This window comes from Dermacentor variabilis, chromosome 6 (genome assembly GCF_050947875.1).
Source record: "Dermacentor variabilis isolate Ectoservices chromosome 6, ASM5094787v1, whole genome shotgun sequence".
In the NCBI taxonomy this organism is placed as follows: domain Eukaryota; kingdom Metazoa; phylum Arthropoda; class Arachnida; order Ixodida; family Ixodidae; genus Dermacentor; species Dermacentor variabilis.
This window is the reverse complement of record NC_134573.1, coordinates 137,527,650-137,599,713: the sequence shown is the minus strand read 5'-3', so window position 1 is coordinate 137,599,713 and position 72,064 is coordinate 137,527,650. Positions and strand designations below refer to the sequence as shown.

Sequence of the window (72,064 nt, the reverse complement as noted above, 5' to 3'; positions counted from 1 at the left end):
CAAAAACGCTGGCGCCTGTCCTAAACGTCAGGCTAAATCCTCTTGGATGTCTTTCCGCCTGTTCAGGCAATGAATAAATGGATTACAAAAAAATTGGGATTTCCGAAAAAAGGTAAGCCTATAGCCAAGTAAAATATCGAAACAACCTTTTCCACTGACTTTTCTAAAAACCGCTGGTGGGTGGCATATACATCAATCTTCATCATATTGCAAGTGTTTCGGCCTATTCACGCTATGAATAAATGGATTACAGAAAATTGGGATTTCTGAAAAAAAGTAAGCCTATAGCCCAGTAAAATATCGAAACAGCCATGTCCACTGACTTTTCTAAAAAGCGCTAGTGGGTGGCATATACATAAATCTCCATCCTATTGGATGTGTTTCCGCCTTTTCAGGCAATGAATATATGGATTACAATAAATTGGGATTTCCGAAAAGAGGTAAGCCTATAGCCCAGTAAAATATCGAAACAGCCATGTCCACTGACTTTTCTAAAAAACGCTGGCTTCTGTCATATACATTTATCTCTATCCTATTAAAAGTGTTTCGGCCTATTGAGATGATGACTTAATGGCTTACAAAAAATTGGCCATTTCCGAAATAAAGGTAAGCCTATAGCCCAGTAAAATATCGAAACAACCATGTCCACTAACATTTCTCAAAAACGCTGGCTCCGTTCCTATACGTCAGTCTCCATCCTATTGGATGTGTTTCCGCCTGTTCAGGCAATGAATAAATAGATAACAAAAAATTGGGATTTCCGAAAAAAGGTTAGCCTATAGCCCAGTAAGATATCCAAACGGTCACGTCCACAGACGCTTCTAAAAACAGCTGGTGGGTGGCATATACGTCAATCTCCAACCTGTTGGAAGTGTGTCGACCTATTCAGACGATGAATAAATGGCTTACAAAAAATTGGCAATTTCCGAAATAAATGTAGCCCAGTAAAATATCGAAAAAACCATGTCCACTAACATTTCTCAATAACGCTGGCTCCGTTCCTATACGTCAGTCTCCATCCTATTGGATGTGTTTCCGCCTGTTCAGGCAAAGAATAAATTGATTAAAAAATTGGCGATTTGCGAAAAAAAGGTAAGCCTATAGCCCAGTAAAATATCGACACAGCCATGTCCACTAACTTTTCTAAAAAACGCTGGCTCTTGTCCTATACGAAAATTTCCATCCTATTGGATGTGTTTCCGCCTTTTCAGGCGATGAATAAATGGATTACAAAAAAATGGGATTTCCGAAAAAAGGTAAGCCTATAGCCAAGTAAAATATCGAAACAGCCATGTCCACTGACATCTCCTGAAAACGCTACCTGGTGTGATATACGTCAATATCTATCCTATTGGAAGTGTTTCGGCCTATTTAGGCTATCAATAAATGGATTACAAAAAATTGGCGATTTCTGAAAAAGAAGGTAAGCCTATAGCCCAGTAAAATATCGCAATAACCTTGTCCACTGACTTTTCTAAAAACCGCTGGTGGGTGGCATATACATCAATCTTCATCCTATTGGAAGTGTTTCGGCCTATTCAGGCTATGAATAAATGGATTACAGAAAATTGGGATTTCTGAAAAAAAGTAAGCCTATAGCCCAGTAAAATATCGAAACAGCCATGTCCACTGACTTTTCTAAACAGCGCTGGTGGGTGGCATATACATAAATCTCCATCCTATTGGAAGCATTTCCGCCTATTCAGGCGATAAATAAATGGAATGCGAAAATCGGCCTTTCCGAAAGAAAGGTAAGCCTATAGCCCAGCAAAATATCGAAACAGCCATGTCCACTAACTTTTCTAAAAACGCTGGGTTTTGTTCTATACCTCAATCTCCATCCTATTGCATGTATTTCCGCCTGATCAGGCGATGAATAAATGAATTACAAAAAAATTGGGATTTCCGAAAAAAAGTAAGCCTATAGCCCAGTAAAATATCCAAACGGCCATGTCCAGTGACATCTCTAGAAAACGCTGGCTGGTGTGATATACGTCAATCTCCATCATTAAAACTGTTTCGGCCTATTCAGGCTACGAATAAGTGGATTAGAAAAAATTGGCGATTTCCGAAAAAAAGGTAAGCATATAGCCCAGTAAAATATCGAAACAAGCATGTCCACTAACATTTCTCAATAACGCTGGCTCCTGTCCTATATGTCAGTCTCCACCATATTGGATGTGTTTCCGCCTGTTCAGGCAATGAATTAATGGATTACAAAAAATTGGCGATTTACGCAAAAACGGTAAGCCTATAGCCCAGTAAAATATCGAAAAAACCATGTCCACTAACTTTTCTAAAAAACGCTGGCTCCTGTCCTATACGCGAGTCTCCATCCTATCGGATTTGTTTCCGCCTGTTCAGGCAATGAATAAATGGATTACAAATTTTTGGGATTTCCGACAAAAGGTAAGCCTATATGCCAGTAAAATATCGAAAGAGCCATGTCCACTGACTTGTCTAAAAAACGCTGGATTCTATCATCTACATATATCTCTGTCCTATTGGAAGCGTTTCGGCCTATTCAGACGATGACTAAATGGCTTACAAAAAATCGGCAATTTCCGAAAAAGGTAAGCCTATAGCCCTGTAAAATATAGAAACAGCCGTGTCCACTGACTATTCCAAAAACCGCTTGTGGGTGGCATATACATCAATCTCCATCCTATTGAAAGTGTTTCGGCCTATTCAGGCTATGAATAAATGGATTACAAAAAATTGGGATTTCTGAAAAAAGGTAAGCCTATAGCCCAGTTATATATCGAAACAGCCATGTCCACTGACTTTTTTAAAAACCGCTGGTGGGTGGCATGTACATAAATCTCCAACCTATTGGAAGTGTTTCAGCCTATTCAGGCGATAAATAACTGGAATGCGAAAATTGGCTTTTCCGAAAGAAAGGTAAGCCTATAGCCCAGCAAAATATCGAAACAGCCATGTCCACTAACTTTTCTAAAAAACGCTGGGTCCTGTTCTATACGTCAATCTCCATCCTATTGAATGTGTTTCCGCCTGATCAGGCAATGAATAAATGAATTACAAAAAATTGGGATTTCCGAAATAAGCCTATAGCCCAGTAAAATATCGAAACAGCCATATCCACTGACATCTCTAGAAAACACTGGCTGGTGTGATATACGTCAATCTCCATCCTATGGGAATTGTTTCTGCCTATCCAGGCTATGAAAAAATGAATTACAAAAAACTGGCGATTTCCGAAAAAAAGGTAAGCCTAACCCAGGTAGCACACAAAGTCTTGAAAACGTCGTATTAAGGGATTCAACGTCTGAAACGGATTTTTGACCAAAATCGACGCATCAAAGACGTTCCAAACAAGATAGCTTAAAAACGAGGGATGAATACGTTTTGATAACGTTGGAAGCCAGACAGCTTAAAAACGAGGGGTGAATACGTTTTGCAAACGACTCAAAACGCCACCGCCACGCCACGGCGCGTCAGCCTCTTTAGCGGCTTCTACAATATTCAACAACCCATCAACGCGATCCAACCTTGCGCAAGTTGGCGATACCGTCGTCAAATCATGTGACCAAGGTGGCCACGTGATTCGTGATGCCGGGCAGCCGGGCGAGCCGGGCTTAGTCGCGCCGTCATGGCGTCGTCGCGTCACCGCACTCGCATTGCGATGTGGTGTGTTTGCGGCTGTTCTGAACGTGCTGCCGCTGCCCTTTGCTATGTAAGTGTTGCAGTGTTTTGCTGTCAAGAAAACGATATTCTGTGATCAGTTTGGGTTGTTCGATATGTTTGTGTGGTTTTAATTTGGAAATCAGTAGTGTTTTCAATTGTTATGTGATCAAGGCGGCCACGTTATTCGTGAAGCCGGGCATAGTTACGTTATCGCACTCGCATGGCACTATGGTCTGTTTGCGACTGTTCTGAATGTGCTTCCGCTGCCCTTTGTCATGTAAGTGTTGCAGTGCTTTGCTGTCAAGAAAACGACATTCTGTGATTAGTTTGGGTTGTGCGATCTGTTTGAGCCGGGCATAATAGCGTTATCGCACTTGCATTGCGCTGTGGTATGATAGCGGCTGTTCTGAATGTGCTGCCGCTGCCCTTTGTCATGTAAGTGTTGCAGGGTTTTGCCGTCAAGAAAACGACGTTCTGTGATTAGTTTGGGTTGTGCGATCTGTTTGTGTAGTTTAATTTGGAAATCAGTAGTGTTTTCAATTGGAGGGCGCGGAGTGGAGGGCACTAATCAGCTCTTCAAGTTCATTGTCATGTTATGTGAGGCGCCTTTTCACTGACGCTGTAATTAAGGCGTTAAGGGCAGTATAAGGACGAAAGTTAGAGGGACGAAATCGTGCCTGTGTGTCCCTAGCGTCGGGGTCGGCCGCTATGCGTGATCCTAACAAGAAAGCATTTTGCAGAATGCGAAGAAAGGCGGCAAAATTTCTGTCTGTGCGCACCTTGCCGATCTCCGCAATAGAGCCGTCATCGTGGTATTTTAGTCTCCCGTTTAGCAAGAATGTTGCAGACAAGGGAACTGGTTCAAACAGGCTTTTTTTTAATGATTTAGTACTAGTGCGGTATCCCAAAAGGTGAGGTCAAGTGCTCGCCCCATTTTCTTCCCTCGCGCTACAGCGCACTGACAGAATTTTGCGTGCGCCATACCGTGCTTTTATCGTTTGCGCTTCAGGTTCTCGATTGTGTTTTCGCCCCCTTTACCCACTTGATGGGTATTTCATGGTATTACCGGGTACCACATGTGTCCATATATTGTGTCCAATATATGAAACGGCCAAATTCGATTTTATTTGACGCCTCAAATGGTAGTAATGTATTGAGTCCCTTGTAGCTTTGTGCTTGTTATCAATTTTACTCTTTGGCGAATGGATACAGCATGTACGCTGCATAACTTGCTTGTGGATACTGCATACGTGAGTCGAGTATGCCCTTAGTATAAAATAACTTGTATGCTTTAGGTAGTACGATTGTTTGCAGTTTGGGACATGTGTCGGAATGTACGCTGTGCGCCCTTCGCGCTTTACGGCGGCCTGCCGAGTTCGTGCGGGTGCCATGTGTGCGCATGGAGTTCGCGAAGCGCTCTCGCGGTTTTTTTATATATATATGTATACATGTGTTCTGTTCGCGCGCTTCGCACAACAGGGCATGTCGCAGTTCTTGGTCCTTGTGCAACACATTTTCCTAGCGTACGTCTGTGCATTATTTGATACCTGTTTCACACGGGGCTCTTTTAGCCGCTATCCAGTCCGTTACAAATTGAATTTCTCGGTCGTGATTGGCTCCTCTGCGCAAGCTACGAGGGTGAGCCAGTCGCATCGATAATTTCGATCCGGATCGGGCTTGATCGCGATCGAGAGTGGTCGTGTGACACCGGTTTTACACATGGCTCCCACATAGGGAACACCTTAAGTTCAATGCTACTGAGTGAAGAGCAAGTGCATATATATGCCAGTGGTGGTATGTGGGCAAGTCTTTCTGGTGAAGCCAATACTTGTGCATTCAAAACATTTCAATTACCAGCGTAGTGCATTAATGTGTCTACTTCGACAAAATGGAGCACCAGTGCAGATATCTGAGCATACCTGTCCAGGGCAGCAAGTGTGTCTACATTGAAACCACTACCAGCATGTGCGGCAGTTCTATTTCCAGCAGCGGGACTGCACAATAATCAGTAGGGTGCTCTCAAGCTGTTTATCTATGAAGCTCGGCCTGGACTGTGTGCCAAATATTTTTGGACGTGAAAGTGGGGGTGAATTGGTAAACATCAGTGGAACTGTGCCTGGACTTTGTGGCAAATGTTTTTGGATGTGAAAGTGTGAGTGAACTGGCAAAGAATTTGCTCTGGGCTACATGTGTTAAACGTTTTTCTCATTCAGAGTGCTTTTTTTTACTTTAGGAGACTGGAGATGTGCGCAAAGTGTGACATGTCAGTGTGCTAATTAATGTATTTGCTGGTTTGCAAATTATTCGTTGCAACTTTATTTTTGCCAGAGAGGTACAACTTTGCCTCTTGTAAAGGGCTTTTTAGATAAAACACTTACTATTTATTATGGCCATTGCTTCCTTTGTTACACAAATGCAGCTTCTAGTGCATTCCAGTTTATTTCCATGTTTATGTAAGTTTCTAATATGAGGCTTGCATATTCATTTCTCACGTTCTGGAGTGGCAAGATGCAGCATTACTGTCTCATCGTTCGCTGTACTACAGTAGTGTTCACTTGTTACACTGAATCCCCCCCCGTTTAAGTATTCTGTACTAATTTCACTTTATTGCTTTTTGTTGTATGGTTATTTTTTCTCGCCATTACCTTCTTTGATATATCCTAAAGGCAATATTTCCAATTTTGCATTGTTCCCATTTTTTATTTCTGTCACAGGATTGTTTTACGATGGTGTGCGGTGGTATTTCTTTTTGTGCTCTTTTCAAGCTTCTAGATGATTGGTAACATTGCTTGGAGGCAGTTACCATCCAATTCATACTCTTGCATTTTTCAGTCTACTTCTTCTATTCGCTCCGATGTCACTTCTGCATAACTCTAGTCCATCTGATAGCACGCGCACTTTACTATGATAAATTAGACACTTTAGTACACTCCAGGTTTTTCTGTTCATTTTTGTATGTGTACTTGGAATTTTGTTTATGAGCTAGTGAATGTTCACTTTCGAGTTCATTACGAATCCTTTCTGCGACTTTTGTCATTGTTGATGTACTTTTACTTCTATTTGCATTTCTCACACAGTTTGTTCGAACCTTGCATAAGCATTACATTTTAATAAAGCGTTTTTGCTTTGTCACAATGTTCTCATTTCATGCACTCTTGGCATGAAGGGCTTGGTCTGGCCACCTGCCAAGACGTGGCCATTTGTTCTTTGCAGGATGTCATTCCCATTGTGGTTGTAAGCATCGTAGCTTACTAAAGGCGGTATTAAGGATTTATTATTCCTAACAGGCTCATTTTCGTGCGACTTGGTAGAGGATGCGCCGGCCATGCGGGGAACAGTGCTTGGCACTGCGCCATGGCTCTTACAGTCAACACCGACTCTTCTACTCATCTGGGGCGCGATTGGAGATCGTTGTTCGAAACGCCCGATCAGTTTCACCTCACGCGATTGGCCTAGGCCGTGCCGACGGGTGCGGCTGACGACGTCTGCGCGGCATAGGCCAGTCGCGTGAGGCGAAACCAAACGCGTGTTTTGAACAACGATGTCTCATCGCGCCCGTCACCCGCGAAAATTAGCTTCAGATGATCGTAAACCTTCCAAGACCACTTCTAGACCAGCTTTTTGATAACGTCCTAAAAACGTTTAGAAATTGGTTACGAATAGTTTTGGCAAAGGGATTAATTGTGTCTTTCCCAATCCTATTTCTAGACCAGCTTTTCCAATATGTCTTGCAGACCTGTTCTAGATCGTCTCAAGAAAGTAATTAAGCCGGACATTAGCAGATATATACGACGTTTTCCCACCGAAGTTCTCTCATTCGTGTCTTCTTTAACCCGTTTTTATCGTCTTGGATAAACGCTACGAAAACGTTACGTACCTCTTTTGTACTACCTGGGAAGCCCAGTAATATATCGAAAAAACCATGTCCACTAACTTTTCTAAAGAACGCTGGGTCCTGTCATTTACGTCAGTGTCCATCCTATTGGATGTGTTTCCGCCTGTTCAGGCAATGAATAAATGGATTACAAGAAATTGGGATTTCCGAAAAAATGTAAGCCTATAGCCCAGTAATATATCGAAACAGCCATGTCCACTCACTTTTCTAAAAAACGCTGGCTTCTGTCATATATATCCATCTCTATCCTATTGGAAGTGCTTCGGTCTATTCAGGCTATGAATAAATGGATTACAAAAAATTGGCGATTTCCGAAAAGAAGGTAATCCTACAGCCCAGTAAAATATCGAAACAGCCATGTCCACTAACTTTTCTAAATAACGCTGGCTCTTGTCCTATACGTCAATCTCCATCCTATTGGATGTGTTTCCGCCTGTTCAGGCAATGAATAAATGGATTACAAAAAATTGGGATTTCCGAAAAAAGGTAAGCCTATAGCCCAGTAAAATATCGAAACAGCCATGTCCACTGACATCTCTAGAAAACGCTGCCTCGTGTGATATACGTCAATCTCTATCCTATTGGAAGTGTTTCGGCCTATTCAGGCTATTTATAAATGGATTACAAAAAATTGGCGATTTCCGAAAAAAAAGGTAAGCCTATAGCCCAGTAAAATATCGAAACAACCATGTCCACTGACTTTTCTAAGAACCGCTGGTGTGTGGCATATACATCAATCTCCATCCTATTAGATGTGTTTCCGCCTGTTCAGGCGAGGAATAAATGGATTACAAAAATTTGGATTTCCGAAAAAACGTAATCCTATAGCCCAGTAAAATATCGAAACAGCCATGTCCACTGACTTTTCTAAAAAACGCTGGTTGGTGGCATATATATCAATCTCCATCCTATTGGAAGCATTTCCGCCTATTCAGGTGATCAATAAATGGAATGCGAAAATTGGCATTTCCGAAACAAAGGTAAGCCTATAGCCCAGTAAAATATCGAAACAGCCATGTGGGCTGACATCTCCACAAAACGCTGGTGGATGGCATATACGTCAATCTCCATCCTGTTAGAAGTGTTTCCGCTTGTTCAGGCTATAAGAAATGGACTGTGAAAATTGACATTTCCAAGAAAAAAGGTAATCATATAGCCCAGTAATATACGAAACAGCCATGTCCACTGACTTTTCAGGAAAACGATGGTGGGTTGCATATACAACAATCTCCATCCTATTGGAAGTTTTTCGGCTTATTCAGGCGATGAATAAATGGAATACAACAAATTGGGATTTCCGAAAAAAGGTAAGCCTATAGCCCAGTAAAATATCGAAACAGCCATGTCCACTGACTTTTCAGGAAAATGCTGGAGGGTGGCATATACATCAATCTCCATCCTATTGGAAGTGTTTCTACCTACTGAGGCGATGAATAAATGGATCTGGACAGTTGGCATTCCCGAAAAAAGGGTAAGCTTATAGCCCAGTAAAATGTCGAAACAGCCATTTCTACGGATCCTTCTGGAAAACGCTGGCGGGTGGCGTATACATCAATCTCCATCCTATTGGAAATGTTTCCACCTCTTCAGCTGTTGGATAAATGGATCATGAAAATTGGCCTTTCCGAAAAAAATGTAAGCCGATAACCCAGTAAAATTTCGAAACAGCCATGTCCACTGATCTTTCTGGAAAACGCTGATGGGTAACATATACATCATTTTCCGTCTTACCGGAAGTGTTTCCATCTATTCAGGCGATGAATAAATGGATCGTGACCATTAGCCTTTCCGAAAAAAAAAGATAAGCCTATAGCCCAGTAACATATCGAAACAGCCATGTCCACTGACTTCTCTGGAAAAAGCTGGTGTATGGCATACACATCAATCCCATCTTATCGGAAGTATTTCCGACTATTCAGGCGATTAATAAATGGATCGTGAAAATTGGCATTTTCGAAAGAAAATGTAAACCACCACCACCACCAAAGGCCGTGGGTTCCAGTGCCTTAATTAACTGTGTTTAATTAGCTGTGGCTTAATTAGCTTCGCTTTAATTAACCCCTAAAATCGTGGGCTCGAATCCCACCAATGGGTTCAAATATTTTCGCACCACTGATTGTCACAACAATGCCGGATTTTCTGCTTCCTTAGCGATATAATGCTATCGCATTGATAAACTACTTATTGGTATTGCTACTAAATTGCTCTTTCCTCAATAATACATTAAGTTGTGCCTTCCATTCGGGGCCTAAATTCTGGGTTTGCTAGTTGAAGTGGCACCTGCTTCCGAAAAAAAGTGAACTATCCGTTTTATTGGGCTTACCACCTTTTTTCCTGTGTAAGCCAATTTGCGCATATCCGTCTACTCGTCGCGTAAATTGGCGAGAGCACGTGCATTAGCATGGGATCGATGTAAGCGTCCAAAGGACTCTCTTTCGGGGACGCGAGTTGACATGGTTGAACTCACATTTTAGTAATACGTTTTTTTCTGTGTAAGCCAATTTGCGCATATCCCTTGATTCATCGCATAAATTGGCGAGAGCACGTGCATTATCATGGGGATTTATGTAAGCGTCCAAAGAAATCTCTCGGACTTGCGAGCTGCGAAACGGTCTTTCGCGGCAAGAATTCTCTGCCGCGCGAGGATGGTTCCCGAACCCATTTTCTTCACGGCGCCGAGTTTCCGCAAACTCGAGCGAGCCAATCGCAGGCACCGAAGTCGTCACGTGGGGGGTGAGTTCAATGCCTTCGCCGGCGAGCCGGACCGGCGAGCGAACCGTGTCCCAGCAGCCGAGGAACAACGATTGAAATGCGCGGGAATTCTCGCGGGCTCCCGTGGCATCTCGAGAGATGGCGAGAACTATCGCCTGGCCGCCGCTCTCCGCGAACGCGCAATGGTGCAGCCTTCGGAATGCGGCGCGCTTATTTCCGCAAGTGAGGACGTACGTCGCCGCAGAAAATCCGGTGTCGGGGTCTGGCGCCGGCGCAGTCGTGAGCGATAATTCCCTTATATATTCTTCACAAAGTTATTACTTGTAATTTTGGGGATGACAGCCCACAAAGAAATGTCATGAAACAAAACACCGCCTTTTATGTTAAATCTTCGCAGTCTGAAATACTGAAAGTACGAAACAATAACAGAAACCTTAAAATGATTATTTGTTTATTTATTTTGGCACGGCTGCGCACTACTTCCCGGATCGGCCGGCGCAAGAGGCCGCGTTTCTACCAGAAATATCGCCTTCGTGCACAGCATTCGCCGCCAGTGTTTAAACCTGCGTAAACATTACGGTTACATAAGGTGCAGCTGCCAGGATGCGCGAGAAGCACTCAGGGATCTTTTATTCAGTGTTTTCAGTTTATTGATGCGATTGAAATTTTGTACAGAAAAAGTAACTTTAGGAGGCTCCACAGTCAAAGACTGGGGAGGGACCTCCAAATGAACGCTATCACGTTCCACTATTAAAGTCTAAGCGTCCTCCAAATATTTCCAACCTTCAACATCCATTATCCTTTCGCAGGGCAGACCCAATCGCCACGCCAACAGTGCGATGATATTCATACTTTGGGTTACGCATGAACACATGAACGAATAAAAAGGCTAGAAGACACAAGTCCAATAGTTCAAGTCCGCAGTTTACCTCGAACTTGCGAAGGTTCCCAGGTCCGTCGATCCCAGATCGTGAGGAGTGCCTTGATCTCACCGCTGCCAACCAGTTTGTTGCGGCTCGAGGTGGCGTTTGGGCCACCCTTCTACCTGGATCAGACATCCTGAACTAATTGATGAATAGGGTCAACGTCGAAGGCTACCATGGGAACGGCTTCGACCTCGGATTCCCAGATAGCTAAATATGCAGGAGCAAAGGTGCAACATCAAAGGTGGAGTTCGGCGGAACGGTGCACTATCATGGGCAGGATATCGCAACCGATTTGACGAATGAGACTGTCTCCGCTTCAGTATTCAGATTCTCTAGTCTAGTCGCGTAGGAAAGAACAGTATTAAAAGCACAGACCTTTGGTTCTGCAGGGCTGACATGCGCTGATGGGAACAGACGTTTAATATGCTCCTTGTAGTGGGCCTCCGTATATGGAGCCAGTGCAAGGAATGTAAAAATCCTTTTTACTTCGTTCCTAGTACCGAATGTAGTCGTCGATGGGTTTGGCGGATTCCTGGCTCAAACACTACCTCAAGCCACAACAGTTCTACACTGGCACACCAGCTATGACTAAATAAAATCCGAGCTCAATGGTTGAGGGGTTCTTAAACAAAAGTTATACTGCACATGCCATTTCATGTTCAGCTGCTGCTTCATAGGCTGCTTGTTTAGCTTTCAGCTGCGGCATTTTAGCAGCATCATGGCATTCAGAGATTCTGGCACACTGTACAAGTTTTAGGCCTTCTTGCTATAACTCTGGCAAGATTAAATTGCATGCAACAAAAACACAATGCTCGAAATAAAACTTGAAGAAATTTTACTGCACAGTGTATACATTTGAGACTTGCTTGGAATGAGCGCAAACACAAAAATATATATTTTGAAGGACGTAACAAGCACAGGGTTATTTTAATACAAGCAGGACCTAATTAAATCTGCCAGCATAACTATGATGGTTCATGGAATTTGCACAGTATTCAGACTTTGAGGACTTCATGGACAGCCTTGATGATGTGCTCAGCGTCAATTCCAAACATATTGAGCAGAGCAGCAGAGGGGCCACTCCGTGGCACTCCACGCACTGCGAGATGCTTCACCACGATGTCCCTCTCCAGGGCCACAGCCGAGCTGACTGCATCCCCGATGCCACCTAGAGAGGGGAGAGTAAAAGAACACCAATCAAACCTCTCAGAAGCCGAACGGAAGGCAGACAGTTCAGTTTTAAACAATGGTGGGCTAGCTGGTCGGATTTACACTGGCAATTGAGTTAGGTCACGACTGCGGATTGAGACCAAGGAGTCACTCATGGCAACCGTTCACACCGTCAAGTGCTACTTGCCAGCTGTCCCACCATAATGTGAACACCAACCGATGGCATCTGTGTCTGCTCAGACCACCATCAGCATGTAAAACAAGCGCCAGCGTATACAGATGCCCTGTGCCACCAATTGGTTCGGTAGGTCTGCAACCATAGTTGCGCAACTTAAAGTCGAGCGACTGACAGAAAACCGCCGCTTTTTGACAGAATCGGTCATGCGAAAGCGGCGCACCTGTATACCCAGACAGATAAGTTCAAATTGCATTGTTTGCTCTTATTTGGTGCGCGTTCAAGCTCACAAGTTGCCGAATTAACTCCAGAGTCGACTCACTCAGCTTCAGAGCAATGTGTGCCAGTTGAGGTTGTTCTGCATAAGCGCGAGTCAGGTGGTTGCAAGCCTGGGTTAGATCAAGTCTCGGAGAACTGGAGCTTGTGCAAGCTGGAGTGGGTTTAAATAAATATGAATCTCATGCCATTCCAATAGCTTGTGTCCACAAGAGCTGGTGCAAAACTGAGCTGCTATGATCAAAAGTGAATCCAACCAGCTGTAACACTGGGTTACCGAGCTCACGATTTCCCAGATGACTGAGCAAGCTCTAATGAATGTGCCCCCAAGTGGACATGTCGAAGCCAGAATTCAGCGAGCAAACGAGTCTGGTGGGGCCAGATCTCTCACAAATACAAGTGAGCCAAACTGAGTGGTCGGTGGGTCAGATTTTAATTCGTTTTACTGACCTACACCCATGTGTTCTTTAGGTTGGTGGCTATAGACCGTTTTTTCGTAGGCGCCGCCATATTGTGAGCGCAGTGGCGCCGCCTATGAGCAGCGCCATACTGGCTTGGGTGAAAGCGGCCTTTTGCATGGCAGGTATACGCTCGGCGGCAGGTTCTGGCGTTTGTTTTCGCCGTCGTGCGGCCTGTTTAGTATTACGTGTGTCTTCTACGTGGTAAACGGTTCTGTGAGACGTGCTGAAGTGGTTTAAGGCGTCATGGCCGGAATTTCTGCTGGCGTTGAGGTGGACGGAACACGCAGCGCGATGTGTGCGCGCATATTCGAGTCTACAATCAGCCTCGGAGATGAATTGTGTATTTCTGAATGTTCCAGTCACTAATGTGACCTTATTGCAGTATTATCCTCTATTTCTAAGCTGCGGTTTAGGAGCCATGAAACATACGCGACGATCGTAACAGCGTGAGCGTGGGTACCGTTCTGCTACGATAGGAGCTGTGACGTTATACTTCGACAAGCGTTCAAACTGTTCGCTGCAGGTTACATTGCGTGGCTACTTGGTTCGATGGATGAGGTTTCCGCCCCTGAATAAAACAGTTTTGACAAGTGATAGCAGCATACCTTACAGTCTGAATTACGCTTGTCCAGCAAAGGGACTGTTTACGAACTGCGCGAGCGTCCTAAGCAGTGGTAAGTGCTGGATTACATATATATTTGTTCTATATACCTCTTGGTCCAAGCATACCGCATCAGCGGTTATATATTTATAAACGTTGTGCGGCGTGACTATGCGAGGCCCTGTTGCGGTGTTAGCCCGTTTTCTCTTGCGTTTTCTAGAAAGAGGATGATAACCGAATTTCTTTTTCGGTTGTGTTCGTTCCGTTCTCTACGACGCACTCACACGTATTACGGAAATTTTGTCCTCAAAAATAGGCATCGCATTCTTTTTATGCGATCCCTCATATATTATGGCTGTATATGCAGGCCAAAAAGGCAATGCCGAAGCGCACAGCTTACATATGTACCGTGCTGGATCACCAACCGCAGTGATCACTGTGTTGAGCAGCGCCATCGGCCTCATGCAGGAAGGCTAGCGTAGACATATGGTAATTTCAAGCCTACTAAACTTGAAATGCGCCAGAACGATGCCGGTGCATCACAAATATTTGATTGCGCCTGCCGCTTAGATGTTTCGTGGTTGCCTTAGGTTGGCCGTGCACGAGCATGCGCTCTTATGCTTTATGTTTTACTCCCTACGCCAAGCGATCAGATATTGAGCAGATTTACCATTTCATGCTGCTAATAAAGAGACACCGGTTTTCTTTGCTGAGTTAAAACCGATATAAGCAAAATAGTTCACAACACATACACACACCGCGACTGATAATGTGCGTACACCGCGGCTGGTAAAACGCGTCACATTTTCGCGCCCCCAAAAGATATTTCAGCCTATTGTAGTTACCGATGCACCGAAAGGCTTCCCTGACGACCTTATATGAACGGACACGGCGTAAATTTCACAGAGTACGATCTAAAACATCAAGAAATCGTTCCGGAGCACGCGACAGCAATACTTTCAAGCTGCGCCGCGCCGGATCGCCCAAGCCAGAGAGGAGGAAAGGCTCTCCGCGCGCCCTATCCTCCTCGCCCGATGAAACGGTCTATAGGGAAGACAACCGAGGGCCCTATCTGTCCGAATGCTCATGGGGAGTTTTTCCGACTGCTAAACAAAGAAAAAATAAGAATCTTAACAGAATTTAATGGAAATGCAGCAGTGACGATCAGCCGAAATCCAGTTCAGGATATCAGGATGCACAATATTCTACAGCAATGCTTGCCTGAATGGGATCATTGCAAGTATCCACTGGCCCAAGCAAACATTGTGGTAAATAGATTGTGCATCATGCTGCTAAAGTTAACTGCTGCACAGACATACTAGTACAGCTGACTTCCATTAATTGGACTCTGGTTAATTCTATCCAGCCCGAAGGTCCGAGCCACCCCCATGAATTTCTATGGGCCAAAACTATTTTTCATTCCTAAAATTGGCTTTCACTGGATAATTCGAACTTAGTCAGCATGCAATAGTCAGCCCTATGGTGACCAAAATAGCGACCCCCCCCCTTTTGGAGGCAAGGTCTGTCTTGACGAAGCTTAGCAAACAGTCAATAGACTGAACTAACATCTCCCACAGAAAATGCCCATTTTTGATCTGCCCTAGGAAGATATTCAAGCAATACCGCAGCTCGCAATATTTGGTTACAGTATTTCTTGTATTATAATGTGCACCATCTTTAAAAAATTGGGCCAAAAATATCCTGCGTGGTGCCCAGTCGGATCCAAACAAAATCTTTGTGGCGTTTGTATGCTTTACCATACAACACTGTATTGCAGTGAAGCAGACTTCAACAATCGGACAGCATAGCTGACTTAAGAAAACAGCTGTCATTGAGCAACATATTAGACCCTTTAGATTTTTTTTGCAATGAAAACGAGCATGCATTAGATTTATATTTTGTTTAGAAGCTTTATAGTCATCTTTACATTAGATTTTTTACTCTGGACAAAAAGTATGACAGCATTTGATTTAGGGAAGTGCAAGAATGTAGCAAATACTGCCAAATGAATCAGCAGTGTGTTTTGGCATTTTTTATGCATGTTGTTTAACTCTATCATGCAGTTTGCGAGTAAAACTTAATTTCATTCAAAAAGTGAGCACCATCTGGTAAGAAAATGCTGTTCACAGCGAAATAATTTCCATTTTCAGTTGGACAGAAGTGAGGTGGTTACCTGGGGCGACCATGCACTAAGGGCCTAGCTGTTCCTGTTTTTATAGCAGGCATAAGGGGACATTTCAAGTCTTTTACATTCATGTTGTCCTCGAAGGTTGGCGTTTCATAGTGCAGACAGCACACCTCTGTAGAATGCATCTTTTCGACTGGTGCTTGCAGTGATGTATACACTCTGTAGCATTTACATAAGGCTCGGATTTTATTTGGGCAACCTCTAATGGAGCCCCAGAAGAGAACACATTTCAAAAATATTTGGAATGTACAATTTGCACCACAGCTGAGCTTCTGTTGAGGACAACTTCAAGAAAAAGGTGAAGACCTCGTATTGCGATAGCAATTACATGGACACTCCAGGCGCATCTTTGCCGTAATCGGCGTGATGTTCCTTATAAAGCCCATAGGCTATAACACCATCGCCACGCATCGCATGCTGTATGTGTCGGTGAAAGCACCCGAGGATCGCAGACGATCGCCATCTTCCGTTGCACGAAAGGCCATGGGGGCTGGGAGGGAGGGGGCGGTGTTGGGCTCTAGCAGGAACTACGTATTTTGCAGGCGGGAACTGATGATGACAGCGTAGTCTCATGCACGAAAGGGAAGAAAGTGGGGAGGCAGCGCGGGAGGGAGTGGGGGTCTTATATTCCAACAACTGTGCTTAGAGCGGCGGTTCGCGGTCGCGCACTCCGCATTTTGAAAGCAATCCGCAGACTGCTCATACCTATGCGTGTGCCATTTTCTTTCTGCCGTTTGCGTCGAAGCGATAGACAGGTCGAAGGCCACTTCGCTCGTTGCTGCTGCTGCAGTTCTTGCTCATGTCAGCGTTTTGACAGCGAGAGTCTGCAGTCATCCGGCGTGATGTGTTCATGTTTGCTTGTGCGTGTGTGATAGCATGCTCGTTAATTCAGTTAGTGAGCAAATGTTTACAAATTTATACAGCTGATGAAACTACTGTCCTTACTTCATAAAGCTGTCCCCTAATTTGCTATCTCTATCGATGCTTCGCCTTTCAGGCAAAACCGACTGTTCCGAATGGCAAATGACCCTCCACTGTATAATGAATACTGGATATCATTGACCGCAAATAAAGGCAGGGAGAGTGGAAGAGACAAAAACGACATGGGCAGTACAGTAGAACCCCGCTGTTACGTTCCTCGCTGCTGCGTTTTCCCGGCTGTTACGTCGTTTTCGTCCGGTCCCGGCATAGCTCCCATAGGATCCAATGTATTGGGTACCCCGCTGTTACGTTGTAGCTGTGAAAACGTTCCCGCATGTTACGTCGCGACCTGGCACCCCGAACCCGGCCGGGCAACGCGCGCCAACCGCCATTTTGACGAGTCTTGGCCAGGCTTGGCTACGGAATTGGCTACAAGACCATGGCCTCCGAGATTACACCTTTGCACGCGCGTGGGTAATCTCAGAGGCCATAAAAAGCCGCACGCGAGTTGGAGAGATTGCCACTAGATGGCCACTGCCTCGTCAGCCGAAGCGAGTAAAACCCGCGGGCCCGCAGCAATCCAGTCTTTCTTGTTTGTGCGGTTCAACCCATCCGAGTTGTCCGTGTCCTCCCGTCAACAGCTAAGCTGCCTACGCTTCGTCAGGCCTCGCTAATCCAGTCTTTCTTGTTTGTGCGGTTCAACCCATCCGAGTCGTCCGTGTCCTCCCGTCAACACCTACGCTGCCTACGCCTCGTCGGGCCTCGCTAACACCGCGAGCGATTTGTCGTCCTTTGATGGCGTCGCGCAAGCGCAAGGCGCTTTCCCTCGAGGAAAAGCTGGATGTTCTCAACGCAGTCGACAGGCAGCCAGCGCGGAAGAGAGTCGACATCGCCAAGGATCTTGGTCTGCCACCCTCGACGCTTAACAGCATCGTTTCGAAGCGTGCCGAGATACAAGGGAATGCCGCGCTCTTCGGCCCGAAAGCTAAGCAGGCTCGTGGCGCCAAGTATGGGAACCTCGACGAGTCGCTTCTTACTTGGTTTAAACAAGCCCGCGCTGCCGGTGTGAACTTCGACGGCAGCATTTTGCGCGAGAAGGCGATGGAAATAGCCGACCGACTGGGCATCAGTGACTTTGCGGCGTCAAATGGCTGGATCGACCGTTTCCGAAAGAGGCACGGCATCGCGTATAAGACTGTATCCGGGGAAGCAGCAAGTGTAAACTTAGAAACAGTCGACGATTGGAAGGCCACACTATCTGCCATAATTGAGGGGTATGAGCCTCGTGACATATACAATGCCGACGAAACGGGTCTTTTCTTTCGGGTGCAGCCATCCAAGTCGTTAAGCCTGAAGGGCGAAGCATGCCACGGAGGCAAATGCAGCAAAGAAAGATTGACGGTGCTCCTTTGCTGCAACATGGATGGCTCGGACAAGCTGAAGCCATGGGTAATCTGAAAATACCGAAACCCACGGTGCTTAAAGAACATTCGCCTGCTGCCATGTCACTATAGAAGCAACAGTCGTGCATGGATGACGGGTTCTTTGTTCGAAGAATTTCTTCGTTACTTCGACAATAAGATGGGCTCCCAGTGCAGGAGTGTTGTCCTTTTTCTGGACAATTGTGCTGCCCACCCGAAAGACCCGTCGTTTTCGGAACGTTAAGCTTGTTTTTTTTTCCTCCAAACACTACAAGCCACTTGCAGCCGTTGGATGCCGGCGTCATAAAGAACTTAAAGCACTCGTACAGGAAGTCCATCGTAAAGCGCTGTCTGGCGCGTATTGATCGCGGACAGCAGCCTACGATCATTTCAATACTGGACGCTATGCACTACGTCGCTTCAGCGTGGACTGCAGTGAGCGCGTCAACTGCACAGCACTGCTTCGCGCGGTGTGGCTTTCGCGTGGACGGCGGAGAGGAAACTGCCACGGAAGCTGAAGAGACGGAAGCAGCCTCTCATGATCAAGAGCTGAGTGAAGCTTTGAATGCGCTGGGTGCCACGGGAGTCACGTATGACGACTACGTCGCCGTGGATGCTGCTGTCGTGACATCCGAGTGTCGGAGTATTGCAGAGATCGTTGCAGACTGTTGCGAGTGAAGCCTCAGACGGTGGTGATGACGAGGAGCACGAGCCGCATGATTCCGGGGAGTTGGCGGACCCGAGCTTTGGAGAAGCCGTCGCGGCTCTGTACCTCCTTCGCAGGTACGTCGCACCTCAAAGCGACGCTGAGAGCAATGCGGCTTTCCAGGCCATCGAGAAACGCGTCGTGTTTTCCAGCGAGCGGAAAAAACGGCAATCGACCATTCTCGATTTTTTTAAGACCTAAGCTCACTTGATGCCGAAATAAATTGTTTCAAGGCAAAGCTGCACTGTTTTCATTAATTTTCGGACCTTTCCTCACTGTTGCGTTTTCCCGGCTGTTACGTTTTTTTTTCGCGGTCCGGTGAAAAACGTATGAACGGGGTTCCACTGTATTTGGTATGCAGTAAACAACTAGGCCAAACTGAAGTTCTTCTGAAGCAGTATGATAAATAGTTTAAGAATGGTGGATTTTGTAGGACAGACTCCATGTAGGCACACCTGTCATGAGAGAAGTACTATAATCTTCATGAACCTTTGTATCAGGAGGATCACACACAGTGTGAAGAGCTTTTGTTGTGCTGGCTCTATATCCGAGTGTTCTAGTGGACTGTACCAGCAGCTTAGAAGTCAGAATCTCTGCCATTTTATTTGTCACCTCCTGCAAAGCTATCAGTGTGATTGCATTTCCACAAACTCTTAATATATTAAACAAAGAAATAATTATAAAACCTAGTGAGGACAGAACTGAAGTGTCTTTCCGGAGAAGACTTCGGTTCAGCATGCATCTCATTATGGAGGTATTTGTGGTCAGGAATAATGTTGCGACATGCGACACCCGAGTTCAAAGGCAGTGCGTGACCACTCGAATTAGCGGAAACTTGAAAGAGCACACCATATGAAAGTCAACACACTAGCCCTTAATGCTGCAAGAGGAAAAACATGACAAAGGTGGTCACCCCAGGTGACCATCATGCTGGAGAGAGTTAATTGGACCTGCCGGATTTGATCGATTTCAATAGTCTGTTAGGATCAAATTAATAGAAGTCGACTGCGTTAGCATAAATGCATATTGAAAGACTAACACAAAGAGCAGAGCTTGTGCTACCACCTTGCGACAATGCATCAAACCACAGCATGCAAACCTTCGCAACTCGACCTTCGCTGTCAGCATTTTATGGCCGCCATCTGAGTACAGCAAAGTAATCAGCATGGTATTTTGTTTTGCAAAGAGGACAGTGACCACATTTTTAATGCATTGTGGTTGACGTCACGAGATCCAATACAGTGCCATCAGTGAAGTCCTGCAATTCACCGTTTCCGCTAAGTAGCTACAGCTGCCATTAGGTTCTTCACAGCTGATCTTGGCAGCTGCATTTCAGCTGCCATACATTGTTTTGCGACGATCATACAGGCTCCAGCACATTCTGCAGCATGTGGTGTGCAAGGAAACTTCACTAATATAGTAGCTAGAGTTCGGCAGTATAAAATTCACAAACTACAGGAACATGCATCAGTTATAGTAGAGACTACGGAAGTACACCAAGCTTGGACGTAGAGAGGCATCTAAAAAGGCTCAGGTATGATGAATGAATTGAGTCACATGTTCGCAAAAGCTTTGGGCAAGTTGCTAGCAGTGGCGTACCAGACCAGCAGGACTTCCAATGGGTGCGAGAACTCCTTTACACGTATTCGCTCTCTGATGTATGAGCTGATCGGACTCTCATACATCTGTGAATTTGTTTAACGTAAAGTATTGTAGAATCTTAGATGCCTCACCTCATGCCGCTCTAGCATGAAATATGTGAAGTATTACATTTGAAGAAAAAAAATAAAGCGGAGAAATTTCCCGACAGCAAAATGCAATGCAACTACAAAGGAATGAAGAAATTGACATACAAAGCTCCGACTGGCAACACAAAAGTTTAAAATAAAGGCAGCTGACTAGTTGGGTTGCCAGTCTGAGCTAAGTCTCACGAACCATAGTGAAAATGAAATTTGATATTCACTCTTCAGGTCCCAACTATACATAGTTGTGGTAAAGGCACATGTATTTTTCGAACGTCTTTCCACCAATGCACGCACACCCTCCAATTACGCCACTATGTCACATGTTTGCACATCCAGGGCTTGGTTGCAGGCACTTACCTTCAGGATAGTGGTCCTCGACGACAACAATGCGTCCGCCACACTCCTTGGCATTGGAAATGATGGTCTGCTGGTCGAGGGGCTTCAAGCAGAATATGTCCAGCACCCTCACGTGGATGTTTTCCTTCTTGAGAGCCTCTGCTGCATGCAGCGCCTCGTAGAGGGTAACGCCAGCACCAATCAGCAGGGCCTTGTCCGACAGGCTTCTGAATACCACCTGCAGAACGTTCCCGCACAGACGTGAAGTCGTGCTCAAAGGACTGTCTCAGAATGAAATAAAATCAAGGAATTTAATGTCCCTAATCTGGGTAATAGGCTATGAGAAGCACTGCACTGGAAGGCTCTGGATTAATTTTGACCCCCCCCCAGGGTTCTTTAACCTCTTCAGGCACCGAATTGTTCTTGCTATTGAATTAGTTTCACCACATTCCTTGAATCTTTAGAATCATCGAAAGCTTTCAGATGCAGAATGCAGATTAGGAATTTTTAATCATTGAGAGAGTTTTGTGAAGTTTACAGAATGTGGGCTCCCTGTGAGAACTCTACAGCAGCGTCAGATATGAAAGCATCAACTATTTCATATCTGGCACACAAAAAAACGCCTATCTAGCAAGTTGAAAATATCTGCGGGAAATACAATGAAAGAAATGAATCCATTACATGACGGCATACTGACACACTGAGCCCTAATACCCATCCGACTACCTCGCATCCTGTTTCAGTAACACTATGCGAAAAGTATTAGAGTAAAACTTGCGGCACAGGTCCAATAAGAAGTATGTGCAGATTTAAGAGATGCATTTTAAATATTTTCATGAAGCACCATCTTTGCAAAATTGCGCACAGAGCCTGAACGACTTAACATGCTCCAAACACACAGTATTTAAGCATTTCTGCATGTCACCCCCTATTGGAATGTGGCCATTACAGCTGTGAAGAAAACGACTTCGTGAATGCAAGCAGAATGCCATAGCCGACTACATGCCGAACTGTACGCCACACACCAATTTATACCAAATGACAGTGGGTGACATAACTGAACTTTACTGCCTATTGTTTTTGTGCAAAATGAAAACAAGGTTTATAAATTTCTTCTCAATATACTGATGTCACGATAACCTAGATAAGGTTTTGCTAGGTTTGCATTGAGCCGCAACACAAGCTAATGTCTACATGGCTGCAAAGTATGTGGCGGGACATAACTGCATCCTTGCATTTTGACACTTAGTGTACTAGCTCAAATAGCTTTTAGAGCGAGAGCTCTACTACTCCAACTACAAACCCAGAAAACGCCTGGTTCGGTAAATCTGACCTTGAAGCTCAGCCAAAGTAAAACTGGGACTCAGCCTGCCACTACTGGCGGCTGCTGCATATGCCGCATAGGCACCCATACCGTGAAAGCGATCTGCGACGTGTACAAAGTACACAGAGTGCTGGTAGCTTCGCATGTCCTGTGCTTTCAACGCTTAGTTCATGTTGAAGCGAGACAAAGCATGAAGGTCAATTCACTCGCTGCTGCTGCCGCGTCGAGCAGTGTCTGTGGAGCGACTGTAGATGCGGCAATTGCCAACGCCATCAAGCAGCGTAAACCGCGTTCAACCACAGCAAATTTCTTGTCAGTACATGACACAGAGCAATAGATAGAATATATCTGCTTGTGAGATAAGTGAATGTTTATCAACACGAGTTGACACCATATGAGCATATGCACTGTCAATGAGCTACGAGATGCTCCTAATTCATGCACTTTCAAGCAATGCCACTGCATCATCAAGTCTCAGAGACAAGCACACACTGCTTGTCTAATCCATCCAAGCATATATGCAGACTGGAAATATTGACAATAAATCACTGACACTATTTGGACAGCTTCGCAGCACCACCACTAGCCCATAAACATAATGTGCAAGCTGACATTCCGGTTGCCTTACAGCACGTTATATGCCCGAACCATGTGCAGGTTCACCCTACAGAAAAAGCAGTTGCAGGAACGCTTGTTTACAAACAGAATGTTCCCATTAACTTGCAAGTTGACCTCTGCTACATTTCCACGACCAGCTTAAATCACTGGGTATGTGACAGCAAATACCAAAAAAAAAAAAGATAACACTGCTTTCATTCATACATAACACAGGCCTTATGGTACACACAATGCACAACAAACATTATGCCTAGAGGCAAGTCTTCAACCCAATAAAACAAGAGGCAAGAAAAACCCTTGCCTTGCTCTTGCCGATCTCAAACTTCTCGTCATTGGGGTGGATCACAGCAGTGTTGGGGCGAGACGTCCTGAGGAACACTATGCCCTTGTAGTTGGCTGCCAGTTCAACGGCACGCTCGCAGGACACCGCATCACTTGGGTAGAAGACAACGCAGCCAGGTATGCTTCGAAACATGGCAAGGTCTTCCAGTGCCATCTGGGACGGCCCATCCTCACCTGGCAGAAAAAAGTACCACTGACAGTTGAACTGCTTGCATATGTTTCTGGCAGAAGTGCAGGAAAAAAAAAGTAGTCAGCCATAAAAGCTTATGGGACACGAGACACGAAAAAAGTAAGCTCAATTTCCACAAGGTCGGGATAGAGCTTTGAAGTTTCCATCTTTGTTTTTCAATACAAAGTTTCGATGTAGTCTGAATGACTTGCACAGTGATCCATGAAAGGGGCACTGCAACATTTTTATGAATATAACTCAACTTAGGGATCATCACACACACAGCAAAACCAAAGACAGGCAGACATGCGAGCAACGGACACATGAATGCGACACTGGCCCGCTGTGCCGACAAAGTGGCGGCCAGCACTTCTCTTGGACTTGAGTGCACCGTGCCCAGTAGCGCATTGCGCGCTCTTATTATGTCAGAGTAAAGTCCACAAACTGCATAAAGTTACTGTCGCAGAGAGCCAGTTTATTTCTATCTCGAGTCTATGAAGTGCTTTTGTGCTAGCAAGTATGCGTTAAGCATTAAGCGTGCTCGCTTTAAACGCATCTGCATGATTAAAAGTGTAGTCTCTCCGAGAAACGACACCGTGGCTGTTCAATCATGGGACTGCCCAGGAGCAAAGTTATGGATGCAATTACTGTATATACTCGAATCTAGGCCAACCCCAATTCAAAGCTAACCCCCGATAACCCCAAATGTCTGAAGCCAGAAAAAATAAAGAAACTTCAAATTTAGGCTGAACAAAAAAGTGAGGGCAGCGTTCACAAAATGAGAACGGCATTTATTTAATATAAACATGCTGAGCTCACTTTAAGTCATTGTCACTGCTAGCCTCGCCCACGAGTGCGCAGACCGTGCTGCACGGCTCGTACGCGTCAAAACACTACATAACCTCAGTGAACAACTCTGTTACCGCATGCTTATCTTCCTTATTGCTGTCATCTCCTGGTTGCTGCAAATGCAAAACTGAGTGACGTTTTTCACATCGATGCTGAAGTCCCACCCGGCTTGAACGTTTGACGATGCCTCCAAGGTAAATATACCTGGTAGCAAAGCTTCCATAGGAGCCCATGCGTTCAAAACATGGCAGTCCATCGGCGGTTCATGGGGCTTAGCGCCATCTGTATGTGGTGGGAACACTTCCGGCGGAAGAAAAAATAATGTGACGCCATGTCCGTTAAAAGCAGAAGTGATGTCATTTTGTATTTGAAGGCGCAAAATTTGTTTTGTTGGCCTGCTTTTAGAGCTATATATTCAATTGCCTCGCCATTCGACTTGATGGGCGTTTCGAGCTTTCAACGCGGAAATCGATGCAGGTAAAGCCAGCCGTACGGTTGTCAAAATCGCACCCCTGCCCACCCCTTTCTTTGGAGGCTGACGAAAGCTTTAGGTGTAGAGTGCTGATCCTATCGTCAGATGGCAAGCTCGTTGACTGGTGCAGTCGCACGAGAACTACACAATTATCTGGTGGTCGTAACTCACTACTTTTGACTGAACAGATTAAGAAGCGATGAAGCTACCCGCGTCACCAAATTCAGACAAACTTCGACAAGCAAGAAAGCACAAACTGTGAGAGGGGCGTATTTCAACAGGTGAACTTTACGAGTGCGCCTTTCTGCCCATTTCAAGATGTGCATTGCATTGCGAGTGATAGTGGCGTCAACGCCCCTTCTAACGATAGGCGCCAAAAATAAATGCACTTAATAAAATGGAATCAACTAGAATTTCCTAACTCGTCACGAATATATAAAATTGACCAGGAATTTTATTTTCGTTGCAGGAATCTAACTGTCTCGCTTGAATTAAAAAAAACGCTTTTTTTCCCCCCAATGTTTGTTCCCTCCAAACATAGTCGCGCTTCAGTCGCTGCTCCCATAACCCCCCTTGCTGATGTCTGTGACAATCTGTACTAAACCGCTTTTCGCCCGAAGCTTCGTGACCTATTTGAATCGACCTCGATGCTTCTGCGGCTAGCACAACTTTTAGACTGAAAGTGGCCCTGCAGTGGTATTGCTTGTTTGGTGCCATTACGATAATGGTGTGCCATACACCACCCAGGTCGAAATGTGCTTCAGTTGGCTACTGGCACGGCTAGTAGAGGCTGCGATACTGACTTTTCTAGATGACGCTAGCTAGGCACCACAGTTATCATTTTCAATTACAAACTGACTGGTGCATTCTTAAAATCCTCGAATCTAAGCTGATTCTAGAGTTTGGTATATGATGATTTGAAAAAAACCATTGGCCTAGACTCGAATAAATACAGTATTATACGGGGGAAATCAAAAATCCAAACTTTCTAGAGCGAAGTTGCGGGCATGCCAATTATGCGTGTTTATTAATTAGGAGAGTATACGGTATATTTTTTTTTTTACAAGTGTGGTGACATTCACACTGTGCGCAAAGAGTGCATAATGTGGCACATGGCTTGAACTAACATGGCTGCTTTAGTTTCTGTAAACAAAGCACACTCGGACCAATTCCACTCGAAGAAGAGGGAGAGAATGGCGGCATGCTTGGGTTACTACCTATTAGAAGAACGCAGCAAGACTCCCAATGGCACTACACATTCGCTGTCAAGCTGATCGATTAATGAGGCTTTACCGTAGAGTACCTCTAGCTAACCTCCCTGCCTTTCTCATTTGGATCTCTATCTGTAGTATAGAGTGCCGAGAGTGTTTAAAACAATGGCCTTAGCTCTAGCAAGTGCCCTGTAGCAACTCCACTCATTGTGAAACTTCTGCTATATTAAACATTTTGCCTGACAGAGTGGGTAACACTAGATGCCACTACTAGTATCACCGACTGCACCAGGTATGCATTCTTTCTGAATATTCCTGCCGACAGGCTAGTTATACAAGTGCAATTTTCAGTCGCCAAGGCTGTAGAGTAGAACCTCGTTCATTCGTTCTGGAAGAAAAAGCTAGGAAAAACGTATTAACCAAGAAAGCGTGCGATCAGAGGAGACTAAAAAAAATTGACTCTACTGTAGTTGACATTAAGTATAATGCAAAGCATTGCGCAAATCTTTGCAGCACGAGACACCGATCTGGTAGGGGCTCAAGCGGCCCCAGACGCGCACTGTCGCTTTTACAGCTACGGCAAGCTTACGCTCCTGGAATTCAGCCTGGGTGCGGCGGACATGCGTCGTGCTGGTGGGGCACAAATGACCAGACACATACATTGTCATTTTCCTATTGCACACCGTTTTAGGAGTGCAATGGGAAATATAAATGAAATCGAGCTGGTAGGCACACCAGAATGCAATGCCTACAACTGCCTCTAGAACGATACACGATGCTCCTTTTGTGCTGCCTGCAGCTGCGAATGGCGGCGCGTTTGGGTTATCGCCTATTAAAAACGTGCAGTATGCTTCCACCGGCACTACAGCCCCCGCACTGTGAAACATAAGTGAAGATGCTTATCACAGTAGGGTTGGTGGCAATAGCTGTGAATTCAGTGTGCAATGACCTGGAAGGCTTGCTGGCACAGGAATGAGAAGCTTACAGAGCACCAGTGTGTTGAAGTGAGGCAGGTGGGCAAGTATTGCAGGGAAGATTCTGCTGGGGGTGGCTACTGTCCTCGATTGAGCATGCTTCGTGCCTTTTGTTTACATATGATCTAGCGGCCAGAAAAAACAATCTTAGTTTACGGATCTAAATGTTCGTGTCAAGAGACCATGTTTTCCCGCAAACATATGAACCAGTAACCGGAAACACAGGTCCTGTGATCTTTATATTCCCTGGAAAAGTGCCTACCGATAGAGATCCCAGCATGAGAGCCGGCACACTTGATGTTGGCCTGAGAGATGGCGCCCATCCGCAGTTGGTCAAATGCTCGCGTGAAGAAAGCAGCAAAGGTGCTAGCAAAGGGGACCGTCCTCCCACGGCACCCACAGCCAATGGCCACACCAACCTGGAAATGGGACACAATATGTGGAATCTCTAGACTGCCCCCTCGATAGACATTTTCTCGCCGCCTGAGGCTAGAGTTCCTGCAAGGCAGTATGCTAAGAGAAAGGTGCCAGCCACAAATATTTTCATCAGTGGATATGGAAACTTGGTGCATTTTACAAGACGAAAAATTGAACTCTATTGTCAAGAAAATTGCATGCAACAAAGGGGCCGTTATGCACAGTTTGAGCTTGGCCTTAATTTTTTTTACCAATGACCAGTACCCTTTTAATTTGTAGGCAAGTGTGCTTTGCTGCAATGCACATTTTCTAAAGAAAGTCATTCTACTTTAGAATATACACTCAAACCTCATTATAATGAAGTCAAGCCCATTTGATTCCAAAATAGCCAAATTATACGTAAGCAATGGTTGTGCTTCATTGCTCTGAAGTGATGAAGCTCTCTGTCGAAACTCTGGCTCCAGACTGAGGCTTCCCATGTCTCTCCAACTGTTAAACACTTTAAGAAGATGCAGAAACTACTGTCGACCCAAGACTTGCCAAGTTCTGTTCGGCAATGAAACACTCGATGAACCGATCTGGGTGGGCCTTCTTGAACTTGTCTGCAAATGTTGAGTTCTTGGTGTCACCGTCCATTGCAACAACCCGTTTGTTGTTGGAGCCGAGCTTTGCCAAGGCAGTGCCATAGGCAAGACGGGTGGCAACCTGCATCGGACAAAATTAAAAATTAAATTATGGCGTTTTACGTGCCAAAACAACTTTCTGATTATGAGGCACGCCGTAGTGGAGGGCTCCGGAAATTTCGACCAACTGGGGTTCTTTAACGTGCACTTAAATCTAAGTAGTACACGGGTTTTTTCACATTTCGCCCCCATCGAAATGCGGCCACCGTGGCCGGGATTCAATCCCGCAACCTCGTGCTCAGCAGCCCAACACCATAGCCACTGAGCAACCACGGCAGGTCTGCATCGGACAGAAGAGTGGCATGATGCATACCAGAGATTTGAAAAGTTTGGGTGCCGGGCATTTCTGCCCGCTTTGGGCTGGAAGGTACCGGAGGCACATCAACACTACATCACTGAACCTTCTACAAAGCATTTTTAATTTAAGAATTCAAACAATTCAGATGCACTAATTAACAACTAACCAGGATAGTAAGTTTTGCACAGGCAACACAGTCTAAAAAAAGATTATGGGATTTGAAGCGCCAAACCACGATCTCATCACGAGGCACATCGTAGTGGGGGACTCAGAAAATTTTGACCACCTGGGGTTCTTTAATGTGCACCTAAATTTAAGTACACTGGTGTTTTCGCAATTCACCCCCCATCAAAATGCAGCCGCCATGGCCGGGATTACACAGACATCTTCAACATCTGTCACTTGAAAACACCTCGTGATCAGCATCAAAGTCCCCTGAATTGGAGTTCATAATAAGCTCTTGAATTTCTGCATCCTTCAAAAAATGTGCAAGTTTGTTTATGACTAGTGCACCATGTCAGAAAACGAGACAGAAGCAAAGCCAACAGATAAGATTTGTTGCAACAAGGGTCGTATAAAAAAAGACAGCTGTACATTTTTAGTTTAACCAAACTCTGTAGGTGTTGCAACCAGTGCACAGGCTTCACATTCATAAATTATCTTGGGAAAGGCAGGGAGTGTGCTCAAAGTGTGGCATGGCTTTAGAGGGAGTGGCCAGGGTTCTGTAGTGGCACTCAAGACAAGTATACTTGGACAGAGCATTTAATAAATGGCGGTAACAGTAGGGGTGTGCAACACTAGATTGAATACGCAACCGAATCAAGAAAAAGAAAATACTGAATCTCAAAAAATTTATCGCAATGTTTAACACTTACAAATGATGCGCAAGAAAGCACTGCTGTGTGAACTTGGGAGTCTACTAGCATTCCATAACAATATTGCAAGCTATAAGTAGCTGAGGTACCTAGGAATTAAGATGAACAGTATGGCTACTCTTACTAATGGGAACATCAAATTAGTATGCCAGCACTTATTACTACTCAGTTCTAATGAAAGCTTAGCAATTTTTTTTTTATCAGCAGAATGTCCGATCGGAATCAAGTGCTTTTTCTCCCTTGAAGCTGAAGCAGTAAAGCTATATACTGAATTAAGACGGCAAGCTGGGCGAGTTGGTGATTGAACATGTTCCTATGGGTGGGCAGCGCAACCCAGACGAAGGACGAGAGGACGTACACAAGATGAGCGCAGACTAACAACTGGTTTATTATTTCAAGCAACAGACCATAATATACACAAAATGTAAACACGTGTAAAGCGACATTTGCAAGGGTGTTAGCCTATCTTGCCATTAAAAAAATAAGTTTTTTCTCCTGCAGAGTAATAGAAGGCTGGCTGACGCATGCACCCGAGTTCACATGCATGAAGTAGGCCTCTACAATATCGCTGTTAATTTGATGCAAATTTTTATACAATATTTCCGTTTGTTCAAACATGGGTTTGCATGAGCAAACTCTACAATGTGCGGCCAGATTCTTTGGACGCCTAAACAGGCGTCCAAAGCTACATGCCGCGTCAAACACCCGGGGCAGCTTGTGGCATGCTCGGCGGGAGTGATCTACGTCATTCCACTTTCGTGCGGCAAAATGTACTTTGGGCAGACGAGAAGCTGCCTTAACATCCGCCTTAAGGAGCACCAAGGTGCTATCAGGAATGAAACAGGTTCGAATCTGGCCTCGCATTGTAGAGTTTGCTCATGCAAACCCATGTTTGAACAAACGGAAATATTGTAGAAAAATTTGCATCAAATTAACCACGAGATTGTAGAGGCCTACTTCATGCATGTGAACTTAGGCGCATGCATCAGCCAGCCTTCTATTCCTCTGCAGAATAAAGAAACTGATTTTTTGAATGGCAAGATAGGCCAACACCCTTGTAAACGTCACTTTACACGTGTTTACATTTTCTGTATATTATAGTCCATTGCTTGAAATAATAAACCAGTTGTTAGTCTGCGCTTGTGTTGTGTACTTCCTCTCGTTCTTCGTCCAGGTTACGCTGCCCACCCATAGGAACAAAGCTATATAGTAATGTATCTTACCAGATTTTCAGTTTAATAGTTTACTAGTCCTTTATGGCAATATTATTGCATATGAAGTTTCTTTGCAGTTTTACTCCAAAATACAGAAATGTTTTTCAAACACCTTTATGGGCAGGTGGGTTTGGTGGGTTATCACCAGCTCATTAAGGTAAATCTGCATGGCAGATGAAAGTGTACACCGCAGATCACTATACTCGTACACAACTTCATGTGTAGCAATTGCTGCTGCAAGGTCTATCACAGCCATGCCGACTGAAGAGTAGGGGCTTTTTCATTGTCAGGTTCAGCAACATCTGCCACTTGTCAAAGGTTCTGGAAGCAGGAGCGCAACAAATTTACGAAAAGCACATTCACGTACACCAAGGCATTTACAGTCTCAGCATCTAGGAGGACAGCAGTATCCAAATAACTCTGCAAGTCCTACTCACAAAGAGTGAGTATCTCAGTAGTGAGCCATGCCAGCAACATAAACTATCCGTTCACCATTTACCTCACATGAGCCACTGGCCAACAGTTTTACAGCAACATGGAACCCGACCCCTTATGTAATAATCTTAAATAAAACTGAACAAACTGAACAACAAAAAAGGCAAAAAGCACAATTTCACTAGTCACACCAACTGGCAATGCGGACATCTGATGGTGCTAGAATGGAACCCCCTCTCCTTTGCTCTGAGCACAAAACAAGAAGAGAGGTGTTACCTTGTCCCCCATCTTGTAGTTGGGGGGCTCAGAGAGGCGAATGTTGGAGATGTCCACGGCGGGTGCATCTTCCTTCTCGGGCCTCTGAGGCGCCAGCTTCCACGGCCCCTTGCTCACCATCTGCTTCTCCAGTGCCTCGATTGCAGCCGCTGCCTTGTCGCCCAACGGCTTGCCATGCCAGTTCTCGGCATCCTCAATGCCTGGACAGAGCATTTAGCCGGTCATTGCACGCTTTCTTAAATGGCCTGGACATGCAAATATGCGAGCTTTCGAATATGAGCGGAATACTTATTTTAAACGAACGTACTGAACTCCAGTCTAAGTGAAGTAACCCTGCATGTTACCTTGCATATCACAGAGGCCTGTTAGCCATGAAAACTGGCTTGTGGATCTGGTAAACTAGCAGCTATAAGTGACCCCAGAACTGCGGCGATTCCTTCCCAAAATTGAAAGAATACAAACATGATGCTAATAGCTTCACACTACAAATTTGCATGCCTGCCACTTTGATGACATCTGGACAATGAGAATGATTAAATCAAGAGTTCCACTTAACTGATGTCTGCTGAACTCTACAACTCAACAATAGACCATATTCACACTATCAATCAGGTGATAGAGAAATGTGCGGAGTATAACCAACCCTTATATATAGCTTTCATTGATTACGAGAAAGCATTTGATTCTGTCGAAACCTTAGCAGTCATGGAGGCATTATGGAATCAGGTTGTAGATGAGCCGTATGTAAAAAATACTGAAAGATATCTATAGCGACTCCACAGCCACCGTAGTCCTCAATAAAGAAAGCAACAAAATCCCAATAAAGGAAGGCGTCAGACAGGGAGATACAATCTCTCCAATGCTATTCACAGCGTGTTTACAGGAGGCATTCACAGACCTGGATTGGGAAGAATTGGGGATAAAAGTTAACGGAGAATACCTTAGTAGCTTGCAATTCACTGATGATATTGCCTTGCTTACTAACTCAGGGGACCAATTGCAATGCATGCTCACTGACCTGGAGAGGCAAAGAAGAAGAGTGGGTCTAAAAATTAATCTGCAGAAAACTAAAGTAATGTTTAACAGTCTCGGAAGAGAACAGCAGTGTACGATAGGTAGCGAGGCATTGGAAGTGGTAGGGGAATACATCTACTTAGGGCAGGTAGTGACCGCGGATCCGGATCATGAGACTGAAATAATCAGAAGAATAAGAATGGGCTGGGGTGCGTTTGGCAGGCATTCTCAGATCATGAACAGCAGGTTGCCATTATCCCTCAAGAGAAAAGTGTATAATAGCTGTCTTACTAGTACTCACCTACGGGGCAGAAACCTGGAGGATTACGAAAAGGGTTCTGCTTAAATTGAGGACGACCCAGCAAGCTATGGAAAGAAGAATGACGCGTGTAACGTTAAGGGATAAGAAAAGAGCAGACTGGGTGAGGGAACAAACGTGAGTTAATGACATCTTCGTTGAAATCAAGAAATAGAAATGGGCATGGGCAGGACATGTAATGAGGAGGGAAGATTACCGATGGTCCATTAAGGGTAACTGACTGGATTCTAAGAGAAGGGAAGTGTAGCAGGGGGTGGCAGAAAGTTAGGTGGGCAGATGAGATTAAGAAGTTTGCAGGGACGACACGGCCACAATTAGTACCTGACCGGGGTAGTTTGAGAAGTATGGGAGAGGCCTTTGCCCTGCAGTGGGCGTAACCAGGCTCATGATGATGCTGAAGAAAGCCTAGACCGACGTCCCCAAATTGCTCAAATTTTTAGAGAATAGCATACCAAATGTAACAATTTCACATTGGCTAAATTTGTTCTATATTGTAGTATATAGAGACAATGTTTACTCAACCCTGACGAGACCAACAAACTTGGTTGAATTATCCAGTGGGTTAAATTAAACAACAGGCAGAAAAGAAAGCCAGAAAAAAGCCAGAACACACCGCTGACTCATTTGGCAGTACTTGTCCAATTCTAAGAGCCCCGAATCCAACGTGCAGCCAATTTTTATGTGTTTGAAGTAGAAACATGAAAATGACACTACAGGTCCTCCTAAACAAAGTAGAAATCAAACCCAATAATGCAAGAGAAATGTGGCACACTTCCAATTCTGGCAATTGAAGTGTCATCTTTAACCTTCACAGAATAGGCATTTATGCCCGAATCCACAGTAATAAGACTGAGCACACTGAACCACTACATGTCCATTGTAAGTGTGATAATGTGCATTTCTCAAAACTCCAAAACAACCGCAAATGATGGTGGCCCTCGCCTAGACTAACCACTTTGGTAGTTCGTCCTGCGATGCAAGCACTTCTCCAGAACAGAAACACATGTACGACTCCCTAGCTCATCATGGAAAATAAATTTTAGAATGAGCCTTCGTTATCGAAGGTTGAAAGCAGCGCTTAGTATGTGTTACACTAAGCAAGTAGAGTGTACTAGAACTAACAACCATGGTACACGAGTCGCCATCTTGCAATAGCAATGAAGCTGGCTCCAATGGTAGGCTGTTGAGAATGTCGCAAACACAGCTTTGGTGTCGTATCCGATAGACTGTGCAGGAAACTTAAACCAACGTTATTGGAAGAAAACAGTGCACTATGATAGGATAAAAGCTGTAATTATTCATTGTAAGCTACCATTCTCGCTTGAAAATCTTTCTATGGCAGGCCAAAAATTTCCATTTTCCGGAGGGTATGGCATTTGTTCACCGTATTAACTGTCCTCTAAGCTCCACCAAGACTGACGCTGTCACTAAAGGGGTCGAGACTGGCTCACCATAGAGGTCAGGTGTGTGCATGCTGGCCAGTGAAGTTCGAATTATCAGGCAAATGCTAATATTAGGATGGTAATTTTTTTTTATTAGTTTCAGTATAAAAATGCCCATTTTTGTTGGCTTCTCACGACCGTTTGGTTTAGCTTTCAAATGACAAATTTTGCAAGGAGGCCCCTCTACCTACACTATTATTGAACAAAGTTCCTTAAGTGGTCCAGCATTACATTGCAGTCGGCCTTTAACAGTATCTTCAAAATAACCTAATAAAGGATAAGCTCAGTGCAAATCCAAACAGACTCTCAAACTTGCTCGGTAAACTCATTGCAGCGCAGAGAAAGTTGCATGTTGTGTCAGCCAAACAGGAAGAAGAGGCTGGGTGTAGAAAGAAACAGGGCTCTCCCATTGCCTGCTTTAACCATGCCATGAACTTCATATTTGGTCAGCGCCATGCACAACAGGGCCAACCAGCAACAAACTGGTCAAGACCTTCTGGTACTTCCCAGTGGCTGACCCAACCCAAAATCAGCTGTACGGAGTTGCCGATACAAACAACAACTCGCTCCTCTGCAAGTTCAGCAACGAACCAAGCTGTCAGCAGGGAGAATAAAAGACCACCTATGCAGCATAACTTGCATACCTGCAATGCCCTTGCCCTTGTAAGTCTTGCAAATGACTGCAGTGGGCTTGTTTTTGACGTTGGCAGCATCCGAGAAGGCCTTGCACAATGCCTCGACATCATGGCCGTCAATGAGGTACGTGTTGAAACTGTACAGCAAAGAGGGAATTATTAAATAGTGCTGAACACAAGAGGCAAACTACCCATTTCTAATCTTGAACCAGTTTTAATGTGCCGTTTTTTCTTATAGCAAAGGTGCGAAACATCTGATCAGTGCTGCCTGAACAATATGACCGACTGATGAAAACAGCTTCACATAAGCGTCAACAGATTCTACGAATAGAAAAAGAAACTAGACTGATCATAAAGCCACTGACATATTATGCAACTCGCACAAATGCAATGTCATTAGTATGCCCTAATAGTGCAGATCTGTCTCTGATATGAGCCAACAAAATGCACCTTAAGGCCAAACAAGAGCAGCTAAATGTAGAAAAATTGGATGAACAAGACCAAATATCACAGAACCACGATATACGGTGGACTCTTTAAACAGAACCTCAAGGAACCAGGGAAATTGGTTCCATTTATCAGGAGTTCCATTCCAGAGACAAAGCTGAATACGATTGCATGAATACAAAACCAACCATGTGGATGGTGTTCCGTCTAAGAGGCAGTTCCGTTTAAGAGATTTCCATTTATAGAGATTCCACTGAACATGTCATTTAGGATTATTTTTCTTTACCATTTGATGCGATTCTGGCAAACAACCTTCCGGCACCAGTGTTCTGTACATTGCCAAACTGATCGCCAAACTGATTTCCAGCTGCTAGATCCCATGTAAACAAGGTGCCAGGCATGTGCAATCAAGAACGGCAGCCATATGCTGTAGCAGTGCAGTGCTTGCTCGACCATGTCACATGAAAACACCTGTGCACATTTTCCCCCAATCTGAAACCAGAAGATCTGGTTGCAAATCGTGGCACACAGCATTTGCAGTTATCGCCGCCAACCCTATCACAAAAAGCATAATTTAACTGACGGCACGTGCAGCGTAGTGCCATAGAAGCATACAGCATGCTTTTATTGAGAGAACCCAAATGCGCTGCCATTCCCTGCAGTTTCCAAGTGTACATTGCTTGCAGAAATGAAAGCAGTCCAGTCGAAGCACTGGCAGGCCAAGCTATGTGTTGCACCCATGCACCGTTTACACAGCCAGGAATGGTGCAAGCACAAAGACAGATGAGTCAAGCAACATTCATGTTGGCCTGTTCATCAGCTGAGACGACACTGAACCAGCACAAGCCTGTCCATCACTGAAAAAAAAAATTATGTACTCGCAGTCATTGAACGAAACCTGAAAAGACACCTAGACATCACCAGTGTGCTTGGACTGATAGTGTCAACTGTCAACATGCGCAACCAGTTCGGCCAGTAACCTTCGCTCGGCCTGCCAACATGTTCCTGGCCATGCGATCTGCAGGTGCAAGGCCAACATCCAGCAGAATATACCTTGATGATACACACATGCAAGTCCGGCACGCCAAGGCTGTCAGCAGCAGTGTACGCCGAGTGTTGGATGTCATGTGGTCAGAGTTTTGGAGATACAGCCAGCGAACACCTGCTACAACAGCGGTGTAGTTGAAATGTTGAAGCGAGGGACAGCATAAATTGTTCGGTTTGGGATAAACACACATGCTTCGAGCTCCTGGCAGTACTCATCACGGCAGCATTGTGAGAGCAAGTGCTCGTGGATATTGAGTTAACTGCTCAGGTGCCTTCAGGCACGCTACACCACCAAGTTACACCATTCACTAAAGTGTTGCACACGTTAATTAGCAATCAGATGTTTACTGAAACTTAGACTGCCCACAGAACTAGTAGCCTTTCTTCACTTAATAGTCAAATCCTTCCCATGCATCACTGCTTTGCCGTTCAGGCAAAATTGACTTAGCAATTTTGGCCTGTAAGTTTTCCCAGATAGCACATTTGCTTTGCATTTTTCTCCAGATGTACGAACACAGTTCTACTGTATTATTGACATTGTGGTGAGCAGCATACCCAAAGGAATCAAGCCTGGTCTTGTAGATGTCCATGTGGTGTTGGAATGCTGTCGGCTCGCTCTGGCCCAGGCGGTTGATGTCGAAAATGGCCACCAAGTTATCCAACTTGTAATGGCCCGCAAAGGACAGGGCTTCCCAGATGGAACCCTCTGCAGACTCGCCATCGCCGATTATGCAGTAGACCCGATAGCTGTGCAAAGGAATAGAAAGTTCACTTAAGAGGCAGACACATTAGAAAAAAATTAAACTAACTTCTTATGCCAAGGTATTACAAAGCCTGGTAGGTTAATACAGCATAAAATAGTTGGATAGAAAGAACAGAAGACAAGACCAGTACGAAGGACTGCATTTCAGCTATAAGTAAACGCTGCACACAAGATTTCTGGCGGCAATCTTTGCACAGGCACTAGTTGTACACCAAGTAGTATACCTGGGGTTGCTACGAGGTTGCTCTGATAAATATTGCTGCTCCGAGCACCTGGCTGGGAGCATGCTTGTACCTAGTATTTTACCAGTAGATACCCGTTTGCAGGTCTTATCTGCCTCACAGCTGCAGTGGATGCTTCATTAGAAAGCTGTCTGTGCGTGGACAAAGAGTGCCCAGAGACCTCGCAGTTTACATAGGGCCCCCTTTAGAGATGATAAAATCGAAGTGGCCAAGCACCAGGCCGAAGGGCATCTCTACCCATTAGAAAAACTGGGTTCCTGGCGGCACCGGGATTCGAACACTGTACCTACCACATACGAGGTAGGTTAGAAGGACTGCTGCCAGTTAAATTCTGGTGATTTCCCATGAAGGTGGGTGTTCTTCCCAAACATTAAGCTCCCTATACCGGCCGAGCATCGGGCCAGGAGTGCACTTGTATCTGCTTTACAGATATGGACCCGGCAGCAGCAGTAGTCTGCCTCCCACAGCAGCAGCAGATGCTTGACTAGTTCATTGGGGGACAAGGGAGGCCCAGAGACCTTTCAAATTGCTATAGGGGACCCTTCCAAGATGGGAACCCTTTATGAAAAGGCCAAGCAGTGGGTTGGCGGACACCTCTACCCACTAGAATGAACTGATGGGTTCCCAGCGGCACTAGGATTCGAACCGAGTACCTCTCACATACCAGGAGGATGCTCAAACATTTTGCCGTGTTGCAGCCACATTGCCACGGTGATGAAATAGAGTGCCTGCATCATATGCAAGAGGTACTCTGATCGAAACCCAGTGCTTCCTGGAACCAACAAGCTTATTCTAAGGGTGAACGGTAACGCTTTCAACCATTTCATCAGTGCTGCCAACTCATACAGGATGATAAATCAATTTAAGAGTTTAGTTCCTGGACTGGGAACCATGAGGCACCGCAACATATCATCCACAGCGTACTTTTGTGCTCTGTGGTCCACCAGGGACACAAGCTGGTTTAACAATGGTTTGACCCAAAAAGGGCACAGTGCCACAGTACGGGTCAATTTTTCCCAGCTCAAGTATCTCATTGGCTAATCAAAACTGCAGTTATACCTCGATATAGCAAAGCTGCTCAAATCGTCGCTTACATCAAAATTTCATTAAATTGAAATTCAACGTTTCATGTAAATAAGTATAGTTGTTGACAGACTTTCTTACACTGAAAGAGCCGTAATGTTTTCTGAATTTAAATGAGAAAAAAAGTTCTCGTCTTGCTGAATTCGAGTCGACAGCGAAAGATGCTGCTTTATGCTTTGTGAACGATATTTTCACATCAGCTGTACAAAAGTGAAGCCCGCAACGCTAACACATCTACTCAGCTGCCACGGCTGATAGTGTTGTCCAAAATGAAACGAGGTCATCATGCAGAGCGCAGGCAAATTCCATATTTAGCTTCTGAAGGCATGACAGATGCTACTGCCTATAAATTGGGTGATGCTATGCAATATACTGAAAAACAAGTAGCAGTGCGGAGTTGCTCACATGGAGTTCGAACACAGTCATCATACGTGCAGCAACACTGCTAACAAGTGCTTGCACTTTTCGGAGACCCACTACACACAAACACCTCCCTTTTTTTGACCTCTGGCTGGCTTGAAAGGCACTTTGTCTTTAGGAAAGACTGATGTGGCTGACTAGGCAAGCACAGCACAGCACAACTATTTCTACAATTTCGTCGCTGAAATCTTTGAGACCGATCGAAATAATGTAGTCGGCAGCAAGGACCTTTTTGGATTCGATGAAACACCTCAATTCTATGTCACACATGAGAAACTTGAGCCCAGCACCAAGTGAAACAGCTGCTGTGAACCTGGATGCATCCGTTTATTCGGACAGAGCTGCCAGCGCAAGTAATGGATTCTGGAGTTGCCGATACTCTGGCGGTCACTGTAGGGGGTACTTTCACTTTTGCACGATATTGCATGACTGGTGGTGGCCACGTTGGCATCTGGGAAACAGCGTCCCCAACACAATGCCAAGCATGTTATAGTAGTTCCAGGAACGCCGTCACCCATAGCCAACACATCTGCCTCTAGTTACATTGTCTCGCGAGTATTCCAGGAAGCGATCACCCGAGATTGCTGCACCAGAAATCTAACCTGCGACGTGGTCTTGACCAGCGACATGTTACACAGATGAAGTTGGAGACACTAACGAGATGCAACGGTTAGACAGCTAAATTATTCTTTGAACCCCGTCCGAGCATCCCTTAGTGGGAGAGTCTTCCATTCTTCAATTTCAAGCTCAAACTGCTGTGCTCATGATGCCAGTGAGACAGCAATTGAAGATTACTCAAACACTGCAGCCATATTTACACAGGGAATGTTTCTAAATGTCTCCAGGTTTAGTATCTGCTTAGTTTAAAATTTAGTGTATGCATTCTTTATAATAAACGATTAACTGGCCCGGACAAATACTAGAGATCAATGACAACGAAGGAAGTGGTACAAAGAAAACGTCAAGGCGGTACGGTAACTCAACCTATCCCGTGTTCCAGAAATACAGAATTATCCATTTAGCTTCACTAATTTCCTGTTAAGGTCTCTAACAGGAAGCCTTCTAAAGTAGCCATCTTAGCACTAGTACAGCCTTGGTACCAACACTGATATATGAACCTGTCCTGCCGAATGGAGACATACGCACCTGGCTTTGTCAAAGTATTTGCCGGTGTAAGCCATACCAGCGGCACAGCTCAGGCCCTGGCCAAGGGAGCCTGTGGCAACATCCACAAAGTTAAGCCGAGGGGTTGGGTGGCCTTCGAGGTCGTTGTCAATCTTGCGCAGCTTGAGCAGCTCCTTTTCAGGGAACAGACCCGCTTCCGACCAGGCAGCATACAGGATGGGTGCTGCATGACCCTGCAAAGGTTGACCAAGGATAGCTCACTCCGGATACAGCCAAAAGTGCAAACGTTACATGGAGAACTTGCACTGCAGAGGAACCACACAATAGAAGCAGTCAGCATCTGAAGCTTCTGGACGCAGCTAGTATCAGTGCCTGTCAGATTAGATTATGGGGTTTTACGTGCCAAAAACCACAATCTGATTATGAGGCATGCTGTAGTGGAGGACTCCAGAATTTGTACCACCTGGGGTTCTTTAATGTGCACCTAAATCTAAGTACATGGGTATTTCTGCATTTTGCCCCCATCAAAATGTGGCATTGTCTGTACCTTGTCCTAAACAATAGGACATAGCACAAGAGCAGTTAAGCATATGAAAATGGGCAGATGATAGTAGTTAGCACACAAACTGTTCCTGCATTCACACAGCCTTAAGAATGATGGCTACCTCGGAGCCCGATGATTCAGCAAAGAAAGGCTGAACCTGATGTAGTCTGCAATGCTCTGCCTTCTAAATATATTGAACAGAATACAAAGGCATAAATTTAAGGACTAATGCATACGTGTGGCTTTGGTATGTACAGTCCCTAGTGTATAAAACAATGCAAGTACATGCGGTTTGGCATTTTTTATGTTGTGTGCCACAGTGTTAACAGAATTGCTACCTGCCTTCAAAAAGCAAAGCTGGGAGGGAAAGTGCATAATATGCCCATTCTTTACATTATTCTAAGGCACAAAACCTTACCAATGACATGTATTGGAAATAAAGTACATTGCTTTAGTTTAGACTACTTGGACAGTATGGTAGCATTGTAGAAGGTGCAACTGGCCTTGCCTAGATGGTGCACAATGGATCAAATCTCACCAGTAACCAACAGACTGCTACAACATCAAAAAAAAAAAAAAGTTTACATTTAAGAAAGAGTGAGTATGCCATCTGCTTTCCTCCTCTGAAATTCCAAGAAAACTTAAAGGCTTGTTAAATTAAACAGCACAAGTGCTTGTGCAAGTGTAAGGGAAAGAAAATCGTACCTTGGAAAGAATGAGGCGGTCACTAGAGGGATCACGAGGGGCATCCAATCGGTAGCGCATAGTCTTGAAGAACAAGACAGACATGATCTCTGCCATGGAGCAGCATGATGTGGGGTGCCTGCACATTGCAAAACACAAAACAGTAGCAATGCATCAGCCACTAGGCAGTCACGTTGAACTACTGGAATGAGCAGCCCAAATTTTGGATCATTCACCCTTTCAGGTGTCAATTCTGTCCATTTAAAATTAGTTTCGCACAACACCTTATCAAGTCTTAAGAATAATAAGAAAACATACAGCAGCAGAATGGGTTAAGAATTCTCAATTCTTCAGCAAGTTCTGAAGTTTACAGAATGTGGACTCCATGCAAGAACAGGAAATAAATGCATCTAACAACCACAATTCATCCTAAAAGCAGGTCAAATCACCTCTTTTCAATCTTCTGCTTTGAAGAGCACAAGCATTATGACTATGATGTATGATAAACAAAACAAGCATGAAACCTGACAAAATTGGGCCCCTCTGTTTCCCTTCATAGAGCGGGTTTCGTACTCAGCAGGCTTGGTACCTTCAGGTAGTATAAGAAGGTCTATCAATCAGCTGCCTGCTCATAAAGTTCACTTACTACACAGCACCATTGATCAAAAAGGATGTTAGACATATAGCACTCCATGCCAACACTCCCAGGGTTACACATACATAAATAGCCAAGAATGTAAATGTTGGAACGGCCTCCGTTATATCACAATTGGTCCCAATAAATTAAATTATGGGGTTTTATGTGCCAAAACTGCAATCTGATTATGAGGCATGGTTGTAGTGGGAGACTCCAGATTAATTTTGACCAATTGGGAGCTCGCTAACATGCACATAAATCTAGGCACATAGTCGTTTTTGCATTTCGCCCCCATCAAAATGAGGCTGCCGTGGCCAGCATTCGATCCTGTGTCTCCATTCTTACAGAGCCACTAAGCAACCATGGCAGGTGTATCGCAGCTGGTAGTGCATTGCATGCGTAATCGGCTACCATTGATGGAGAGTTATTTTCCCTCCTACGTTTATTTTCTTTTAATCATTTCTACAGTTCAACTAAATCTAAATAACTTCTATGCTTTCCTTAGCTCCCCTATCCGTTAGCTTCATATGGGTCTAAATATTTGAAGACCTACTTAGAGACAGAGTGTTGATACATTAAAGAAGGAAGTGTTTTGTGTAACAGTATCTAACAGGACATCTACAACCAAAACTTTTATAAAAAGAATTGACAAAAAAGATCATGAGCCATTACACTCTGAAGGTGGATGACCTGCGAAGCTGTTTAGCACATGACACAGAGGTGACAGAATTTTGAAGGGCAATGAAATACAAATATGTACATAGCCTCTGTATTACGAGAGGGATGAGCCATTGCATTTTTTGCTTGCTTAGGAGGGTATGAGCTATTGCCGATAGTTTTTATTGACTGTACAAAAATGCATGGAAGCCTAGCCATAAACAGCTTCACTGTAAAAAAAAAAAATGGAGAAAGAATGAAAAGGGGGGGGGGGCGCTGTCAGCTGCCCCTAGGAGGGGCACAACACCAGTCTTGCATGAGTATGGCACAGGAAATGACAAGAATTTCAAAGCATGTGATGCAAAGAAAAGCGCCGCACAAACATTATGCAGGAAAGGGCATAGTACTGAACTGCACTACTTCCTAGCGCTATGCCGAATACAGATCGAGGCATGTGCGGAGAGGCGGTCTAGAAGGGGGAGGGGCAAGTAGAATTCGTTGGGCACGGGCCACTTCAACATTACTTGCGCATTACGAATTAAGGTTCTAAAATTAAACCGAGCACACGCGGCATTCCGGGAACGGAAATCCCCGTTCGAGCCCGAGTGGGCGGGACCGGCGGGCGCAAAGCTCGCGTTCGCAGACGAACAAACTACAGAAACGCGAACAGGCATCTCGAAAATTTGCGCGTTTATCGCACGCGCTCTCGACATCTGTCTCCTCGCGGAGCCATCACGCTAACGGGACACACGCTCCAGACGTCGCGCCGGAATGCGTGATAACGCGCGCGCTGAAGCCGCAATCACGCGAGCGAAATTAACGAGAAAGCAGGCATTCCACCTTCTTTGCAGTATCCAACTTTACAGCCCCGTGCTTCGGCATAACTTGCTCCCACAAAAGAGCGCCGCAGAACCGTTAGTATTCACGAGCCGCTTGCATTGAAAGAGAATCACGCTGTGAAGCGCGGGCGCCCCTGAGCGACACACTGTCTGGACAAAACACATAAGACTGAAGCTTTACAAACCCGCTGTTCGAGGCATTGGTGGCCCGAATGCACAGGATGCGGAGCCTGTTGGCGATGTCCCGCAGCTCCTGGAAAGTGCTCGCGTCCATGTTTTTCCCCCTTGACGGATTACGGGCTTTCCGAAAGCGCAAAGACACCTGTGAATCGCTCCGGTGGCCGGCTCAAGGGCCGAAGGCGTGCGCGGCGGCGGCGGCCTGTGGGCAAGCTGCTGCGACCGGGAAAAACCGTCTGGACGCGCGCGCGTACACCGAAGGCGGAGAGCACACTAGGCGGGCCGGCAACGGGGAAAACGGGCTTTTCGCCGGGAGCGCCGCTTTATCGGAGACGGTGTGCCGGTGTCACGTGGTGCTGGCTTCGTGTGACGGCTAGCCGGTGGCCCAATGGCGGCTGGCTACGGCTACGGCGGCGCACCTAGCCGGAACCGGCCGGCATCCGCTGACAATGACGGCGCGGGAAAAAAAAAAGTTTCACGCAATCGCAAAGAAGGAAATGGAACGGCACGAGTAGCGCCGGCACGCCGGGAAAAGAAAAGATAAAAGGTCACGCAGAAGGCGGGTTTATTGTGTTCGCCAGCGCACTTGGCCGGGAACGGAGAAGGCGAGGGGAGATGAAGGGGGTCTAGACAGACCCCATACTAGAACAAAAATTTGGAAGGGGGAAGGGGGAGTGCACGTAGCTATATACGGGTCTCACGTTATTTATCACGAAAAACGACGACATAGCTGGAGAGACAAGTATTAAAAGTTTATCAATCGGGCGCAGAGGACGTGTGTAAGAGCAGCTTCCGTAGCGCTTCAGGATAGAGAGATTAACTTTCTGCGAGGTAATGTTTAGCGGGGATATAACCAACGTGTGAAGTCGCGTACCACTCTGTGTGTTCGTGCTTTCTTTCTTCTTTCCTTTGTGCTTGTTTTTTGTCTTCCCGATCGACGTCGTTCTCAGGAACCCGTTTCTCAGGAAGCACCAACTGGTCAAATCAACACTGTTGTTATAACACTACGGGGTTGTGTACACGTCCTCTTTATTTAAAGAGTAAGCGAATGCTACAATGTAATCGTCAGCTGAGCAACTGGGAGTCAGTGAAATTTTAATCACGGGCACGTTTAATCACGACCGCTCCCAGCTAAAACGTTTCGCGCGATATAGACGTGAAGATGCCACGCAAATTCTTAGCTAATTGTCACTCCACAAGCAATAGTCACTTGCATGGTAATTAGCTTCGTGCAAGTGGGTCCTGGATGAACTTGTATATGAGTGTACAGTTTTCGCACAAAGCTTTGAAATCTGTCGTCAAACGCTTGTCGCCCAAAAACTCTGAATGATTTTTTTTTTTTTTTCTGCGGCACGAAATTCGGGCTTGTAGTCGCTTCACAAAACTCGGCCACATTCCTGTTACGACCAACATCCATGCACGAAAGACCTGGGATTAACACGTATCTATACGCATCTTGCGCTACAGAATTTACGTTCGAGCATCCCAATCTTGAAAATCGCGTCATTAATCGCATTACACAGACAAGCACAGCCATAGAGAAGTGGCGATCGAGAACGCGGCGTCCATCCGTGACCATGGCGTCAAAGGCTGCTTGCTTAGGCTCAACCTTGCATACTCAAAGAACGCAATGACTGCCAAGGGGGTCAACCTATGATTTCACCACGTCAGTTCGTCCGTACCATTGCGTCACAGCTCGTGCGCTGACCCAAGGTCAGAGCGTGCGCATATGACACTGCATGTCCACGCGGTCCGACGGTCATTCGGGTTGACAACACGCAAGCGACTTGGGCTGTTGACTGTGCCAACAGCCCAAGTGGTGCGGAAACCGCTAACGACGCGAAATAAGTGGGACCGCCTCCAAGTGTGTTGCCCGAGTCGAGCGCTGTCATTCGTTGACCTTTCCTTTTTATCATGCTTTTTTTTTTTTCGGAGCCTGTCCTTCACGCAGTGCTACGTGAGCGGGAGGAACGTTCAAAGTAAGAGCACGTATACGGTAAGTATTACGCTGTCAGCAAAATTTTTTAAAAAAAAAAGGGGGGGGGGAATTGCGCAACAGGAAAGAAAAAAGAAAACCCAGGTTTGCTATACATACGAAATCAATCTAGCGTTGTTCTGAGAACGGGCCAGACTTCGAGGAAAACTTGGCGGCAAAACAGAGCAACAAAGGGAAGAAAAGGTAATAAAACAAGAACAAATGTGCGTTTATAAAAAGCGATGAAATCCATTGGAACGTGCTGTGACGTCGTGTTAAAGGAATTCGACACCATCGACTTCCCCGAATAGCGCCTGTATCTTTCGCTACTGCCAATTTAGAAGATAGCCAAGTGAAAAATCAGGTCGCACACAGGAAAGATAACGCTATTAAAGCGACACCAGTACCTAAATTATGTGCCGCCGCCTCTTACGCTTTAGAAAGGGCGCACAATTACAAGAGGACTTGTCATTGCGTCAGGGGTGTATAAGGCAAAAGTATATAACAGCGCGCGAATAGTTTATTCGCATGGCCTGACACACAAAACAGACTGGTGGGCGAATTGGTATTGCATGTTAGCGCTGTGTCCTGTGTGCCTTCTGCCGCGTCGTGCGTTTCTTTGCGCTAAAGACTATTACTAAACCCAAAACACGTATACTCATTTGCGTGCAAGGGCGGCGAACGCTGGCCTTGTGCGCGCGTGAGCAAGTTCCCCCGACTACGTATAACCTGACTCGGTGACTCACGAGATTATCTCTTCTTAATCTGCTATATCTGAACTACAATAGCTCAGCAGAAAGCGATGTTGCAACCGATTTGCGATTTCCCGCAAATTTCTGAAGGGTTCTTGGCGTTTTGCGCATGTATACGTACTATACGCGGGGTTACACGGAGTGAAAGTTGCGAGCTCTGCATGCTCAGTACGCGCGATAAGACAGAGCAGACGACCCCCTTGGCGACGATCTCCTGAGTGTTGCATTCGCGTGATCAGTGCTCGTGATTCGCCGACTCCAGCTGTATCTAAATAGCTCGCACTCTAATGCAACCACACCTCGATTCCCTCTGCGCACTGTCACAACCACGCTCACATCGCGTTTTCCTTCCTCAAAGACGCAGGCTTTTAAACCGGTCGCACAGTCGTGTTTATCCAGAAACGTCAGAGCGCCTTCGCGTAAACAACATTTGAAGCTCGAATTTTGGCTACAACATAGGGAGAGAGAAAGGGTTTGCCGTCGCGCGGGATGAACGAGTATAGAGTGCACAAATGAATAAAAGAGACACGGCTATCGCTAGCCTGTTTCAACGTATCTCTTCCCTGTCTCACGATCCAGACGGGAGTTTCGCTAGCGAGCGATAGCGCGAAACAAGAAGCCTGCGCGCGCAGCGTCAGACACTGGGGAGGAAGAGTTCCGCGTATATATATATACCCACGTCGAACACCCACCAACGTGGGGGCTACACACACTTGAACGAGACACGGCGCCGAGATAAGCGGGCGACCACAATATTTGCTGGGTGCGCGATAAGCGCGCAGCGAAACTTTTGAGGCGCGAGCGCACGCGAGACGCCAAAAGATACAAGACGCCATTTCTCGATATCAACGCGCGCGATAACCGCCTTGAAGTGGCTATGGGGTTTAGCTGCTAAGCCTAAATAAAGATGTCTAGGAGTGAGAGAAAGGGCAGAGACGGTGGGAGGAGGGTGTGGGGTGAGAGAGTCTTCTTCTAGATATATACGCACGTGTTAGAAAATATTGCACCGAGGACAGCTATAGATGTCCGGGAAGCCAGTCCAAGAGCAAAACTTGCGAAAGCAACGAGATCCCCGCACACACGACCATTTCCACAAACGGATTTTGCTTGCTCGAAATCCTTCATCATCATCATCATCATTATCAGCCTGGTTACGCCCACTGCAGGGCAAAGGCCTCTGCCATATTTCTCCAACTACCCCGGTCATGTACTAATTGTGGCCATGTTGTCCCTGCAAACTTCTTAATCTCATCCGCCCCCCTAACTTTCTGACGCCCCCTGCTACGCTTCCCTTCCCTTGGAATCCAGTCCGTAACCCTTAATGACCATCGGTTATATTCCATCCTCATTACATGTCCTGCCCATGCCCATTTCTTTTTTTCTGATGTCAACTAAGATGTCATTAACTCGCGTTTTTTCCCTCACCAAATCTGCTCTTTTCTTATCCCTTAACGTTACAGCCATCATTCTTCTTTCCATAGCTCGCTGCGTCGTCCTCAATTTAAGTAGAACCCTTTTCGTAAGCCTCCAGGTTTCTGCCCCCGTACGTGAGTAATGGTAAGACACAGCCGCTATACACTTTTCTCTTGAGGGATAATGGCAACCTGCTGTTCATGATCTGGGAATGCCTGCCAAACGCACCCCAGCCCATTCTTATTCTTCTGATTATTTCAGTCTCATGATCCGGATCCCCGGTCACTACCTGCCCTAAGTAGATGTATTCCCTTACCACTTCCAGTGCTTCCATAGCTAAATCCTTAGCTCCGCTTAATTAATTGGGTTTTGCAGGAACCAAGCGGCTTGCAAACGCCAACGAAACGCTCGTTACTCTCGAATTCGTGACTGTAAGATGAATAGAATAACAGAGCATGTTGCACGCGGGCATGCAGGCCCATTGTGTCTCAGTATAGACGCTTATCTAATTTGCACGCGCGTAGTAAGTAGCACGGTATAAATGAACAGTGCACAGCATACAACCTTAAGCGCACTTTATTGATTGATCAACGGTCAGTGACGCGCAAAAGTCACATCCGATGCGAAGGTATACGCATCATTCATCGACGCCCCTGCACTTATGTATACCACACAGGCAGTGCAATGTATACAGTCCCGAAGCCAGTGAAAAATGGTCTCACCGTATTCGAAGATAAGTGATGCGTACGAGCCATTACACAGTTATTCGGTGCAAAACTTCGGAAGACGCGCGCCCAACTTGTGTTAAATGCGTGCTCAATATTTGCATGCATGCAGGGGATTCCATGAGAGTGCGCTTCGATTGTCGAGTGCCGTGCTGCCATCGCGTGTCGAAGGGACATTACAAAGAAATATATTAGCCGAGTTTGTAAGTTACACGAACGAAGTATCAGTCCTGCCGTGAACGTATATATTGCTAATCCGAAAAGGAGTTACAAAAAGAAATTAAGAGAGAGAGAGAGAGAGAGAGAGAGAGAGACTTGTGGTAACGTGCACGTAAATGTCCTCGCAGTAGCTGCTCGTGACGTGAAGCAGTTCCACAGCATCTGCTCCAAACTAGTAAACATAGGTTATCGATAATAAGCAAGCCTCATGCACATAGCATTATAAGGGAACTAAAAGTGGAACCTGTTTCGAACGCCTTTTATGCATGGAAACGGCCCAAATATGCAAAAATATTTTGAAATTCGTAACGTCACAATGACACACCGGTGCTAAGCTTTGAACGAGAAAAACTCGAGAGATCTTAAAACTTCTTATCTCAGCAGGCTCATCGTAATTTCATTAAACTGAAGCGAGTTCTCCATGCAATCCGTGTCAACTTCCGGATCTGGGAAAACGCGGAACTGTGTGGTACGACGAAATTCGGCTCTCAGAGCGCGCGAAACCGAAACTAGCAAGCTGCAACGCGCGCGTGGCCGCGCCACAGAACACCTGCATATTATGGCCGCGCCTCAAGAGGATCGATGGATGGATGGATAAAAGCTGAACCTTTTGAATTCGGGCATTGGCTCACGCCACCTAGCCATGACCAGAGGCGACGTTCATGGTGACGTCATACCATGATTATATATATATATATATATGTTGTTCAAAGTGGGCGTGGGGCAGACTGGGAGGTGGGCAGCGAGCTGGGGGCTCACCGAGCCCGTGGTCGGGTAACGTAAGCAGAACGTCGCTTCGAGGGCCACGGCTACGCCCACGCTGGAGCTTCCCAGTTTCGGTTTCGCGCGCTCTGAGAGCCACAGTTTCGTGCCACAGTTCCGCGGGTAATCGCGTTGTTCAAGATCAGAAAGTTGATACGGTGTCTAGGGTGACGGGGCTTCAACCTGCGGATTACGACGAACCCTCAGAAATAAATAGACTGAAAGTAAAATATTGGATCTTTCTTTTTTTTTTCATTGTCGATTGATTTCCTAAGATCACACGTCACCCCAATGTGGCCAGCGCTCCCGGAATGTCTTCGAAGTAACGTCCCCTTAATTTCGGAAGGGCTATATCTCAAATATTTCTAAAAGTACTTGCAGAAACAGCCGGTATACATATAGTGTTTGACTCAAGGTGCGTGCGTGCGTGCGTGTGTGTGTACGCGTGTGCGTGCGTGTGTGCGTGTTTGTGTGTGTCATCATAAAGCTCTAGACGTTCCACTTCCGCCGAGCAAACTTTTGTCTACAGCATGAGGTCCAACCGCGTACGCACAAGTTGGCCGCTTCCGCATGCGTGTTGGCAATGACCTTGGGGAGTTGCTTGCCGCCCACAGCCGCGGCGACCAGCGTTTAGGACAGGACCCTCGTGCAGCTTAAATGATGGGCTCTGGCACGGCAGCGATGATCACAATAATATTTCGACAACGAGGAAACGCGTGGTCGCCCAGGCGTGCCCCTACTTTTGCCACTGCCAAGTCATCCGCGGATTGAATCATTCAAGGGAAGCAGAAGACTGCAGTCTGTATGTACATGTCCACCAGCGCCCCAGTGTGCATTGCAGCTTCCTTGCGTATAGCTTCCATATAGATAGAATTATGACCTGGGATGATGTGTGGGTTGCTCCCGACCAAAGATGTGTAAAGCACAGAAGCGGAACGTGGAGGCCAACGCAACGTCTAGAGATCAACAAGGTTCGTTACCAAGGAGGATGAGGAGGAGGAGGAGGACGAAGCACGAATAGACGGGAAAAGAGAGAGGTTAGCCAGTTCTCAGACCGGCTGGCTACTCTGTGCTGGGGAAAGGGTGTAAGAACAGTAAAATATAATACAAAAGAGACGTAACGAAAAAAAGAAGAGAAGAAGAACAAGACAGAGAATACGGTACTGTTTAAAGTTCCGCAAGGAGCCAATGTTCGCACCAAAAAATGCGTCGAAAACGTTGAACGACGGACACAGGCGGCGTTCGTATACGAGTGCGACAAGTGGCACGTCGCATCGCATTTCCAAAGCTTCGAATCGCATGTAAACGGCAGTAATGCGCTAGAAAGGCGAATTGTATTAATGCGACAGGGGAACGTATAGTTCGAGCCGGGGAAGGACGATCGTGTCATGTGGTGCATGTAACAGAGCTGGCGTGTCGCATCGACGGAGAGCGGAAAAGGTGAGAGGGCTGCAGCCGTGCTCACTCCTCCGCTAACATGGCGATTCGCCGGAACCAGTTTCCGGCTTTGGAAAGAGGGAAAATGATAAATGAAAGGCAGGGACGTTAAGCAGCACTGAGACCGGTTGGCTACCCTACACTGGGGGAAGTGAAAAGGGGAGGGAAGGATTAAGAAGAGAAAGTTCACTGTGGATATCGCCGAGATGGTAACAGTTTGCTGCTCTGGTTTGGAAAGAAGGGGATCCTGCACACAGTATGATTTCCATGATGATGCGCTAAGAAAGGCGGTACGTTACTGTCGCATTAGTTTTGTGTACACGCGCGGCAGTATATATATAGTTTTTTTGCTTTCTCCTACAGCTCTGGCATTCCGTAACACTTCTGACTCTGCCTGCACGTTACAGCGCTGGCGTGTACTGAACTTGTGGTCAACTTTCTGTGGCAATGAAGGGAAAACTGCGCCGAGGCGAAACGCGCAGAAGCGAGAGCGCTCCTGCAAGGAGTTCCACATCTTCATTAGTGTTAGTTTAAGATGGGGAAGAGGAAACGATAACACCCTATTTACAATAGCTAAAGAGACAACACACCACTGAGTGTGTTTAAGTTTGTTTATTTCGCGGCTTTCATCCCCGTCGTCTTGGCAAACGCGAAGCTGTCGCACGTGGAAGCCGAGTCGATTCGGCGCCTACATGTTCCGAGAAACCAAAAGCGCTGTCACAGCCCCGCCGGACTACTTGGCGCAGTAACACATGAGCAGTAGCTCCGCCCCCGTAGCTTGTCTTTGCACTTCAGTTGCTTCGCTCTTATGTCCTCGTCCGAAATCGCGATGTTGCGTTTAGGGTCATGCAGAACTAACCAACGCAATCTTTGACGTCGTTAGGTACGTAAGTGCATACATTTCAGGAAACACCGCAAGCAAGCAACCGGTTATGGAAGTGGCGGAATCGAGCGCTATACAGCGTCGCTGAGTGATCGGCTTGTTACGGTCTTTCTGGCAATTGACCAACGCTTTAATCGCGATGAACTATTTTTAACCGGTCACTCAGTTGAAAGCCGAGCAAAGCAAGCCGAATGAACCAACCGCGAACGCTCTCTTGCGCATTCAGCTTGTCTGGGGTTGGCTTCCGCAATCGAGGAATGCTCTTTCAACCGCATCAGCGCGTGCGATTAATTATTATCTTCGCCGGCGGCGTGGTCCCTGAATGTGATTATAGAAACCACAAGTGCGTGTGTGTGTCTGTGAGGGGGGAGGAGATGATGCGCTATAGCAACGAAAGACAAAGATGGTCCTTTTGTAAATATCACCTATACACAGTGTCGGTTTCGGTTCCACAAAGAAAACAAATTTAGGCAATGCAAATGCGTAGTTTTGCTCTCCCTCCCGCTCTCTCTGATGATTGCATGCACGTACACGTATTACACGACAGCATAGCGAATTAGTCGATTAGAAGGTGGCCAACAAATGTACTGAGAAAGCGCGCGAAGGTTTTGTCTCAAAATGTATGTATGTATGCATGTATGTATGTATGTATGTATGTATGTATGTATGTATGTATGTATGTATGTATGTATGTATGTCCGTTCATCCGTCCGTCCGTCTGTGTCTGTCTGTCTGTCCCGTTGCACAGAGGAGCTCTCTAACTACCTATATGCAACCTGCTATGTAGTACAACGAAGAAAGTTCCCAACGTTCTTGTTATTTAGCTCCGCCGACCTCTCCTCTCCAGTAACATGCTCGTGAAGGGCCACCGCATCCACTGGAAGGATGTATAACACTGTGCAACCCGCTTAACTAAAACTGAATTTGCGTGTTTCCTGCGCGCGAAATACGGCGACCGCTTCGGCGCTGCATTCTGGCAAGGCGCCATCAACGTTTCTTCCGGAACGTGCGACCGTCAGCGCGCGCAATAACTGCAGCGCCGCAGCTACACGCACGGCCACAGCCCAGACACCGCCCACAAATCACTCATCGCTGGCCAAGCGTATCCCTGGACTGGCTGCGTCCGCGAGCAGCGCAGGCTTGCAAGACGTATATACGCAAGAGTATCTTGGTGCTTCGAAACACGGCCCTGACAAAGAAAGAAAGAGAAAAGAAAGAAAGAAGGAAGGAAACAAAGAACAAGGGGTGTAAGGTTGAGCAAGCGTCCTTGCAATAAAGCCGTGCAAAAAGCAACAAGCCTGCTGAAAAGCGAAAAAAAAGAAATATAAATAATTATATATTTCGTTCGCGCCGTAGCCAGCTTTAGGAACCGCGCAAAACAAACACAAGTTAACACTGCAGCCAGTGGCCTCGCTTCCGGCTTCCCGTTAGTGGCAGGTTATAAATGCACGATAAAGACCGGTTTCGCGTTAAACGAAATGACGGCGCCTGTATAGGTTCCGCGTTCAAGTAAAACTGTGCAGCGTTGCGGAAGCTGCGACTGGCGTTCGCCAATCGGAGCATCGGGTTCGCAGAGCTGTTCGACGCTCCAACCACTTGCATGTTAGTAAACAGATCGTGGTCACTGGGTCGCATAGCGCAAGTGTATTAAGTGTTCGGCGAGTACAGGCAATGTGAGATGCAGGCAAATATGTACACTAGCTCTTTGCTTTCTTTATTTTCCTGACATCACCTTGAACTATACTGTTCAGAAGAAAAACCTTTCCTTAAGTTCGCAGAGCCCTTAAAGAAATCACAACGCTAAAAGACTTGGTAGTTATTTGCACTAATTATACATGCGCAAGCCCATTTGCATGCATCGCTGAAACGGGAGCGACCATCCTTTTCGCAGACACCGAAACAGACCGTACCAGCACCGCACCTCTGCGACGTGTATTATGGGGCCGCATTAAAGCTTAGTACTTGGCAACGCACGAGCGGCTATTGTGATAGAACCAGAGAACGCACAGAACGGGCTACAAACGCTGGTCAGTCAGCGACGGCTATTGCGCGCTATATAGCCTAACGAATCCGCCTTCCGAATGGGTTCACTTAGCTCTGTAACTTCCGTAGCGGTGCACGGTATTGCTGGAGCACGAGCATACGGTTTGGTTGCGCCGTTGAGATCGTGAACGCGAACGAGACATGTAGACTGCAGGGCAACTTATACATGGACTATGCAATTACGAATCTATAGTATAGACGTGCTTTAAGCGAGAACACTACAGAACATTGATGTTTGTTTATTTTTTATGCACACCACCCCCACGTTTACCAACTATGTGCCGCACAGACGCGTGTCGAGTGGTGTGGCCGACGTGAGAAAATTCGGCACCAGATTGAATTCCGTTCTAATCCGCGGCTGATGTTTCTCACGAGAAAGCAGTAATTAACTGAAGCCGGCTTAACGACACAAGACATCTTTCCTATGTGTCGGCAGGCAACTGCCATACTACCGGCAATTTTAAACCTGAATAAATTAGAAATGGAAGAAAACGGGTGACCGACGCATCGCCAATGAGCTAACACCGTCCATGTAGCAGAATCTTTCATCAGTCCCCATTAGGTACAATAAGGTTGTAATTGTGCAACCTTGAGAACTCGAAAAAACCGCGTCATCCTCTGGTAACTCAATTGTACCCGCAAGCGTTCCCAGATGGCGACACCAGTCCATAACGTTGCGGCACTGCGAAAGCGGTTTGAGGAAAACAAGCAAGCGAAACCTCCGCGCGGCACTTGAGTGGCAAGCTTGGGCAGCCCATCGTCATTCTATAAATAGGACACTATTAGCGGTGACTCTTGGAAACGATTGGGAAATGCAAAACGGAACACGTGGGTCCATGGAGACCGGAAGCCGTCTATCGATCCTTTGCAGACAGACGCGAAATGGGCACGTGCGGCAAGTAATCGACTCCGGAAGCCTCGCGATATCAGTTTTCTAACCACTCTACTAACTAGAACTCAAAGTAAACAACAGGATAGGACACGTGGCTACAGTGTTCACCTTCGCCAAACACTTGTCACATCGTTCATCACGGCGTATCACCATAGAAACGCCGGCCGACCGGCGGGTTCGCAGCGTCCGACTCACCCCGAATTGCTGGCGTTCGTCGCCTTGATGCTGAGAATTCTAAGCTTGTTGGCTATGTCCTTGAGCTCCTGCGATGTTTTAACATCTGGTCGATGATAATTGGCCATGATGTCCAAACTTCAGGGACTTCTCGGACACACTCCAATTGCTTCAGCCGGCGCCTTCCGCGTTTTTTACGTTAGTTTCTTCATTTGCCATAATTACTAGATGAATACATGCAGTTCCCCACTCAGTTAGATATGGCATACAGCGACACTTGACGGTTTTAACTTTATTTTTAGTTACTACTATTGTAAATGTAATAAAACAAGTTAGATTTGTTAAACTAGCAGTTTTTAAATTATGAATTCAGTGTTTTAAGATGTTTAGCTCTCCCCATGAGAACTTCGTTTAAAAATTGTTCGACAGATGGCGGCAGCATGCTTGCAAACGTGACTTCTTGCAAAAAAGTAGTTTTGTGTATTTTTGTTGCTCTGCCGCTTCAGCAGAATGCACTTCAAAATCAAGCAATCTCTTGCAACATGACCACTGGTGTTATTATTGAACGCATTCTTGCACGCAACGAATTTTCAGGAGCTAGCTAGCATTGGGGGGCCTCGAACTTGCACCGTTTTCAATAAATAAGCTAACGTACAGATCTTACCACGAATTTGAGCCTAATTATATCATTCGCAATGTAGAATATGTAGTGTTTTACTGATGTAAATCCGGTAAGTTCTCTGCTAGCATGAAGGAAAATGCGTATATATGTACTTTCTGATAAAGCATGGTTTGCTGTGCTAGAGTTATCATGTGGGTACCCCTACAAAAACAAATAAATAAAATAAAATTAGAAGTAGACAAATTCACTTTATGCTCTAGTCGTCTAAAAAGGTACATGACATCGTGGTTCACAGATGCACGTCATCAACTTTCAGACAAAACACTGACGTCCTTTGGGTGTCCTTGGGATGTCCTGCTTAGGAGGCGTGGGATGTGTCCCAAGGATGACCCGTACCTGTCCCCAAATCCCCCAAATGAGCCAAACAACGACATCCACGGGATTTCCACTAAATCTCCTTTCCGGGACATTCTGGGATCATATTTGGATGTCCACCAGGATGTCCATTAAATTTCCTCTGCAGGACATTCTGGGATTATTTGGATGTTACATATTCCACTGTTACTAGAAATTACCAGTGCATGCAGGTTTTAAAGTGCACATACCCATATATACAAAGAATAGCCTTCTTGAAATTTGTACATTTCTGTAACATTTCTTAACTTTGATCGCCTTCAACGTACTCTCCACGAGATGTAATTCACTTGTTTTGCTGCTTTCCCCCCGAGGCGGCAGGTTTATGGACTCCAGTGGTTGTTTTCCTCTCTGTTTGTATGTTTACCAAATTTTGAAAACCCTGGAAACAGTGCTGCGAGCGCAGAAGCCCACACATCCAGCTACACAACACTGACTGTGTGGAAGTTCCCATCGTAAAATGGGACCAACAATTGATCTCGCACTCCATGTTTCAATCCCAAGCCTGAAACAAGAGCTTGGAGATGGTTCCAGGTCGAGGAACAGGTAAAGGAGCAAATGAAAAAAGCACTGAAGGCCATCATCCTGTAACAGTTCTATAACAGAATTGAATAATATAAAAAGAAAACGATGGGACAAGTGCAGCGCATCTCGGAGTCTTCCGAAAATGGCTAACGTTTAGGCAGAAAAATGTATTTTTAAACCATTCTTAGTAATTTGGGATTTTTTATGTAAGTGTATGACACTAATTTTATGTTGAACAATGCACTATAAATTATTCATCAGTTCATGACAGTTAAACTTTGGAAGGAAATGTAATTTTTATTGCACACTTCCCATGTATATATATATATAGTTAGGACATTCTCCTCACAATAACTAAAAATATAAAGTGAATTTTTTTCCGTGTTGTTTTCTGTGCATAACAGAAATTTTTGAATTCCTAGAAAATAATTTTCTTACTGGTGCGCACAGCCTGCTTAACTCATCTAGTAGTGCAGAATTCAAAGTTGTATTTACTTGCTAAGCTGCTTTTGTTTATATTTCTGTGCACTTTTTAAACATTGTACCATAGTGTTCTCAGTTGCACCAATGGTGCAGTTAATACTCTTAATTCTGCTCTCTTAACTCTTAATTCTCCACTGCTAGAAGAGAGTTACGCAGGCAGTGTTGGCTGTGTGCACCAATAAAGAAATTAAGTTTCAGTAAATAAGAAAATTCAATTGGGCACAGGAAACAACACATAAAAGAAATTATCGTGCTGAATGTGGCAAACCGTAAAATTAAAAACAAAAAAGAAAACGAAATACTGGAGAAAAAAGAATGTTCATACAGACAACGCAGAAAATCTGCAACGAGAAAACTGACTTTCTGCATGATCATATTCGACAGTGAAAATTAAGAAAATTATGTTTGTTGCATGGCGGAAACACGTCAGGGCGGCCCTCTGGACATCCTTCAGGGTGTCATTTGTGTGTCTGACCTCATTAGTACATGAGCCAACATGCATAAGCAATATAATCCTTCTCACAAGTTTTACAGCCTACACAAAACTTGGACCAGCATCATATTCTACTAAAAAGACAAAACTAAATACCAGCACAAAACTCGGCAAAGTGTGAATAATAGGTGTATAAGCCATAACCTCTTACAATGTCCTGCATTATATATATTTTGCCACGGAAAATCCATCTAGTTAGGCAATAAGGGGTACATTCTGCCAAAGCAGCCTACAGGTAGAGTAAGTATACTGCTTGACACTAGATTTAAAAAGAACAAAGTGATATCGAGCTTGGTACACCTCACTCACCACACAGTTTGCACAGATGCAGCTCACATAATTTCTTTTTTTCCTTCATACGAAACCAGCTTAAGCTGATTGCCGCATTCCAGCTCAGGAGGGACTGCAGTACGCGTGTAGTTTTTTGTTTGGTTGAGTCCGCTCCTTGAACAGCCATGTGCTTCTTCGGTTAAAAAGAAACAAGAAAAAAATACAGCTATAAAGATGAATCGGGATCCAGTTAGCATTGAAAAGTTGTGCTACCATTTATAAATGATGTCTTGGTAATATAAATGTGCTAACTGGCTTCTAGTTTTACTCATATTCTTAAAAATTGCCCTAAACGGTTAACGTAAAATGCTACAGCATGTCATCAATCAGACTTAGTGTCGTAAGCAACATCAGTATAAATTTCTGTCTTGCAACAACAACACTGTTTGGTAGCTCACGCAAGGAATACGAGCGACAAACTTTTAAAAGATTTGTTACAACATCGTGAGGTACATTCGATTCCAAGCTCCATTGTCGCAGGTCTTCTTTCAATGATGTAACGTCCAGTTCTTTCAACAATGTGCTTGTGCTAGAATCCGTTACGGTGTCCCTCTGCGTAAGGCTTTTGTGGCGCCTGTCAACTACGTTGTTGGGTCCCACGGGAAAGCTGTCACCGCTACGAATGCTGTCACCAGTCTGGTCCACATCGCAAAAATCCTGCACGCCGCCACATACGCCGCCACTCGCAACGTGGCCGAGCGAAAGGTTCGGAGGTGGTGCGGAAACTTCCACTGGCCGAAAGGAGGTGGAAGCGACACCAGCAAGATTCTCTGCTTTAGTGTGTTCTCCAATAGCTTCCAGTATTGCGCGCAAATCGGCCTGCACGGTGTGACTGATGCGACGGTAGGCAGTCGCTCTCGACATGGAAGCCATGTTGACGCGACTATAGCGTACTGCTCGCTTGTTTTCCTCGTTGATCAGATTCTCGATAGCCAGTAAACTGACGTGTGCGTGTTGTTTACGCGAGTGACATCGATAGTATAGCACCCGACTGCACTGTAAAAGCGGCAGACTAACGCTACGAACGTGGAGGAATGAAAAATGCAACGATTACTTATTTTCGTATTCGCTTTCCGTGGCGCGCCTAGCGCCAAGCGCAAGATCTAACGAAGGTGAAAAACAAGGCCATCACACGTGTGTCCGCAGGCCAGAGTGATCAAAAACAGTTAGAAAACGACAACACTTACCTTCGATTGAAAGGGAGACCGGCTCCACGAGCCCCAACTTTGAAATCACTATTTGAGAGAGCGCGCGAAATCGCGAAACCACAGAGTCATAGCACGGAGCTAATGGAAGAGTCGTAGCCGCTTTGCCGTACATGATGATTATATAATAAAATGAAAAGTAAAAAGAAGCAAATAAGTATTTTAAATACCAATAATGAAGCTTTTCTTTTATTGTTTTCCTGCCTGTTCACAACTGGTTATGCAATAAAAGATACGTTCAAAGAACTGAAACCGAAACTGCTCGCCGCTTCTCCGAGAAATTGGCAAGTTGAAAGCGTACATGCGGGTCTTGTCACACGGACGGTTTCGATACCCAATAAGTGTTCCCTACGCTGAACTTTTTCATGCAGTTCAGCGCGCAAGATTGAGGTATAAACAAATGTGGGAATGAACGACAAACGTAGCCTATCGCGCGATATTGTTGAACGTATTGCGCTTGCTAATTAATTAACGCCCGAACGGCAGAAAAATTCATATGCGTAATTAAAGCAAATAAGTGACATTTTCGTGGTCTCGCCTCCGTAATGCATGCAATTTGTGCAGGGTTGCGCAAGTTTAATGTGAGCGTGAATGAGGACACGTGCGTGTACCGGGATGGCACATAATAAAATGTTCGTTTTAAACAATGATCGCTCGAAATGTGCGTCATTTCACAAAGACAACTTAAATAAGCATATATATTGATGTAACTATATATGTATTACATGCAGGTGCCCATTCATATACTATTCTGGGACGTTCACTAGACATTCGTTCACTAAGGTCCATGGTCCACTTTAATACTTGCTTGGTATGCCCTTAGGACATTTGGTGTTGTCTGGGCTTGATGCGAAACAGACACATATAAGTCCCGGATCTTTTGAAACACGCCCGGTGAGATGCACAGTCCATTTGATGTCTTTTACGTCCTACTCGTTGAATAACTGCAGTGTGGGTGTCTGGCATAACTTGTGCCAAAATTTAAAGGTATGCAAGTGCTGCATAGCAGGACAGAAGTAAGGTAATGTTGTTTGCCGTTGCTTCGTATTTAGCCTAAATATACACGTTAATATTAATTAATCAACTTCTCAAATATGATATTCAGAGCAATAGTGTCGCTGTGAAAGTTGCAATCCATCCTGAAAAACCCCCTGTCCAGCTTTCTGTTGCTCAGTATGTGCTACATAAAAGTAATTTCCAAGCCTGAAAGAAAGTCCGCGAAATGCGAAAAAGTGTCGCGCGGCTATGGTCTGCAACTTTTTCAAGGACATTTTTGCTCTTAATACATTAAAATTCCATTATTTATTCATAATTAACTAACTATGTAATTAGGCGAAATACAAGAAGGAAAGCCTGACTTGCTCCAAGCTTGACTTGCTACACAAGTCAGTCCAAGCCTGACTTGTGTGCGATGGCAAGATGGCAACGGTTTTACGTGGGAACACACACACACACACACACACACACACACACACACACACACACACACACACACACACACACACACACACACACACACACACACACACACACACACACACACACACAGTTACGTAAGTGGGTCACACAGTAGAAAGTACGTGAAGCAGGATGCAGACGCAAGCAAACCCACATATACACTTGTGCGTGTGTGATGATGATGAAAATTTTGCTAGAAGGAAGGTAACCAAGGCCCATCCGAAGTATTTAACCTGTCTCGTCAATGCGTATGCATGGGAAAAAAGGGAAGGGAGATATCTTTCTATGGGGGTCAAGAGAGTTTTCGTAATTGCATTGTTAGCGCTATGTCATATACAACTGAAGTGAACTGAACTGGGCTGCGATCTTGTATGTATACCTGGGCTGAAAACAATCCTGCATCAACGTATTTTTTTTTTCTGTCTTTGGAGTGTCACTAGGGCCTTCGGTATTCGAATTATCCTTCCAAGGACGTATGCTTGGCTGTTGCTCACATTGCTTTGAATCCAATGCTCTTGCTTTCAGTAGTCTGTGGAGACAGTAAGCCGCATTCTTATTTAGAAATCCCCGCCATGGGTACGTGTGATGTCTAGATAAAAAGAGAAATCACTGTGACCATGAACTGTTATTATACAATCGAATTCCGCCATATTATCGAATTCTGTAATGGTAGCATTTTGAGCCAATCACGGAGGCCGTAGCATCCTCGTGAGCCAATCACTGCTGACAAAATGGCTAATTCGACAACATGGCAGAAGTTGACAATATCTAGATTAGCACTCGATGTGGTTTCACTTACCTTGAATCAATTTGGGGTAGCATGCTTTCGCCGAGTCGGGTTCCTAAAATTTTGAGTCACTCGGTTTTTTAAAGCCTCGTTGGCGTTTGAGATTTTACTTTTACACTAAAAGAATATTCTGTTCAGAACTGTATTCGTTTACGAGTCCAGTTTGGCGCTGCCAAGATCTCACGTGGCCCGGAGCGAAGTACTTCTTTCGATTGGTAGAAAATCTTTATTATCGAAGTTAGTGGCATGCCGGCTTGTGTTATTTGAAAATGGGAATAGTTAAGACCTGTCACGCTCGCCGGATGCGAGAAAAGCAGGGCAAAAGTAGCCAGCCTCAAATACTTAGCGCAAGGTGGCGTTGCAATCAATAGTATCTCAAATTTTTTTTCATTTCTTTTTCATTGCTTTTATGGCTCTGTCGTCATAGTAACAGCCACCCATTCTAAAGGAAAGGCGCCACTTCATCGTCATCAATCATGTAGATGTACGCATGTAACTTATTTATTTAGTTTTAGTGGATTGTGATTCGTATTTTCAGCTTCTGGAAAATAATTGCGGGAAGGGGATAGGAGCTCTGGTTCTAACTTTCACAGTAAAGAAATTAAACTTCAAGGTTTTGTCGCAAGGCGAGGGAGGCGAGGCAGTGGCCATTTTATTGAAAAACGAAGAGGGAGAGATGCTGCTAACGGCGTGCCGGACTCCCTCCTTTCGTTCGGGCTGCAGCGAGGACGAACACGCGCATGCGCACTTACGTGCACCGCGACAGAAGAGGCTGTAAACATGGAAGACGGCGCTGGTGCTTAGAATAAGTCAGCGCGCTTCGGTGAGGCGCCCTGCTAGCGTCGCTGTGTGTGCGCGTCCCGCAATGGCTCCGAGCTGCACCACCATTCTCCGAACGCAGTGCCGTGGATCTGCATGCGAGCCTCACCTCGATGCGGAAAAAAAAAGCGAGTTAAGCTGATCTAGTAGTTGGTACGTTACGTAAATCGAACAACTGGGCTGCGAAGAAGTCAACGCTATGAAATGCGATGCCAACGCACCGCTGAATTCCATCGAATGGGATAGATAGATAGATAGATAGATAGATAGATAGATAGATAGATAGATAGATAGATAGATAGATAGATAGATAGATAGATAGATAGATAGATAGATAGATAGATAGATAGATAGATAGATAGATAGATAGATAGATAGATAGATAGATGTTTGATTACACGCGGAGGACTCTGCCGGCGTATACGCAGGTGTCTACATGCTCTGCATGGGCAAGGGAATGGAAGACAGGCAGGCCCTCGGAGGAGGAGACATACTTCGTTATAACAAAATCGCTTTATTCGAAATATTGTTTTATTCGAACTGTTTCGGAGGCCCAATCAGGGTGCGTTCATTTTAGACCGAATTATTCGAAATACTGTAGCACAAGACTCCGGTTAGTGCGAAGTGCGAAATCCGTAGGGACTTCTCGGCGAGCATACAGGATGATCCTTTGCGTCTTCCGCAAAGGTCATTTTGATCACGCTGCGGCAGTTTATTGGGGCTAACTGCATCACGTAATGATAACTGACAGACGAGGCAGCTGTTCACAAGCGTCATCAGAATTTCGCTATTGCCATGTCGCCACTATCGAGTGCTGCTTTGTTTCAATCTCCGTTTTACGAGCTATAGCCGGCTACCTTATCGAGCGTACACATCCCGCGTTAACGCAACTCCTTTATAGCTGCTCCGCTTTTAACAAAATGCCACTCATAACAAATTCAATTGTATCATCCGGAGACTTTGTTATAACGAGGGTGCTCTAACGACTGTATATGATCATGGTTTATATAGCTGAGACAAACGTGATGGTGTTGACGTAAACAGGCTATAGAGCTTGTAAATAAAGCGAATGACCCCAAGGAATGAGAACTAAAGAAATACATAATAAATCTTGAAATCACTGCTGCTTACTTGAAACTTGTCACATCGATAACAGTATAGGTGTCGCCTTTTATCTTGTCTGCCGAGTTCATGCAAAAATTGTCCGCCCAATTTGACAGAGTTTAACGACCGAAAACGACGCAGAACAGACATTGCTCAATCGCGTCAGCGACCACGCACGGAACCTGCCGAGATTTATATCGACTAAAAGTATATAGAACCTTCGAAGCCCGCGTTCAAGTCTATAGGACGACCAAAGTACGACGCACTGCTCAGCGAAGCCATCTGTCACAAACTTGCAAGTCAATACGGCGGAGCCAAGTATGCAGGGATCTCCCTCGAACGGGGCGCACAGACCCTTTGCACACGCGACAAACCGGCGGGAACCTCACTAACAACAAATAAAAGGTCCCGAAACAAGCACAACGTTCTTCCGATCGTCTCTCTCGCTACAGCGTATGCCCTCATTACAGCGTACACACTATAGACGGGTTCGTTTGCATTTCAAGATCGTTGGGCACGCGCGAGCGCCACCGTGAAGCGAGGCCGGTGGAGCGCGCGATACACGCAGAGAGAGAGCGGCGCATCGGCACGACTGATCGATCAATACGGGCCCGTGCACGTTGTTCGACGAGTGAAGAACGACCGGGAGCCAACAGCACAAGCAGCTGCTGGCCTCATCGGATGGAAGCGCCTCATCGATGGCTCACCGTACACTAAACGCACGCACGCACGCGGGCTTGCGCATATCATGTGGACAGCTACGTAGGGTTTTGCACGAACCACGCGAATCTCCCGAAGCGCGCGCAACGCGGAGTCGAGCTCTCGGTTGGCTGCTCGAGCGAGTGTACATACACACACCGCACCGCTCTCCGTGGTCGACGCAGCTCCACGTTCGTGTGCGTACGCGTGCCTGCCTGACCGGCGACGCCGAGAACCTCCCTTGCCCCAAGCCCCTCCCTCCCTCACCCTCTCCAAGAAGCAAGTACTCGGAGCACGTAATGGCAAATCGATGGCCTCTCTATAAATACGCGCGCGGCTCGAGCCCCGAGATTCGAACGGTATAGTAGTACGAAAGAAGAAATAAAGAAAGAAAGTGAAGGGAGAGAACGAAAGAAGCAGTGCTCGGCTGGTACGATGCGCCGCGCTCCATTGGGCTAGCTGTCGCGCGGCAGCAGTGGCTTCGAGCGACGTGCGCCCTTGGAACTTCGCCCGAGCGGACTCGAAGTTAAAAAAAACAAACAAACGAAACGAGAAAGCAGAAGAGAAGGTAATCCCTTATTGGTCGATCCAAGTTTTTCGAGCTGCTCATTATGTACATATATACACGCCGCAGCAAGAGAGCTCTCGGGACAGAACTATATATGCGCGCGTTCGCCAGTCGTTCGAGACGACAACACGAACGCTTCGACGAGAGAGGGAGGGTAGAGGCGAAGTGACGCGCACCGATCGAACGCGGTTGCCAAGCGATTGGTGTTTTGTACCCCCACGGGCTCGGGCTCTGGCCTGGCCTGTAGCCTACATCCACGCTCACTGGGTGGGCGGCAGCTGCTTCGGCGTCTGGGCCACGCCGTTATTGGCAAGGAGAAGCAGCCATCGATTCGGCCTCCCCGGTCGGGGAAGAAGGGAGGGCGACGCTGCTGGTTTAGCCGACGCACACGGCGCCTCGCGTTTCTCTTATCGTGTAATTATGAAGGCAACATTTTTAAGGGCGCGTAGTAGTATCCTAACATTGGCGCGTTGACCGCAGTGCGGCGAGCTCTGGCCTATAGCGTTCTACTTGAAAAAATAACAACTTAAAGGGAGAGGGAGAGAGAAAGAGTGATTATCCGATAAGGAAGTTCAATAAAATCCATCGTCCCTTACTTTAAAGAGCGTCGTTCTTCCGTTGGGTGCCTTGTATCGAACTGGGCCTCGATGAAAAACCCCCGCATTTTCTTGTATATGTGGTACCAGTTATCACGCGCGCGAGCCTTGTAAAGCTCAAGCGCAGGAACGGAAGATTAGAAGCCATCTCTAGCGCGCACTTCGTGCGATTTTGCGGTGAATAACACACGCAAGGGAAATTCTGCCTGTTGCAACTGCGTCATCTTTAGGGAAATCCGATATCGGCCGTTCGGTACAATCCTCGCACGCACCTGTAGCGAGCGGCAGCCGATAAAACGACGGCGAAACTCGTTGTGGCGAAAGCGAATTAGTTATCGACGAGATCAAGGTTCCTCGAACTGTGGTGGAAGCACCGGCAGGTAACAGAGCCACGTTACGTATTCCGTCCGTCCGTCCGTCCTTTCACGTATGTATGTATGTATGTATGTATGTATGTATGTATGTATGTATGTATGTATGTAAGTATGTATGTATGTATGTATGTATGTATGTATGTATGTATGTATGTATGTTCCCATCTATGGCTCGCAGGTAAAGCGGATTTGATTGCTTTTTTTTTGTTAGGTGGATAAAGAAAATGGGTACACACTCTTGAGCAAAATTACACCATTTAGGTCGTATCCTGCCACACAACGATAATCGTCATATGTCGTGTCCGCATTTCCTTTCTTTAACGCTGAGAGCCCGATACTTCCAAGTCACGAATGGCATGCGCGTTATCAGCATTACAGTGCATTCTCGACCGGAAAGTAGCGAGCGCTGCGTTTTCAAGAAAGGAAACGCAAGCAAGACAGATGACAAATATCGTTGTACGGAAAATATACACCCCCAAAGGGTGTACATTTGTTTAAGAGTGTATATAGGCTGCTTTAGTGCCAGTCATCCCAAACTCGTTGCTATTACTGCAAAAGTTACGCAGAAATAGGGAAGGAAAAGATAAACGCGAGAAAAAATTGAACGTATTTAAACATCACACGTACATACTAGAGAGCTTTAGCTTGTCCGGTATTCGGGCAAACGCGGGTTGGCGCGGAGGTGTAAACGGGAGCGGCCTGCATGGTGCAGCCACCCGGTGGCGCAGAGCTGAAACAGACAAAAACAGCTAATAGTGCAGTAACCAAGTGCATTTTACTTTGCTGCGAGTGTAAATTTTTTGCAGCGACAGGATTACGCCAGTGCCGAAAGTTAACACCAGCAGCAAAGCAGAATACACTTGGTTAATGGAAAATTAACTGTTTTGTCTTCTTAAGCTCTGCGGCATCAGGTTGCTGCACAATGCAGGCCGCTCACGTTTACGCCTCCGTCTGCCTGCGTTTACCCGAATACCGGACACGCTAAACCTCTATACTAGAGACATTTAGCGTGCCCGCTATTCTGGCAAACTGGGGCGGTTTGGGCGGATTACCGGATGGTCGGGGGCGTAAACGTGAGCGGCCGGAGCGGTGCAGCCGCCTGGTGTTGTAGAGTTCAATCAGACAAACACAGAGCAAAATTGCAGTAACCCACTTTATTATGCTTCGCTGCTGGTGCAAATTTTCGGCAGCGGTGTAATTGTGTTCACAATTACGCCGCTGTCGAAAACTTACACCCCAGCTAAGAACAATATAGTAATTGGCTCTGTGTTTAAATGGTTGAGCTTTGCACCACCAGCTGGCGCCACCAATCTGGCCGCTCACGTTTACGCCCCCGACCATCCGGTAATCCGCCCGAACCACACCGGTTTGCCGGCATAGCGGAGAGGCTAAACCTCTATACTGACACACGCCGCAACCGTGCCAAACAGAATTTGGTCGAGAAGCGCCGGATAGGGTGTCAATACTCGAGAGAGCGGCCACCGTATACGAGCACGTAGCCCCAATGAGGTAACCTTACCTGTTCTGCGTCTTAGTTGCGATTAGATTGGGCTTACAGTGTCGCGCCCTCATTGTGACCCTCTTTAATGCGGGCGACTCAAGTTGCGGGCAATTTTTTGCGGGTACGAAGGTTTCCTATAGCATTTGCGTCACGTTATTAGAGAAACCCGCTGTACGGACGGTGGATAGGGTGGAAAAGCGCAGAGCTCTTAGGAGTCCATATATTTTCGTCTCGTTATTTACTTATTTATTTATTTATTTATTTATTTATTTAACGATACCTTACAGGCCCCTAGAAGAATTGGGTAAGGGGGGGGAAGAATACAATAAAAGATTATAACATATACAATAATTATAATACATATGTGAATAAATATTAAAAAACACAGGGTAAGAAATGCGCTAATAATATATTAATATAGTATTATAATGTATACGAGGATGAAACCGAACGCTTTTGAACGCGACAGCTCATTCAACAAAACAAAGCAAAATTCACACGGTAAAATACAAACAATGGAATTACAGGGTGAGCGGAACATAATTAGACTCTTACAAAACAGTATTTCACACATATTTGCACATTATTAACGGTAAAGGCAATGACAAAAAAATGGCCGGCGATTACGTTTCTTGGTATTGCGATCTTTGAGCGCAGCTACTGCCTTATTTCAACGTCAGGCAACCGAATACAGAACACGCACTGCCGAACGGAGGCGGTTCTGCGTTTCGGATTGGGCAGCACACACGGCGATCCGCTGCTATCGAGGCGGCGCACCAGCGGGGCGCCATCGCGTCACCTTATAGTGGGTCACCGCGGCGGAGAGGGGGGGGATTAATATTATTATTTAATGTTTCTTCTGAGGCGGGATGAGGAAACGGGTCTCCAGGAGAACAGGGGTACTGATTAGAGGTCACACACTCATTCACTCACAGGCAGGCCTCAATGTGGCCGCACAAGTTTGGGATGGGAAGCAGAAGTAAGGGGACGAAACTCTATAACTGCCTTTCGAGTCATCGCAACGGCACCGCGCCAGGTAATGGGAGGTATAGGGCAAGAGTGGAGGCGGGAGGACAGCCAGGCGCAAGCACTGCCAGAGGCGACAAATGTCACTGAGGAACGCGCCCCGCAAACTGGGAAGTGAGAGGCACGGCTGAGAGCCATACAGCCACGCGACGTGGAGACGGAGGAGCGAAGAGCGGTGGATCACGCGAGAGACGGGACGGAGAGACCGCCGCCGGCACCGCGGCAGTGCCGCAACAGTGGGAGAAGGGACGTCGAGGGCGGTTAGGACGGTAGCGGCGAGAGTCACCGCAGCGGCGCTGCGCGGAGTTTCGTGACACTCTATGATTTAGAGTTTGTCATAGAGTTGTCATAGAGTTGTCAGTTGAACTTGTCATAGAGTTTCGTGAAACTCTATGACAAGGGGAGAACAAGAGGCAACAAGAGAACAAGGGGCAACAAGAGCGCGCGCAGCTAGAGCAGCGCGCGGATTATTACCTTGGTTACGACGAGGCACGACGGCGAGGCCGAAGGGGACGCGAAACGCGGGAACGGGCGCCAAAGAGCTGCGCTCTAAAACAGTTTTTGACCAAGGCAACCGGCGATGCCCAGGGAATCGAAGAAGGCTCAGTCACACTTTTGGTTAGCATCTTGTCTGCTTCAGCTTGGATAACGTGGCGTTCTGCATGATACACGCGATCAGGTCGCCGGCGAATACGACTAGCATCACCGGTGTCAATTTCATGGGTCACAACGGAAGTCTTTCCCAGCGGGCGATCCTCAAAGACGTCGCGATAAGACACCACGACGCGACAGAGATCCGCAGCCTGTTCGGGAAACAGGTCTTGAGCGATCACCTTCGGAAATATGCCGGGATGGGACGTTGCGCAACTGATCGGACAGCAGATGGCTGCAAATGAGGACGGAACACCCAATACAGAGATGGCGGTATCGTCGATGGGAGAAGCGTTGCCGAGCGACATGACTTTCGGGATAACTTGAGTACTTAAACCAAAATTCAAAACGGGAAGAAATACGCGGTTATCGGCGATAGTCACAATGGTATTAGAAAGGGTAACTGTGCGTAGCAGGAGAACATTGACATTAGGAGTCAGCACACAGTCGCCGTCAGGAACAGATGGGAGCACGTCCAAAGCATATACATGGCGGCTTGAGGCCGCAGCCGTACAAAGTCTACAGAGCATAAACGAGGCTTAGCTGATTTTGGAGGAGAGCAGCGAACAGGCAGCTCGAGTTGGAGGAGGCCAACAGCGCAGTCAATCAGTGCTGAATGGTCCGATAAAAAGTCGAGGCCGAAGATCAAGTCATGGGAACACCGTTCCAGAACAGCAAATAAAACGGAAGTGTTGAAACAAGCAACAGTTGTTCAGGCAGTGCACATGCCAAGGATAATTGGCGTTGCTCCATCGGCAACCCGGATAGCACGAGATGCGGCCCGCGTAAGCGCTTTCCTCAGGCGGCAACGAAGACGGTTGCTCATCACCGAGATATGGGCTCCAGTTTCAGCAAGCGCTGGGACAAATACACCGTCAACTTCTACATCGAATATATACAGTCGGCAGCCTGAGAGGCTTGAGCGGAGACGTCGACAATGCAGCGTCACCTCCGGGAGCTGCATCCTTTAGTTTTCCGAAGGTACGCGCCCAGGTCGGAACGACGGCGACAGAGGATGAGACTGGCGTGACCTGGACGAAGGGCGACTACTTTGCGGCGACGGGGACTGGTGAATGCTCGGCGACGGTGATCGATGGCGCCATGCCGTCGTATCATCAGTGGCGTGCAGATTTGGCTCACTTTGTGACTGGATATGACATCAAGGACCAGCGGTTGCGACAGTATCAGGCGACGTGACTAATGCGGCGACAACTGAGGCGAATAGGTCGGTCATCCGGTGTTCGCCACTCTTCCATGATGCGAGAACCTCGAGGGGTACATTGATTTTGAGTAGGCACGAGCGATGGATGTTCGGTTTGCCAAGAACTGGCCACGGTGCAAACTGTCTGCAAGCTGTTAAGAACGGCCCGCTGACATGCAAGTTTCAGCTGTTAGGAATGGCCTGCCGAGGTGGTAACGTGCAAGTTTTGCCAGCCAGTTGCGACAGCGGCGTCAAACTTTTCCTGGAACGCCACCGCAAACTCCGGCCACGGCGTCACTAAGTCGACTGTGTGTGGAGAACAATACGCGCGTCCTCAACTCTCCGTCGATGGAGCCGAGTTCGACGAAGCAGGCTTCATGCCTGCACTCGCCACCGTGGACCTGATCTGCTATGAGCGGAGGAGTTGCCGCGGGAACGTCTGGGGAGACCCCTTCCCACGCGCCGTTAAAACGCAAGACAATGGACACCACGGGGCCGCGCTGCGGGGGTCAGCTGCGAGTTCTGCGAAGGCCGTCTGCCTCTGGGGGGGGGGGTAGGGGCATGAACCTGTGTGTGGGTGTGCGTGTAATTCCTCGCGAAGAGGCGGCTCGTCTCCGGGTCGAACGTTTTTCCTCACCTTGGATCGAGGGAGGACCGAGTGTTTATAAGCCGCTGTTGTGCGGCTGCTCAGTGTACTTTCTCTCGCAGTCATGCTAGACTGATGAACTGCAACATCCTGATGTAGATACTGTAAATAAACCCGTATTCCTCGTTCTCGATGAGAAGCAGTCCTTCCCTTCAACAACGTCCTCAGCGTGGATGAATAAGTGGCACGACGGCATGGGCCAGCTACCATCTAATTCATGCCCGACTCCAATCTCGACAACTGATTACGAGCGATGGGATTGAGCCCCCAATCCTGACAAAGCCGACATTGCAGAGTTCTTGGCGCACAAGAGCCTAAACAAGGGGAACCATAGGAGCGCATGTATCGTTGACAGGTGGGTGCAGAGCCGTGGGACACATGGCTTCCAGCTCCCGGCGCACGATCTCCGTCAGCTGCTCTGAAGGTTGCTGCTGCCGCGAAGGAGAGTCCTGTTGGTCTTCACAAAACGATGTTGCAGCCGTATTAGGAAGCCGTGCAAATGAGTGATACTTACGACGGCTTTTCACCTGCTAGAAACGCTTGCACTCCGTGATAATGTCATTCACAGAAGTACAGTTCCTACAAATGAGTAAATTGAAGGCGTCATCGGCGATACCTTTTAAGACACTTCTTCAGGCTCCAGCATTTCAGAGTGGACCTTGCGGCAGAGTGCCAGCACGTCTTGTATATAGGCGACGTATATAGCCTTCGTTGCACGTCTGAGCTCGTGATGCCAACTCTCTCTCGGCGACGACCTTCCGGCCTAGCAGTTTTCCGAAGATATCTCGCAGCTTCTGCTTACAGGTATCCCAGTCACGGAGTTCTTCTTCGTGGTCTCGCAACCACACTCGCGCAGTTCCCGCCAAGTAAAATATTATTTTCGTCAGCATCACTGTGGGGTCTCATTTCATGTGGCCATTCAACCGCTAACACATCTCCAGCCAGTCGTCCACGTCGGCGCCATCGGTGCCGCAGAAGCTTCCTCGATCACGCCGATGCGTGAGTACGACAGTCGACGCAGTCGACACAGGCGTTGCCGAACTAGGCACCCTCTCCTGCGACATCGGTGAAGAACCGAAGCGGCGGCCACTGCGAAGCTCCGTTCCGAGTCGTCATCCCGCTCCTCCATGAAATGTTACGAAGAGGAAGCCCGATGCACAGATGTATGTTTACATGAGGAAAGTAAGTGGTAATCGCGCAGGCTGGTACAAATGTCACGGCTCCAGGAGACAGTCTACCGCATCCTCGCCGTCTCTCTCTTGCGTGCGCGGTCCTGTCCAAGTGCCCCGTAACGATATGTAATACGTTAGGTAATGTAGAGTTGTTTGAAAAATGCCTTGAGAAGCCAAAGATTTGCTTGGTAACTCTCAGCAGCTACGGTGTTAGGAAGGTCGTTCCAAAGACGAATGGCTCTAGGAAGAGCGGAGCAGTGAAATGAATTAGTCCTGCCGTATAGGTGCGCGTGAAATTGAACCGATTGTACAACCGTTGTGACCAGTAAGAGGAGGTTTAAGATACAGAACTGGTGGTGCTGTGTCACGGACGTATTTATGAAATAATGATAACAGGGCTATATATCACGACGATCATACAAGGGCTGCATAGTGAGAGGTCGACTTTAATTTGCGCTATGCTTTTATTATATTCATAAAAACGTGAAATAACACGCGCAGCCCTATTTTGAACAAATTCGAGGTTTTCGATCAAGTATTTCTGGTGGGGATACCAGGTGGATGCAGCGTATTCGAGCTAAGGTCGAACAAGTGTTACGTAAGCTACAGTTTACGAACACGTCTATTTGAATTGCGTAACTTACGGCGTATGTATACCCCAATGATCTCGAAGAATTGGCGCATATGTGCGCAACGTGCGTTGAC

The 72,064-nt window shown here is 46.2% G+C and overlaps 1 protein-coding gene across 2 annotated transcripts; it reads right to left on the bottom strand.

Moving 5' to 3' along the window:
• Positions 1-11,996: 11,996 nt before the first annotated feature.
• On the bottom strand, positions 11,997-54,895 carry LOC142585289 (transketolase). Of its 2 annotated transcripts, none has more exons than XM_075695927.1 (11): positions 54,707-54,895; positions 41,122-41,239; positions 39,894-40,105; positions 36,795-36,986; positions 34,755-34,882; positions 31,336-31,535; positions 28,095-28,259; positions 27,400-27,556; positions 23,422-23,636; positions 21,200-21,416; positions 11,997-12,346 (listed from the first exon to the last, which is right to left on the bottom strand). In XM_075695927.1, exons 1-11 carry the CDS (start codon positions 54,811-54,813, stop codon positions 12,174-12,176), a joined length of 1,884 nt encoding a protein of 627 aa, XP_075552042.1. In that variant the 5' UTR covers positions 54,814-54,895; the 3' UTR covers positions 11,997-12,173. The 2 variants fall into 2 exon arrangements, with proteins under 2 accessions (XP_075552042.1, XP_075552043.1); XM_075695928.1 differs by lacking the exon at positions 54,707-54,895 and adding an exon at positions 43,419-43,776.
• Positions 54,896-72,064: the final 17,169 nt, after the last annotated feature.

What these genes read in the sequence shown, in the direction of transcription:
- LOC142585289 (XM_075695927.1), bottom strand. Translation starts at nt 54,813, where the DNA reads ATGGCCAATTATCATCGACCAGATGTTAAAACATCGCAGGAGCTCAAG. An exon ending in AAATACTTTGACAAAGCCAG is followed by an intron (nt 36,987 to 39,893) that starts GTGCGTATGTCT and finishes TCCTTTGCACAG; the next exon opens with CTATCGGGTCTACTGCATAA. An exon ending in ACCAGGCTTGATTCCTTTGG is followed by an intron (nt 34,883 to 36,794) that starts GTATGCTGCTCA and finishes TTTGCTGTACAG; the next exon opens with TTTCAACACGTACCTCATTG.